Source organism: Pleurodeles waltl, chromosome 4_2 (assembly GCF_031143425.1).
Source record: "Pleurodeles waltl isolate 20211129_DDA chromosome 4_2, aPleWal1.hap1.20221129, whole genome shotgun sequence".
In the NCBI taxonomy this organism is placed as follows: Eukaryota; Metazoa; Chordata; class Amphibia; order Caudata; family Salamandridae; genus Pleurodeles; species Pleurodeles waltl.
Genome location: NC_090443.1, coordinates 4,062,628 through 4,134,716, shown reverse-complemented (window position 1 = coordinate 4,134,716; position 72,089 = coordinate 4,062,628).

The window sequence follows — 72,089 nt, the reverse complement described above, 5'->3', positions numbered from 1 at the left end:
TTGCTCCCCTCCTATGCCCCCTTGGACAATGCACCTGTGATACAAATAGACTGGACTCTAACCTGGACTTTCCTAAATCATCACCCCAGCCCATTGCACATCCCCCTCTACTTCTTAGCACTTAAATAAACACCATTTGAAAAAATACAAGTATGGAGTATGTCAAATGATTTAAGTATGTATTTGTTTAACAAGGTTTAAACATTGAAAATCAACCATACAGTAATGTGTACATAGGAATGACCTGGAGTTGGCTGCAGTCAACACACCAGGAGCAATAGTGGGGCACAAATATCTGCAAATAGAGATGCCAAAGGGTACAAGTTGGAAAATCAGCCTGCCAGTGACAATGTCAAACACAAAACTGTCATTTCAATGTGAAGTTACACTGTCTTACCTGTGTGTCATTGGAAGTATTGTCGAATTATTGCACTTCTGATGTCCTCATCCTCATCCTCTGCCTCCTCATCTTCACTGTCCACAGGGTCCACTGCTGCCACACGGCCATCTCCAGCCTCATCCTCCAGCAGAAAAGGCACCTGGCGACGTAAGGTACGGTTGTGCAACATACAGCATGCCACGTTGATCTGGCAGACCTTCTTTAGTGAGTAGTACAGGGATCCACCTGTTAGATGGAGGCAACGAAACCTGGCCTTCAGGAGGCCAAAGGTCCTCACTATAATTCTGCTTGTTCGCCCATGTGCCTCATTGCAACGTTTCTCTGCCCTTGTCCTGGGATTCCTCACAGGGGTCAGTAGCCATGAGAGGTTGGGGTAACCAGAGTCACCTGCAAATATCGAGGGACAACTGTTAGCCACACAACAACCCTTAGGGCCCACACCATACCCATAAACCAACATCCACTGGGTGGGAACCAGGACCACCTATTAGCCACACCCTATGCCTCTGGAGTTGAGCAATCACATATGGGATGCTGCTATTTCTCATGATAAAGGCATCATGCACAGACCCAGGATATTTTGCAGAGATGTAGTGGTCCAACAGGCACACCATCTACACATTTATGGAGTGAAAGCTCTTTCATTTTCTGAACACCTGTTCTTTCCACCGGGGGAGGGACAAAAGCAATTTGTGTACCGTCAATTGCCCCAATAATGTTGGGGATATGTCCCATTGCATAGAAATCAGCTTTCACTGTGGCTAAATCCTCTACCTGGGGGAAAACGATGTAGCTGCACATGTGTTTAATCAGGGCAGACAACACTCTGGCCAGCACTACTGAGAACATTGGGTGTGACAATCCAGCTGCCAAACCCACTGTCACTTGGAAGGGGCCAATTGCCAGGAAATGGTGCACATTGGGATGATGGACAGCAGAGATTAGGTCAGGCTCCAATTGGGCACACAGATCTGTGATTGTGGCCCTGTCCAGTCTATAGGTGAGGATAATGTGCCTGTCCTCCATTGTTGCAAAGTCCACCAGGGGTTTGTACACGGGGGTGTCTCCATATCGTATTGATCCACGCCAGTTTCAATCTATGGGGCAAAATGGTGAGAAGCTGGTCAGTATCTCTAATTTCCAAACACTACACTTCACTGCATGTTGTGATTGTAACAGTAGTTTTGTTGGGGGTGTCCAAATGGTGCATATGGGTACTGTGACGGAGTTAGGAGCCATGGATTGCAGCCCCCATGAAATAGCGTCCGCCTGTCCTGTTTGGAGGGACAGGTGGAAATGAGGTAATTCCGCTGACTTTGTGTGCCGTTGTGGGAGGCGGTCCAAAACCACTGTGCAACTCCTCATTGGTTAACATTGGGCCCTAAGGGGTACAATGGCCAATGGTGATGTACGCCGGCGGTGACGTTTTGCACGGCCGCGGATGTCACCGTCATTTTCTATCTGTTCACTGACTTGCGACCTGACCTTCAACAGGAGAGAACCTACACTGCATGTGCTGCTGTGACCTGAGTCTGGAACTGACCATGGCTCGTGTCACTGGGGAAAGGGCCCCTGTCTTCACCTCGGCGAAGTTGGATAGACTGGCAGATGGGGTTCTACCCCAGTACCGAATGCAGTATGGGCCTCCAGACCAACAGGTGAGTACACCGTGAGTACGATGCATGGGGCGTGAATGCATGGAGTGTTGTGTGTGAAGGCCTCATGTAGGGCCGGGGGGGTGGATGGGCCCTGGGCAGCGTGCAGCATGTCTGGTGGGCCATGTCTGTGCTAATTTGGATGGGAAGGGGCTATGGTGGGCCATGAGTGTAACAGGCAGGACTGTCTGACTGACACCTTTTCCTATGTGTATTTCTCTGCAGGTCAGCACCCATCAGAAAAAGGGTATATGGAGTGCCATCGCCAAGGAAGTGCGGACCCTGGGGTTCTACGGCAGGTGGAGCACCCACTGTCGCAAACAGTGGGAGGACCTGAGACGCTGGGCATGGAAGACGGCAGAGGCCCAGCTGGGGATGGCCTCCCAACGAAGAAGGGGAGCCCATCGAACCCCGACCCCCCATAATGGCCCGCATATTGGCGGTGGCTTATCTGGAGCTGGATGGGCGCTTGGAAGCATCACAGCAGCCACAAGGGGGTGAGTACAGTGCCCCAATATACAACTTGCGTCTGGTGGGGGGGGGTATCCAGGTGGGGGATGTGGGCCTGTGGGTGCCCCTAGGCCAGGCCTGACATTGCAGATCCCATGTTGGGCAGGGTTCTGATGTAAAATACGTCCAACTAAGCTAATAGGCATCCACTACTGGGCAGGGGTCTGTGGGTTTCAGGTATTCTGCAATTGGCGTTAGGTGTTCCTATCCATGGCCTGGTGACTAGCATTGTGACTGGTAGTGCATTGCCCAGTGCGTAGGGCTGTTCCCTGTTTGTGTGTGTGTCATGTATGCTAACGGTGGTGTTGTTGGCGCCACTGACCAAGTGTATCCTTTGTCTCTTCCCCCCTTTTTGTTTTGTCACCCTGTCCTTCTGTGCATTAGCATCATCTGGCGGAGGAGCAGAGGCACCGGCGACGGAGGGAGCTGCATCCCACAGGACCCAAGACGCTGAATCCACCGACGGAGAGGGCACCAGTGGGACAGAGGGTAAGGGGAGCACCACTGCAGAGACAGGAGGGGACAGTTCGGACACAGATTCGTCCTCCGATCGAAGCTCCCTAGTGGTGGTGGACACCTCTGTGCCCACCCAAGCTACAGGTACAACCGCCACCCCCATGCCAGCACTGCCCTCCCAGTAGCCCCTTAGCGAGTTTCCTGTGCCCACTCACCCAGGAGGGTGGGCATCTCCTTCACCCCAGGCACCTGAGGCACTACCCCAGTTAGCCCTGCTGCCCTCAGTGAGGAGGCTATTGACCTCCTGCGATCCATCTCTCTTGGGCAGTCAACCATTGTGAATGCCATCCAGGGGCTGGCTGCCCAAGTGCAACAGACAAATGCATTCCTGGAGGGCATTTACACTGGCATGGCGGCCCAACATAGATCAACCCAGGCTCTGGCCTCCTCTCTGATGACAGCCATTGCCCCTGGTTCCAACCTCCCCTCTCCAACTTCCTCTACCCAATCCCATTCCCTTCAACCCCAACTTATCCCAAGCACAGTCAGACAAGCATGCATCCAGTACAACACACAAGAGTGGACATGGCAAACACAAGCACCACACATCATCACACAGGCACTCACACCAACACCATCCAGATGCAGACATACCAACATCCACTGTCTCCACTGTGGCCCCCTCCTCCTCATCCTCCACCTCCCTCCCATTTGCTTCTACACTCACACCATTTGCACTACATCCTCATCCACTACCCCCATCACCAGCACACCTATCAGCACACGCCCCTCACTGGCTGTAACCACCCCCACTACCATGCGCACGTCCCCTGTGTCCTCTCCCAATGTGTCTGTGAGCCCTCCTCCCAAAGTGCACAAACACAAGCACTCAGACACCCAACAGCCATCCACCTCACAACAGCATTCAGCCCATGCACCTGCACCCAAAAACAGCAGACTGACACCTCCTACAACCACTCCCTCTTCCTCCACTCCCAAACCATCTCCCTCTTCCCACCCCAATGTCCCTAGGAAGCTTTTCCTCGTCAACATTGACCTCTTCCCTAGCCCTCGCCCCGTCCCTACATCAGGCCAGGGTGGTCAAAACCCAGGCAAGCACCTCAGCCACCCAGTCCAGGGGCACAGTAGTGTCCACAGCTACACCAGGTGGGAGCGTATACCGTGCACCAGGCAGCCACACTGATAGGGTGCTTGCCCCAAGTGATGCAAGGAAGGGCAAGGAGGCACCCCCAGCTGCTACAGGGAAGGGCAAGGAGGCATCCCCAGGAGGTAAAAGGAAGGGCAGGGAGCAATCCCCAGCTGCTGAGAGGAAGGTCAAAGAGCAGTCCCCAGCTGCTGCCAAAAGGAGCAAGGAGCCATCCCCAGCTGATGGCAGGAAGGGCAAGGGGCCAGCACCAGTAGGCAAAAAGGACAAGAGACCTGGTGCTGGGACTCAGACATTGCCCCACCACCAACCACGGTGGTTCACCCGTCCGAGGCTGCGGAGATGGGCTGGAGCCTCCCCCCACCACTGCCAGCACCGCCACCAGCACCACTGCCAGCAGCACCAGCCCTAGTGGGCAACCGTCCAAGGCTGCAGGGGAAGGGCTGGAGCCTCCCCCACCACTGCCAGCACCGCCACTGCCACCACTGAGCAGACGTCACCGCCGGTGGACAGTGTGTAGTCCTGCCTCCATGGGCTGTAGTGTAGCCTGGCCCCAGCAAATCCTGTGGGTCTGACACCCATGTGAGAGACTGTGACCTTGCACTCCCCAAGATCTGCATCACAGGGCATGTTGCCTCCTCCAGAACCTTTGGAAGAAGGTGAGTACCCCATCCTTCCCAGGATGAAGGTCACTGGACGCAATGCCCCCTCCAGAACCAGTGGCAGAAGCCATCCACTCACGCAATTCTTCCCAGGATGAAGCTCAATGGGTGCAATGCCCCCTCCAGAACCAGTGGAGAAGCCATCCACTCACCCCACCCTTCCCAGGATGAAGCTCACTGGGCACAATGCCCCCTCCTGGACCACTGGAAGAAGGCATCCACTCACCTCTTCCTTCCCAGGATGAAGCTCACTGGGCACAATGCCCCGTCCAGAACCAGTGAAGCAGCCATCCACTCACCCCATCCTTCCCAGGATGAAGCTCATTGGGCACAATGCCCCCTCCAGAGCCAGTGGGCAAGTCACCCACTGGAGACACTGTGGCCTTGTACTCCCCAGGACCAAGCAGTGGGCAAATCACTCACTTGAGAGACTGTGGTGTTGCATTCCCCAGGACCAAGCACAGGGCATGTTGCCCCCTCCAGGACCAGTGGCATTCTACCATCTTCTGGCAGAGGAGCTCCCCCCCATTCCACGTCCCCCTGAGGTGCCTGTCTATTTGTGACCTGATGCCCCTGCAGTGTTGTCTCCGTGTTGTTGCAGGAGTGAGGTTGGGCCTTGGACTTTGTGATGTGGCCCTGTGGCCCACAGACATTGAGGACTAGACAGTGGGGGTCATTCCGACCACGGCGGGTGGCGGGCGCCGCCCGCCGGGCGGAAACCGCCCAAACACCGCCCCGCGGTCAGATGACGCGGGGGCATTCCGACTTTCACGCTGGGCCGGCGGGCGATCTGCAAAAGATCGCCCGCCGGCCCAGCGGGAAAGCCCCAGCAAAGATGAAGCCGGCTCCGAATGGAGCCGGCGGATTTGCTGCGGTGCGACGGGTGCAGTGGCACCCGTCGCGATTTTCAGTGTCTGCCAAGCAGACACTGAAAATCTTTATGGGGCCCTGTTAGGGGGCCCCTGCACTGCCCATGCCAGTGGCATGGGCAGTGCAGGGGCCCCCAGGGGCCCCACGACACCCGTTCCCGCCAGCCTCTTCACCGCCAGGAACAGACTGGCGGGAAGGGGGTCGGAATCCCCATGGCGGCGCTACTTGCAGCGCCCCCATGGAGGATTCCTTTGGCCAGGGGAAAACCGGCGGGAAACCGCCGGTTTCCCTTTTCTGACCGCGGCTTTACCACCGCAGTCAGAATTGGCCAGGAAGCACCGCCAGCCTGTTGGCGGTGCTTCCGTGGTCGTTGGCCCTGGCGGTCGATGACCGCCAGGGTCAGAATGACCCCCAGTGTCCCTTGCATTGTAAATATGTATATAATTTTTTATTGGGATGCACGTATTTCACTTATATTAATCTTATTACAGCCTTTTTACACTATAGTAGTTGTCCTTGCATTATTCCTGAGGGGTACGGGTGTATATGTAATTTTACTGCATCTGGTTGTGTGTGTGTTGTTGGGGGTGGGGGTGTTGCGTGTTGCGTGTGTGTGTCACACTCTTTTTCCTCCTCCCTCCCCTGTGTGCTAGGTGGCAGTACTCACCGTGGTCGTCTTCGCTGCTGTTGGTGTTCGTAATGGAGCAGAAGGTAGAAGAGCATGGAGAAGACATGCAGCTCGGGCTCCATGGCGGCGTGGTTCTTCCCTGAGTGTCCAGAGGTGAGTTGTTTCCCTTCTGTGCAGTGTTTCTGCCAGGCTTTTGATGTTGTTGGTACCGCCCCGGAAAAGGTGGGGGATAGGTGTGTCATATTAATGTGGGCAGTACATTGTCTTCCACCTGGCTGTTGGCGGTTACCGCCCTGGTGCCTGTTGATTTTGCCCTGGCAGTCTGTATGTTAAAGTGGCTGTCTGTCTTAGCGGTTTCCGCTGTGGTCATAATTTCATATTTATTACCGCCGGCCTGTTGTCGGTATTACCACCACTTTATCACCAACCGCCAGGGTTGTAAAGAGGGCCATAGTCCTCTATGGAGAGAGCCCCACAAAGTGGAAGTCTGCAAACTAAAAACAGCGTAGTAAAAGCTGAATCAACAGAAGCAGTTGCATCCCTTAGAAGAGCAACAATTGTTGATTATACGAAATAATGTTCCTACAGGAAATAGGAGACAATAAAATAACAGGAAGGTATTAGACAAGGATGCCTACCACATTCATTACATACTAATGTATATGGGCATCTTCCACAGGAAATAAGGTCCTCAGCAAGAAGAGACATTACATCACCTGACAGAGAAAGACAAAACACACCTACTCCCTCCATTATACTAATGTACGTGGGTCTTTTCCAAAGGAAAATAAATACACAGCAGGAAAGGAAAATTCCCTTACAAAGGAAGGAATTCAAATAATAATAACTAGAACTATTCCTCAAGGACTAGAAATATTATAACATTCTGTAAATTGAGTTAAAAGAATTGTAATGTTCAATGAACATGCTTAACCACCAGATATCCACCTTAAGATGAAAGATAGCAATCCATTCAGAAGATGGCCCCATTATGGTGCCTAACAAAGATTACATAGGCATCTTAAGGCCCTGGGTGATGTGAGCACTCCAAAGAGATACTTGTAACAGCAAGTGTGCCGAGTCTTGCTCCATGCAATAAGTAGGCACCACATATCGCCTCACGTAAAGCACCAGTGTAGTGCCAACAACAGCGTCGGCCTTGAAGAAGAGTATCTCGAGCATGACCCACACAGATTATAAATATAGACAAGGTGCCATATCGATTAAGACCAGCAGAGTACAAGAATGAAGGAGAAATCTCCTTTGTTAGAAACAACAGGAAGGAATCGATATCTGTCTGCCCAAATTACGAATAAATTAGTGAAAAAAGGCACACTGATTCCTCGATAAGAATGTTGAGATAGGCCAAAAAAACAGCCTGTTAACTGTTCCGGATCCAAATTGGAAGTATAGAAAAGAAGGAAGTGATGCTGGTGCCTCAGAGAGAGATTTATATGGCCTCCATCGACTACACATCCGGTGGATGACATCGATACAGAGTTCTGAGACACTCTCCTCCAACACGCAAACATACTGGGGGGAAAAATTCCAGCTCCAGTGCGGCGCCTGGGGGAGAATTTAAAGATAGGAATCTGAGGCTAGATGTCTCCATCAGATTAACCCATTACTGGGAGGAAACAATGGTTCATTAATAAAGCAGCAGACAGGTACCTTGCAGCAACACCTGTGATTTGTGTACTGGGAATGTACCCTCGAGGTAAAGACAAGGAAAGTGACTTGTATATTTACAGATGTGGCCTTGATGCTGGCCAAAAGTCATGTGTCAGAAATAAACCAAGTGAGGACAAAGCTGACCCTGCCTCAATTTAGACACATACACATAGGCCCTCATTCCGACATTGGCCGGCGGCGGTCGCCGCCGGCCTGTCGGGGGCCGCCAGAATACCGTTCCGCGGTCGAAAGACCGCAGCGGTGATTCTGACTTTCCCGCTGGGCTGGCGGGCGGCCGCCTTCAGGCCGCCCGCCAGCCCAGCGGGAAAGAGGCTTCCACGATGAAGCCGGCTCGGAATCGAGCCGGCGGAGTGGAAGCTGTGCGACGGGTGCAGTTGCACCCGTCGCGTATTTCACTGTCTGCGAAGCAGACAGTGAAATACATTTAGGGGCCCTCTTACGGGGGCCCCTGCAGTGCCCATGCCAATGGCATGGGCACTGCAGGGGCCCCCAGGGGCCCCGCGACCCCCCCTACCGCCATCCGGTTCCCGGCGGGAGAACCGCCGGGAACTGGATGGCGGTAGGGGGGGTCGGAATCCCCTCGGCGGCGCAGCTAGCTGCGCCGCCTTGGAGGATTCCTATGGGCGGCGGTACACTGGCGGGAGACCGCCAGTGTTGCCGGTCCGACCGCGGCTTTACCGCCGCGGTCGGAATGCCCATTGGAGCACCGCCGGCCTGTCGGCGGTGCTCCCGCGGTCCTCCACCCTGGCGGTTTGAAACCGCCAGGGTCGGAATGAGGGCCATAATCTCCTTCTCAGTCAAACAGTGCCTTAGAGGTAGTGACATATATAGTTCCCACCTGAACCACCCTGTAGCCCTCAGATGATTGAACCCCCCAGGGAAGATATGAAGGGGTACAGAAAACTAACAACACATGAATGTGGTTTAACCTCATTTCTGCTGCCTCTTTAGTTTGGCGCCATGCTGAATATTAGTACATTTAAGTGTAAAGTGCCATCCAGCTAAAGAAACTGTCAACAAGAGCTAAACACCACTATTGAGGGTACACCACAAGTAAATAGTAAAAGAAAAACTAGGAGGCTGAAGAACTCTGAGGCCGCAGAAAGTGAACAAAGTATTAAACCAACCACTTGCGTGAAAACTAACGATAATCTAATAGCCTTGGTTTGTGCATCCTTGAAATCTCCAGGCTTGGCCAGGAAATCACATTGGCCAGTTGGGGTACGACAATGTCCTGCCCGCTCTACCACGTCCTGCACTCGACTGGGAAAATAAAATAAAAACTGAATTCTGTCCCTCAAAAACTCAAATACACGAAGGATGCAGTTACACAGAGATACATCATGAAAGGATAAAAGAACAGGAAGAGCTAACATCCAAACGACCTGTAGTTAACATCAATAGTAAGGAGAAAGATGAAAGTCGACTCCAAGGAAGACAGTTACAGGAAGGCTGTGAGCATATTGAGATCTGTTCTGAAAGGAATAAAGAGCATGAGGATACGACTGTGTTTACTCCTGAGTATTCCTCAAGAGGGAGTCAAGATATTCTAAACAGATGTAATATCTTATATCTGGTTAACTCCTTGCCAGGCCTGCATAATATAACAACTAAAGATTTGCTCTCAGTAAGATTCATACAAAGGAAAGGGTCAAATAGCGAGGAATCATCAGAGACAGTCTGGGCTTTGTCATGGATAGTAAATCAGACCTTAAATTGGTCCAGTTTGATGAAGACTTGGGGAATAATCACTGTCATTCAGCAAAAGGAACTGTATCCACCAATATTTCTCGAAAAAGCTCAAAAACAAAACGTGGCAAGCAAGTACGAGACAAAAAGATAACTTTGGCTAGATATTGCAGGGAGCAATTAGCTCCAAACAACAACTACCTGAACGAATAAACTTGAGCAATATGAGGTTCTGCTTGCTAGTTAATTCCCCAAGAAACATCACTGGTAATATCTCATAGCCACAGATGTACGAAGAGCAGCCATACAGAATCTTGTAGCAAAAAATGGACCACCTGAACATAAATGATGGAATTAGATCGCTACTAAAAATCTTAAGCTGGAACATTACAGGCCTAAAATCCAAAACCGAGGATAAGAACTGGATAGAATTTATCAAACAACAATATATCAGCTGCTTCCAGGAAACCTGGTCTATCAATGCCATCAATTTAGACGGGTTTTCCACATTCCACCTACCTGCAACTAAACATAATAAATGGGGCCTGACTATCTCGGTCAGAACTTCACTTTTGGAAAATTCTATAGTAACCCATGTTGTTAAAAGTAAGGATATCCATACGCTAGTAGTAAAACAGTATAGTATGTTCCCTTTCACAAAAAGGGGCCACGGAATATGGTGTGTAATTACAAGCCAATCTCGTTGCTTGACAGTGTTGGAAAATATTTTGCTAAACTGATTCAGTAGTGGCTAGACCAGTGGCTAGAGGAAGGAGATTTATTATCGTTACATCAAGCTGGTTTTAGGAGGGGCCAAAGTACAACAGATCAACTCTTTAAGTTGAACATGCTTTGCTCCAAATACGTCTCCTTAAAGGATTCCCCACTGTACTTGGTATTTGTTGAACTTCAAAGAGCATTTGACAGTATGGATTGCCAAATATTATGGCAACTACTGTCTGAAATGGGAATCCCAGGAAAGATCTTAAGGCTGTTAATCTTATTACACACAGGGAACACCGCCAGGGTCAGATGCAGCTTGATAAATGACTATACAGCAGCGATTCCAATCCAGCGAGGTGTCAAACAAGGGTGAGTCTTGGCCCCAACCCTATTTAATTGATATTTAAATAAAGTAGACCAAAAACTGAGGAATTTAAATTTGGATGTGCCGAAATTAGCTAATGAAAGCATACCTATTTTGCTCTTCTCGGACAATGCTGTACTATTGGCAAGAACTGAGATATCTATGCATTGTCTGCTAAACAGCTTTGAATCATTCTGCGCCTCGAGGAATATGATGATTAACGAGGGCAAAACAAAGTTTATGATTCTCAATCAAAAACAGAAGATGCAAGCTAACTTTAAGGTAAATAAAAAGCCTCTGGACCAAGTGGCAACTTACGACTACCTGGGCTGCCGGGTGGATGAGAAATTGACATGGAATCCGCAAGTTTATAAAAGTAACATCTCCCTGGCCCAACGAGCTGGAGCTGTACTCATGTTCGCAAAAGCCACGGGGAATCACTCTGTGAGTTCGGCACTGCTTGCATATAAAACGAAAGCGAGGGATGCTGCACTTGATGGTGCGGAGATCTGGTAATTCAAAAAGACTCCACCACTACAAGTAACTGAAAGTAAATTTATATGATGATTGCTTTGTCTAGGTAACAGCACACCAATGAAAGTGATAAGAATAGACTTAAAAATTAGGACAATTGAGGACTATATTGCATTGGCTCCAATAAGATGATGGATTCACATTTGGATAAAGGAGGAACTTAAATCATAAAAAGACATAATGATTGACATCATAAACTTACAAAATCATCAGAAATTGCCCTGGTTTAAACATATTTTAACCACCTTGGCCACAATAGGCTTGGAAGAACTCTGGCTCCATCCAGAGGAAATCACAAAGCCTAGCCTAGCTGCTGTTAAAAAGGCATATTGGGACCACAAGACACAGAACATTTGTGATTCACATAGTCATTTATTTAAGCGCTATATTTTATTTAACCAAGAACTTAATCCAGCTGTCTTTATGGACAGTATCTATCCGGAGGAAAAAAGAGCTCTTATTTTAAATTTCGTATGAGTACGCTACCGGTGATTTCAGTGACTAACAAATGGCAGCCTGTTCCCTTGGGGAGACCTGATTGCTGCCCTTGCCTTTATGGTGGTCTAGAGACATCTCATTTACTCTTGATATATCACTTTACGCTTGAACTTCGAAAACTGTACTTACGACCACTTTTTAAAAAGTTTGGTGTTAGGAAGTGCAAGGAAGCTGAAGTGTTGTGTATGCGTTCAGGTAACAAACACATCGTGATGACTGTCTCAACATACATCTTGGAGGCATGGAAGTTACGATCATCTATGCACCTACAGCCTTCAGCATAATAATAATTGTTCAGTGGTGTCCTATAGGTTTTTATTGCCTGGGGAAAATGGTGCAGGACGAGGCAGGACAAGGATAGTTTCTGGGGACGTTATTAAGTTAGAGGGTTGTATCAAACGGCTCCACATGATGGCATTTTCAAGCTTTATCATGCCTCTACTGAATTGCGTAGTGTGTTATGCAAACAAACTATGGCGCGACTGGTTAGCTATTGTTGCAAAGCATTTACATGATATTTCAGGGTACTCTTGGCGTTGTGCGATGGCGCACACAAAATAATTGATTGTTTAGTTTTTTATCAACAAGTTTATATTTTTATTATATGATTTTTAATGTGTTATGTGATGTTGGTAATTCCAAGTGCAAAATTGTTATGGCAGGACAGGCTGACAACAATAAAAATGGTAATGGTAATGGCTTTCCCTATAACTTTTATTTCTTCTATCCCTTTTCGAAATTTCCCTAAAGGATCTATTTATTTTAATTTCTTCCCTCCTCTGATCATTTTTCAATTTTCTCATTTAATTGCATGATACGATTAAAAATGTCCCCATTTTCTCATTATACAAATCACAATCATCAATATTACTTGCAATAATTTCTAAATGATCCCTTTCCCGATGTTGCCAAGCCAATTTCCCACAGAAGCAAAACCTTTGCCAACTTTTTCCCAAACTCCAGGTTCTTTCAGCTCATTCAAATCACTGCTCTCATTAGTTAGATTGTTAACTAAACCTCTAATCCCTTTACTGTTATTAGGTATAAACGTGCAACAATGTTGTGAGTTCAGCATTTTACAAACTCTGCCCTCCTTCGCTACAAGGATGTCCTACGCAAGGTGGTTCTGAAGAGTCATAGATCTTAGCGCAGTCATTTCTTTATCCATTAGGATCGTGGCTCCTGAAAATTTTGTCAGCATGTTATCCAAAATAGTAGACAAAGTTTGAATTTTCACTGATTTTAGAATAACTCCCACTGAAGGAATCATTGCTCCAAATACATCTCTCAGTATGCCAGAATAAGATTCTCGCTTTTGTCTTACATGATGTAATTCATTAATTTTAGGTACTTTGTTCAGGTTCTCAAGTTGAAAAATCTTTGGGAAGACTATCCCCAAGAAACATGTGCCATACCATCCTCTTGCAAGACGGTAATACGCATTTGGTCCACAGATGTAATAAACTCCTGGAATTGCTGGATCTTGTCCATCCAACATAAATGTCCACTTACTCTGAAACAAAAACACATGTCTACATTCACTCGTTCCCACAAACGTGTCAGTTCTAGATTTAGGCCTATATACACAAAGCTTCCATATGTTTTGTGCATCTAAAGCTACTTTACCTTGCATCTTTATTTTGCTAAACGCATGATCACTTCCAAATGTCCTTTTCTCTAAGACCTTCTCTAACTTCTCCTTTAATGCCTTTTTCCTGTCGTCTGTCTGATCTAAGAAGCTCTTTTCCAAAGGTGTCAGTAAGCATGTAAGGTTGTTTCTGTGCGCATAAGCTGTGCCAAATGTCAGTGTAGGTTCAAAGAATCCTCTCACTAGCACTATATTATTTTCCTTAGCTACTCTACTCAGGTACTTAATTATAGGAACAAACTAAAACACTACGTCATGGTTTGAATAGAAATATTGAATGTAGTCCTGGTTATAGAATCTTTTTAGTAGGAGGCTACAGCTTATTTCATAACTAAGAGCCAAACTATGGTAAGTAATTCCTTCCTCCACTGATGAAGGAATATGCGTACACGCATCACATTCTCGTGCATTCATCGTCTCAACATACTCACTTAACAAGCGAAAGAACACATTAGACTAAATATCTCCTTGGTTGATTTCTCTGTGCAAATAATTCTTATCTAACCTAAAATTATCTAATTCTGTAAGTATAGTAGTTGTCTCTAAAGCAGAGGTATGTTTGGCCACAATCTTGTCAAGAAAAGTCATACTCACAATCAGTACCAAACACCCTATCATGCACACAGTCTCAAAACCAATACCTATGTATTTACAGCACCTATTGTTCCTAACATGCTTGTTCTGGTTGCTCATGATCTGTCAGAAAGTAGAAGAAAAATTGAAGCTATGCAGCAAAAAACAAAATCTTTAATCTTTTTTGCAGTTATTTACAGCTTTCAGTCTTTCTTCCAAGATCCCTTTTAAAAAATAGGTAGCTTGTCAAAATCGGTTTAGCAGTTTGTCAAATTAGGTTATTTCAGAAGTCTCATCTAGTTACTTTCAATTGTCTCTTTTCCTTTTCTCTGGGTACAACTTTACAAAGTTCAGTTCATTGATCTTCTTCACGTGCCAAAATATTGACCTGGGATTTCTCGATCGAAACAAAAAGACAAAAATTCACTCTGCCATTCACTTGTTGTTGCATACACCAATTCAGGACCTGCATACCTTCTATTTGCAAGTCACTTTCTTTTCAGTCTTCGATCTCCACTTAATTCTCCATTACTCAAATCTTCTTTACTCATTGTGTCTACTTCTTCCTCTATTGTTGTCACTGTAATTCCTTCTTTTGTCTTTACTTGTGATTTCAGCCATTCATCTCCTTTCAGTGGACCTCTTGTCAATGCTCTTTTCAGTGTTGGACTTGTAACTTCTTTCAGTTCTGCAGGTTTTTCTCTTGATGTACCTAATACTGGTCCCAGAGGAGTCAGATTCCTTTGGCTTTGATCTGCCTCAAATCCTTTCCCCTCAGGGTCTGTCATCTGTTCTGTTGTCTTTGAAGACCTTCTGCTTCTGGGAGAACCCTCCTCGACTAGACTTTCCTGCGACCTCCGTTGAGGTTGGTTCACTGCCACTCTCCTTTATGTCTTCCACTTCGTCTTTCACAGGAGTGTTTGACCTGCTCTCAGTTTGCTTAGATTCAATCTCTGATTCTCCTGCTCCCCTCTCCAATTAGGTCTGGAAGTTGTTGGTACTTTCAACAACCCTTCTTCATCATCCAAAGGACATACTTTCTGAGTATGGCTTGCGTGAATCCAGTTTGGAACTCCAGCGCACTTCACAGCTGTAATAGTAACCAGTACTACTTGGTAAGAGCCTTTCCACCGAGGCTCCAAGCAAGTCTTCCTCACGTGTTTTCTGATCACAACCCAATCTCCCGTTCTCAGGTTGTGGCTTTGATCTTGCGATGGCTGCAGTGTGGTGGTGTAATGATGTCTGTATTTAACCAGAGCTCCATATTGACCACTGACTCCACTTTGTACTTAGCCTAGCTGCACACCATCACATTGGTGACATCCAGCTTCATTTTGATTACTGACTCCATTTTGTGCTTAACTTAGCTTTAGCCACTGCCATGTTAGAGATGCAGACGTTAGAGGGGCAGAAGCTGCAGGTATTTTTCAGTGCACAAGTTATGCCATGAGTTTTTTGCTCATGTTTTCACTCTACATGTTCTCTCCTCACCAAGGGCTAGGACATAATATGGGGGAGCAAAAGGAAGATAAGGATGTACCAGGAGAATGTTTATGGTATGGCAAGGAACAGCTTAGTTTTGAGAATGTATTTTTTTCGTAACTGACCTGAGGTAGCCGGCGTTTGAGCAACAGCTCATCAAATGGGTGAGAGAATTTCTAGAATTCTCCTTTCCTGCTTGTTTAAAGTATATAATAGGCCAAAACCAGGCTGGTGGGAACAGATTGAACTCTGGTTGAGACAAAGACGCTTGTGCTCACCATTCACCCTCAAGGGTAGTTCTCTCTCTTTACGGTAAACTGGGTTCACAACCTGGACCTGTTGCTGGCAAAAAGAGATGAAGCAAGCGTGCCCTGTGGTGATGAATTCTTTTTGATTATTTTTTCTAGCTTTATATTGTGCATGAATATGTTATCAAAGTATATGCAGATATGTAATTCATGCTTAAAGTAGTGCATTTTTAGTGTTTGGTTTTATGCTCATTATTAGGCTATTACCGTGATTGTTTTTGGAGGTGTATTTGTGTTGCTGAATTTGACCTAACGCCTCCTTTCGAACCTTAAACAGTGCTTTAATAAATATATTACTCAGACTAAGAGCTTTGTATTTTTGGAATTCTCTTCATTCCTGTCTCCTCTCAGTTTACAGTAAAGCTGTACACTTTTATTTCACTACGGTGATTTTCTTCAAATGTGCACTCAAGGTTGTACACCATTGACCTTTCTATTTAATCCTTGCAGAGTGCCTTGATAAATGTCTTTCTTATACTGAGAGGGTTGCATGCCAGAAATTGCTTTCAGTATTTGTGTATTTCTTCTTAGTCTGCAGTAAAAAAACACAGGTGACTTCTACCTGATGAGAGAAAGAGCGAACCACATCAGCTAGGCCTTTGCAGTAGTCCAACACCATATCATCTGTTTTGTTCACAAGAGCATTCGCAGGAACCGCTGGCAATCTCATTGCTCCACCCATGAGGATTTCATGTGACGACAGCCCAGTTTTTCTGTCGGTTGTGTTTCTCATACTCGAACTAACGGCAGTGAATCTGGCCATTTCAGACTCATGGACACACACATTTTCCCCATTCTTGACTTCAAGATACCATTCTGCTCAACAAGTCCTGAGGCTTCAGGGAGGTAACTACAATGCAACTTCTGCTCAATGTTTGAAGCTGAACATGGCAATGTGATTACCTCATTGCTGAAGTGACTTCCCCTACCTGATTCTAAAGAGACCGGAAAACCAAAATGAGGTATCAGTTCCCTAAGCAATAACTTTGCTACTGTTATTTCTTCATGTAGGGTAAGCTTCAATCCAGTGGCTAAATATGAAAATAATCACCAGCACATATCTCAATCCTCCACACACAGGCATCTCAATGAAATCCGTCTGTATTCTGCTAAATGAACCTCCCGCTCGTCCAATATGGCTTGTAATGACCACAGTCCCTTTACCCATGTTCATCTGCTGACAGATGATACAGCTGTGGCAAATTGCTTCAGCAACCTGTCTAAATTTTGGATTAAACCAGTACTGCTTGAAGGTGTAAATAATGGTACCCCTTCCAACATGTGCATGACCATGATAATACCTAGCCATTTGAGTCGACAAACTGTTTGGTAAGACCACTTGTCCCTCCCCGGACACCCATACGTCATCTTCACGTTGAACACATTTTAACTTTAACCAATTCTTTTTTCCCTCCCTGTCAACATTCTCTTGAAGTGCTTTTAGTTCTTCCAATGTGTCAATTACGTGCAAAGCATAACTGGTATAATTCTCCTCTTCCGGTAACAATTCTCATTTGTCTTTGAACGACACACAATTCAATGTGCAAAACCTTGCGACTTGATCTGCATATCCATATTCCATTGATACAACATCTTGTGATTTCAGGTTTGCATTGCATTTCACCACAGCAATCTTTTCAGGCATTTGTATAGCTTGTAACAAATCATGGATTCTTTCACCATTTCTAACTGGTGAACCAGGAGAGGTCAGGAAACCCCTCTGTGATCACAGCTGGCCAAAGTCATGGACTATTCCAAATCCGTACTGGCTATCAGTATATATGGTAACCTTAAGCTGTGCAGAAACATGGCATGCTCTAGTAAGAGCCACTAATTCAGCCTTTTGTGCAGAATACACTCCTCAAAGCCAGGACGCTTTGCGTATACCAGAAATTGTGCACACAGCATATCCTGCTCTCAATGTTCCAATGTTGTCTCCAATGTTGTTTCTTAAACAGGAACCATCAACAAAAATGATTTGGACATTTTCTTCCAATCGGGTATCTTTAATGTCAGGTGTGTTTGGTGCACAAATCAGTTACCTTCAGACAGTCATGTTCAACTTCTTTCAATTTGTCAACTTCAATATTCTCTTTTGGAAGTAAAGTTGCTGGGTTTAGCACTGTACACCTTTTCAACATTAAATTAGGGGAACCCAGGATGACAGTTTCATACCGGGTCAACCTGGCGTTCGTCGGGTGTTGAGTCTTGGTTTGGGTAAGCAAAACGTCTATGGAGTTAGGGATAATAACAGTTAAAGGATGTTACTCTGAGTAAGGCTCAGTCCAACTGCAGCAACAGTATGTAGACAGTCTGGTAGAGCTGCTGCAACTGGGTCTAAGGTAGCTAAAATGTGTTACTGGGCAGTTTACACCACCATGGACTTGTGTCAGAACAGACAAAAAACATGCATCACGCTCATGACAAAACAACATGAAGAGTTTTGTGTAGTCAGGCATTCCCAAAGCTGAGGCTTTGCACAAACTTTCTCTCAATTCAGTAAAGGCTTACATACATGCCTGATCTAACACTAAGGGATCAGTAACTTCTTTGTGAGTAAGCTTCTGAAATGGGTTTGAAATAACTAAAACATTGGAAATCCATTGACGACAATAGCTCACCATTCCCAGAAACATTCTGACATCTCTCTGTGTAGCTGGGGGATTCATCTGCAATATGGCTGTAATCCTCTCTCTGGAACTCCTTCTAGCTCCCTTCTCAATTTGGTGTCCCAAGTATTTTACTTCTTTCTGACAATACTGTAATTTGGCTGGGAACACTATGGGGGTTATTCTAACTTTGGAGGAGGTGTTAATCCGTCCCAAAAGTGACGGAAAAGTGACGGATTTACCACCAGCCGTATTACGAGTCCATTATATCCTATGGAACTCGTAATACGGCTGGTGGTATATCCATCACTTTACCGTCACTTTTGGGACGGATTAACACTCCTCCAAAGTTAGAATAACCCCCTTTATGTCCATTCTTCCCTGAGTGGTTTAATAAGCCAATAGTGCTGTACTTGCAGGCTTATTTAATCTTTGATGCAACTAATAAATCATCAATGTACTGGACTAACGTTGATTGGAAAGGAATTTCCAATGACTCCAGAATCTTTTTCAGGATCTCGTTGAAAATGGAACGTGACTCTGAAAAACCTTGAGGAATTCTGCACCAACAATAGACACTATCCAAAAATTTAAAGCAGAAGAGAAATTGACTATCTTCATGAAGAGGAACAGAAAAAATAGCTTGTAAAAGGTCCACTACGGTAAACCATTCAGTATTGCATGGGATCTGAAACAATATCACTGCTGGATTTGGCACTACTGGTCAACATTTAATTACGATATCATTCACTTTTCTCAAATCCTGAACAATCTGAAATTTACCACATGGCTACCGCAACCCCATTATTGGTGAATTACATGGGCTGCTCAGCACTTCTTTTACAAGACCCTGGTTTACGAATTCTGCAATTTGGGAGCAATCCCCTCAATTGTGTCCTGTGTCATGTGGTATTGAGGTATCTGGGGAAAAACCAAATTCGGCTTGACTGGGACCTGAACTGGCTCAACTCCTTTGATTAGGCCAATGTCTTTTCCAATAAAATGCCACGCTTTCATTTTAACTGTTCTCTGTAAGTCAGAAGGGAGATCTGTCACTGTGAAAACTGGAAAGAAACTGATCAAAGGGTACTCCTCATTCACTGTGTCACAGTCTGTTTCTGCAGGCAAGTTATCTTCATCTTCACTATTTGTCTGGATGGCAAATCCATCATTTGAGCAAGTAATCGAACATCTTGATTTGCACAGCAGGTCTCTCCCTAGTAAGCATACTGTTCTTGAATCACAAATTACGAATTTGTGTACCCCCTTAAAATTGCCAATTTTAACTTGAACTGGTTCTGTGATTGGATTTGTCAAATACTGCTCGACTCCTACAATGTGCACTGTCTTCCCTGAAAGTGGTAAGTTTGGAACTTTCGCAGTTCCCACTTTCGAGCTTGTAGCTCCTGTGTCGATCAAGAATGAGACTTTGTGGCCCATCACTTTTCTCTTCACATATGGACCTTTCTGATCTACTTCTAATGAAGCTGCTAACACGCATTCCTCCTCATCCGAACTTTTACTCACCCAATCATCATTTGCTTCATTCTCACTGTGTAGTGGGAATTGGTGTACTGTGCTATTACTCTGGTTAAACCTCAGACTTGTGACCTGCTGAGGAAACATCACTTGCTGCTGTTTCATTGAGGCTTGAGGTATTTGAATTTATTGCCTAGGTACCATTTGCAATTGAGGTGTCATTTACTGCGACTAGGGCATCTGCAAACATGGCATTTGCACTTGTTTCATGGGCTAAAAACTTTGTAGCTGGATCACATTATTTTGGAAATTTGGATTTTGACCTCTCATTCTAGGTCCATTCATATTTGGGAAAGAGTGGATTTTGTTTGTTTGCTGAACACCTTCCTGACCTAACATCGGACACTCCTGTTTCCAATGCCTGAGGCCTCTGCAAGCATGACATGGTAACAATTTCTTCATTCCTTGCACATCATTCTGAACAACAACTATACTCAAATCTGGACCAAGGTTCACATTTCCCATTCCACCACGACCTCCACCTTTTGTCTGGTTCTGCAACCACATGTTTCCTTGCTGCTGCTGTGGAAAACTTCCCTGCATCCCTGTTTGTGCCGCTTTAATCTGCATCAACATTGCCTTCTTCAACTTTCTCTGTTTCAACTCAATCTCATTGATACAGTACTTTGCATACTGCAGTACTTCGTAAATCGGCTTTGCTTGCCAACAAATCAAATGACTCTTAATCATCTGGCTAATTTCAGTTCTCAATCCTTCAACAAATCTGAACTCAAAATGAATCATGTCTTTTGGCTCAATTGCTTCTGTCCCACTTTAATGTTTGAACGCCTGCAACACTCTCTCATAGTACGCATGTATTGACTCCTTGCCTTCCTGAGCTGTCCTGTCTATTCTCTGCCGATCAATATTCTTGGGCAAGATTCTCATTTAAAAAAATTCAGTGACCTTATAGTAATATTTCATTACGTCAGGAGATGGTGTACCTGTAGCTGGGTCTCTCTGAGGGTTCCCTTGTTGGCCAATCTACACTCCTCTTGCATTCGACCCATAGGTCTGCTAGAACCACTATTTCTAACAGAGTGTTCAAATCTTCCCACATGTATTTTGTGAGTTTCACAAACCTATCTGTTTGCTGATACTATTCCACTGACTTCTATCTCAACCTGGGATAATCATTTGTAAATATCAGTATGTCACCCCTGCTCCAAGAGACATGGGCAAAGTTCCCTCCCAGAATTGCTCTCATAGGTAATATTTTCACTGGGTCTTCAGCCTGCTGCACACTTGCAGTAAGATTCCCAGAATACCTTTTCCTCTTGTCTCTTTTCGTCACTCATCTGCCTTCCCACTTACCTAATGCTCCCCATGTTTGGATGCTTTGAACTAAATCTAGAATATTAATTTTCATTCCCGGTATTCTCATGTTCTCAAAGTCCTTTGAGTCAAATTCTTACCTATAACTCCTTTTTAAGTGCTTTGTTTTCTCAATTTCCACGTCATATTTTCCAGCCAAATCTGCTCATTTCTGATGTACTATTCCTGCTTTGTTGGTAATCAATTTGCACAAGTAATGCAGCTCATCTTCTCTGTATGAGTCAATTCTGTCTAACCTCATTGTTCCTTCAATTAAGTCTTCTGCTTCTAGTCTAAGCCTGGTCAAATTCAGGGCACTTCCTCCACTAGAATCACCCTGGGTGTTACTCAGCTTCTCTGACCATTCAGTTAACTGCTGAGCTGTCAAACCTTGCAATGAAATGTTGTGATTACTTATACCTGGCACTTGCTGTAAAGTTAGGCTCGGGGTCTCTGGTGTCACTATGCTTGGATTGGAACCTATCTCGAATCTTCCCTGATTATTTGGAGGAGTCCCAAAAGAACCCAATTCATCAACAGACCTGTTCCATCAACTGTCAGTCTCATGGGAGTCATCATTCTTGCATTTTCATTAAACCTCTCCCCTGCTCAGATTCAAAGTCTTCTGCTCGCTGTTCCTGTTATTTCCCTGGGCAAACAGTGGTATGACTAGCCCTATGGTAACTGGTACTGACACTGCATCCGGATTTGATCTGGCATTTGAATCTCTCATGTACATGACTCCTGTATTCTGTTTTATGAATGCGGACATCTCTATCTGTGATCCTGTTATGGGGGTGTATCTCAGGATTGCCTGTGCTTGCATTGGGGGCATCAAATTTGGTGTGGACTCTATCTGGATCAAAGTTGGCTTTTGATAAATTTGTCCTCTCGGAACTGCTAAGTTTGTAGTAGTATCTACATTTGGCACATCTAGGTAAATTCTTGGTATGTCAATCTGTGGCTTAGGCCTTAGAATTGCAGAAGTGTTTGCAACACTATGGCTAATCTGTATTTGGCTCTGTGTAGGTTCAATAGGGATTGGAGCTGTAGGGTCCACACTGGTACTTGAGCCTTTCTCATGTGCCTCATATGGTGGGGAACGATTTCTCACTAACTGTAAAATGAACTCATCATCATCTGAGTCTTCATCGCAAGTCAAAGACTTTTTAGACCATGTCGATCTCTGCTCTTTGTCAACCGAAGGATAGGAATTTCTCTTTCTAGTGCTCTTTCTAGCTTCATTCCCGTTCTCTTGTGTAATTGCAGGAAATAACGTAATTCCCTGTAAAGTCTCAGTTATCCATATTTTCTGATCACTATCCCATCTTGCCTCAGCTAAAGTCTTCTCAGCTTTCCTCATTCTCCTCTCAAACTTCAATTGCTGTTGCTGTCTGGCTATTAATTCCCAAATAGCTAATGCGTTGAACTGTGCTGGGCTCGGAGGAGGTTTCAAATCATACAGCATACTCCTCAAATTCTCCAAAATCCTCAAATTAAATGTTCCATGGACAGGGAATGCTAAACTTCTGTCTCTCTCTGTTTCTTTACACCATCGTTTCAGCCAAAGCCATGGCCCAGCACCTTGTTCTTCGAGTACGATATAGGCAGGTGTACCTTCTAGCTGTATTTTAGTCGGAATAAACGTATCTCCCCTTGGGGCACTCTTTAACGCTTTGAAAAATGTCATTTTTGGTCATTTACGCTGCTTTCGATCAAATCAGGAAGTGACTTTCAATCCCAAAATCCTTTTCACCTACCTCCTCAACCAATTACACTTCACGGTTGTCCACCAAACCGTTCGCAACCCTTCTCACTAACCAACCTATCCCAGCGCAGCTCCAATGACGTCACACTCACTCTACAGCGGCTGACAAAGCCCTTCGGTTTGCCCTTCTAAACACAGATCCGCACAAAAGTAAATGCAAATATTGTGGGCACTAAGCAAAAACAAATGCACAAATATTTCTCTGTGGCCCTTCGCTCTGACAGCTACTCCTTCTATCTCAGTTTCCCCAGCTCACAAGAAAATTCAACCAGCAAATTTGACTCTCAACTGATAATTGGATCCTCCTGGTGCACATAGGACTGACCAAATCTCAGTTGAAAACCTATCAGTAAATTTGATTGTCCTTGCAGACTGCCTCCCTGCTGTGACACTACCTGTGTCCAGCTGCATAATAGTAACTCTGAACCTGGGTATGTTTGGGATCAAACATGTCAGAATCATACCCCAATACTGTTGCCAGTATTGGTTGTATGATTCCATGCACTCTGCAGGCTCCTTAGAGGACCCCAAGAATTGCTCCTACTAGTCTTCTGGGGTTTTCCAGGCAGCCCACGCTGCTGGCACCCCTCAGTCAGTGGAAACATCCTGAACAACTAGGTCTAAACCACTACTTGCCTGAACCACTACTGCTAAACAACTAAAAAGTCTCTACAACTAAGTACTGAACAACTACTGTCTAAACAACAATTGTGCATGAACAACAATGGCCTGAACAAGTAATTTTAAGGAAAGGTTTTCTTTTTGGGTTTTATAGTTTATTAGTTGTTTAGAATATATATATATATATATATATATATATATATATATATATATATATATATATATATATATATATATATATATTAGTTGTTCAGGCAATTGTTATTCAGGTACAATTGTTGTTAAGACAGTAGTTGTTCAGTACTTAGTTGTAGAGACTTGTTAGTTGTTTAGCAGTAGTGGTTTAGGCTATAGTTGTTTAGGACCTAGTTGTTCTGTCACATATTCCTACCACCAGCACCCCCACGCCAGTAGACCGCTGACAGCCGTATCATGACCTGTGATATGGCCTGGCCGTGTTCTGCTGGCGGGCACTGCTGGTGGTAGCAGCGTCCCTTCCGTTCCCTTCCAGAAGACCACCTGGAAGGAGGTAAGTTATGCTTCCGACAGAGGAGCGGGGTGGTGGGTGTTGTGTGTGTATGTGTGGGGTTGTGAGCATGAATGTGTGAGTGTGTGCGTGAATGCGTCTGTGTGTGGAGTGTTATTTGCTTTGGTGTATGCATGTGTGTGAATGCCTGTAAGAATGGTAATGTGACTGCGTGTCAGCATGTCAGTGTGGATGTGTGCACGAATGTGTGCGGGCATGACTGGATGTTTGCGTGTATGTATGCGTGTATGCCAGAGTGAGTGAGTGTATGTGTATTTCTTAGCCTTTTCCCTGGTGAGGGCAAATATGTGCCCAGGGATACCCAGCATTGCTGAATGGGCCTCTAATTCCACTATAGCTCAGCTGAAGTCTGCAAGTACTTACCAAGCAGACAATCTACAGGTAGATCAGAGGACACTATAACCTTTTAAGGGCCAGTAACCCCACCCCAAGCTGAAATGAAGAACTGCCATGGGGTGGCACAGAGTGTTACTATGATCATCAGTCACTTGGTATGTGTGACCAAGTAGGTGTTGCTCAGGAGACACCAGTTTTTCAGTCACCATAGTGAACTGGCACCTGTGTCCCTGTAGGCCTCAGCCTCAGCCCCATTGATTAAGGGATGCTGCCTGTACGTACCCATACTAAGGGGACAGGAAGCAAAGTAATTGCTCCCATCAGAGACCAACACAGCCTCACTGGTCTCCCTGACTAGCTCATATCCCACTACAGTCCCCAAGGTGAGCCCAGCTACCCTTTTGGACTGACCACTACTAGTGTTATTACCACCACTACTGCCATTGCTAGGGGCACAAGAGGTAGAAGTTGTATTAGTAGTGGTGGGGGGCTTGGTGCCTTTCTTAGGACAGGAACTGTCTCCACCCCATGGCCATTGTTTTTACAAATGTATCACCAAGGCTTTTTTTAAATATGAGTACGAGGATTTAGTCCGAGCCCCAGAAGAGTTTTGTGGGTCTGATGAAGACTCATTAGTTATATCTTTGTCCTACCCTTATCCTGATGCTTTCCTGCTTCCTTCTTCTTGTGGTCACTCCCTATGTAAGATTTCCTACTCACCCTGGCGTGGACCCACTTGTCTGCCTTCTTTCCCAGTTTTTGGGAAGAGGTCAGGCCAGAGTCCACAAGGTGCTGATGCAGCTGATCAGATATACAGTTATTCAAATGCTCTCTCAAAATTAAATTGTATAAGCCCTGGTAGTCATTTACTTTGCTCCCATGCAATCAGCCTTCAAGAGCTTTCACAGAACAGTCCACAAAATCTATCCAATCTTGGGAGGACCCCTTTTTGGTTTCCCTGAACGCGATCCTGTATTGTCCAGTGGTCAAACCAAAACAAGTGCACTTTTTAGAGCTGTATAATTGTCTCCATCTTCCTCTATGACAGTGAGGACTTTGTCTCTGCCTTTGTCAGAGAAAGAGAGCCACAAGATTGCTGCCCACTGCCTTTGGGGAACCCTCTGGACTCTACAGGCCCTCTCCAAAGCAGTGAACTATTTGTAGATGTCATCTCCCACCTTGTAAGGTGGGGCTATCTTGCTCAGGTTCCTAGAATCATGAGTCCTCCCTGATTCTGGTGCCCCTAAAGCTCAAATTGCTGCCCCCAGGGGGTGCTAACTCTAAACCCTGTCTTTTCCTCTCCACTGCCAAGGCCTCCATATCTAGGACCAGATGTTGCTGCTGCAGCCTCAGCTTGGCCTCCCCCAACCTCAGTTTCCTAATCTCCCTGCCTAAGAAATATTCCTCTAAAGTGGAGCAGTGGGTCTCCTCAGATACTGAGACATAGGTGTTGACAGCGGAGGATCTATCCCTCCTCCTGGGAACTCTCTGAACCAACCCCCTAGGAGTGAAGGTGGGCCTAATGACATGACCCCCCTCTCACTACCTCCTTGTTCCTAACAGGGCTGTGCTGTTCCCCAGGCTCCTCCCGACCATCCCAAGGGAAGCCTCAGTCTACCCTGTCTAGGACTGGAGGGTCAGTTTCTACTTCTTCCTCCTCCTTGCTGCCAGCATTGTCCTGGTCAGCTTGGAGAAGTAAGCCAAGAAGAAGACTTTTATTGGGATTTCTCCCTGTCTTCAGTTTTCTAGTGGCACACATTCCCCTAACCTCTTGGAAGGTAAGACCCTCATAGGGAGAGTCTGGGGCCTTAGAGTTGTGCTCTACTGAAGATATTTTCTTGCTATGCCTGTGTAGGTGTACCTAACTCCTCTAACACTAGGCTCCCAGGAAAGGTTGGAGCAAGGGCTGCGCTAGACCCCTAGCTCACCCAAACTTAGGAGACTAGAAATCCTAACAACTAAGGCTCATATTTATACTTTTTGATGCAAAACAGTGCAACGCAGTTTTGCGCAAAAAAATATAGTGCCGGCCTGCGTGATTCCAGTGCGCTGGCCGGGCACCAAATTTATGGAATCCCGCAAGCCTGTGCAAAAGGTGGTCTAGCGTCTGGGAAAATGATGTTAGCCGGGTGGGGGTGGCATTATGGGGGAAGGGGTTTTTGCACCAAAAAATGACGTTAGGTTGGATAGAGGCAAATAAATGCCTCTAACCAGCCTAGCGTCATTTCCTGACGCAAAACCATCCATACCACATGACTTCTGTCTTACAAAAGACAGGAGTCATGGCCACCACCCCAATGGCCAGCACAGGGGATCAGTGTCCCCTGGGCATGGCCATTCCACCCTGTGCCATGCAGGGGGGCCAAGCTGGGCCCCTGATGACACTTTAATTTTAAAGAAATAAATACTTACCTATACTTACCCTACTTACCTGGGATGGGGTTCCCTCATCCTCCGGTGTCCCTCTGGTGAGGGTGGTGGTGTTCCTGGGGCTTGAGGAGGGCACCTGTGGACCCATTCCATGGTGTTCAACCATGAAAATGGGTCCACAGGTCACCTAACGCTTGGTCTGACCCAAGCGTTAAATAATGGTGCAAAGCAAGCTTTGCACCATTATTTAGCCCCTTCTCCCACCTGTGCATCATTTTAGCACAGGGGATAAATATGGGGCTATAGGTTAGCATCAGGTTTTAGATGGCAACGCCAACCTTGCATCTCATTGACGCAAGGTAGGTTCACGCATCTAAAATTGGTGCAAACTCCTATATTTTGACATTTAACGGGTCTAATGTCAAAATATAAATATGGAGTTAGTTTTGCACCAAATTTGCGTAAAAAAAATTATGCAAATTCAGGGCAAATGGAGTATAAAAATATCCCTAAGTGTAGTATGTCCCTAGAAGCTAGTAATGGTTTTTCCTGTGTAAAGTAACCAGTGAGAGTGGTAAGGTAATTGCAAGGGTCTTATCCCACCGATGCACCACCAATGTAGGAAGCTGGCCTGGTGTGTGGTGAGCACCTATGGTGTTATCACCTTATACCAGGTCCAGGTGTCCCATATTAGTGAGGTGTAGACAGTGTCTAGGAAGGCAGGACTCGTTAGGGGTAGCTGTGGATGAGCAGTCAAGACTTTTCTAGGAGACATGCAAATCTTTTGCAATACCACTACAGTCACACAGCACTTACACACATGAAGGAACCACAAAGTGTTACAAAAATAAAGGTACTTATTTATAGTAACACAAATACTAAAATACTGAATAGGAAATATTCCAATAGGAGGTAAGTAAACACACTATTATGTACACATTAGAAGTCACTGATTAGCATCGAAAGCAATAGCAAATAGTAAAAACAATAGTAAATAGTAAAGGCCCTAGGGGGAGATCAAACCATATACTAAGTAAGTGGAATGTGAGAGGCAGTTCCCCACCCAAGGAAGTGGAATCAGTAGGGGGGAGCTGGAGAATCTAGGAACCGCAAGAGGTAAGTACCAGGGTGCACCTCAGCAACCAGGGGAGAGGAGGTAAGTACCTGGTTTTCCCCAAAACCCACAGGAGAACTTTGGAAAATGACTGTGCAAAACACAGACAAGACTGGAAGAATCCAAAGGTGGATCCTGACAGAAGAGGAGCTGCAAAAGAATGGGATCCAGTCCAGTTTGAGTAGGAGTGTCCGGCTGTGGCAACCAACCCTTCTGTGGATGCAGGACAAGGTGGACGGTGGATGAAGAATGTCAGCAGTGCAGCACAGGAGCAGAAGAGGAGTTCCAGAAGTGATGTAAGTGATGTCCCACATCGGCAGTTGTGATGCAGTCAGTCAGTGGTGCTGGAAAACCACCAACAAGCCTAGGCAAATGCAAGAATTGGAGAAAAAGGTTTTACAAAACTGAAGAGGACCAGCAAGGCCCAGTGGACTCGACCCAAGAAGGGGAGTCTGAGGTGACCCTCAGCAGCTGGGAGAGTCACAAGAAGGGGAGGCAGCCCCCACAGGCGACCCATAGGCAGCAGACACAGGAGTCTCAGTGAAGCCCACTCAGCACACCTGAAGAGGAGTCCCATGTCGCTGGAGCAGCAGGCAGGAGGCTGTGCTTTGCAGGGAAGAGTACTGGAGACCAGGGCTTCACGGAGCCTGAAGATCCCTTGGAGGAGGAACAAACAAGCTTTGGTAGCTGCACGAGTTGCAGTGTACAGGGGTACTGTCCTGCAAGGAAAGGCAAGGGCTTGCCGACTCCGAAGTTGGAGAGAGAGGACCAAGGGGACAAGTCCAGACCACCACCTGTGATGCAGGATCCATGCAGTTCTGGAGGAGAGAGGATCCACGCTGCTGGTCATTGTTGCAGTTGGTGCCTGGGACTGTGGATGCAGGGACAGACTTTGTCACTCCAACGGAGATTCCCTCTTACTTCTTGTGCAGGCTGAAAACTCATTACCCTCAGAGGATGCACAGCCAGGGAAATGTTGCAGTTGCTGGAAGGAGCCGGAGAAACAACGTTCCAAAGCGGAGTCATCGCTGGAGTTGCAGATTGTTGGTTCCTGGAGGGTCCAGTTGCAGTCCCGGTGGCCAGAAGATGAAGTAAACAATGCAGAGGAGTACTACTGGAATCTTGCACATCGGATATGAGGACCCACCTGAGAGTGAGACCGTAAATAGCCCAGGAAGGGGGATTGGTCACAGAGCAAGGTGACCACCTATTAGGAGGGGACTGTGACATCACCTGCCTGACCTGACCACTCAGATGCTCCCAGGGTGCTCTCCCCACCTTGAATTCAAGATGGTAGAATCAAGTGGCCACCTGGAGGCGCTCTGGGCACCATCCCTGGGGGGGTGATGGGCAGGGGGGTAGTCACTCCCCTTTCCATTGTCCAGTTTCGTGCCAGAGCAAGAACCAGGGATCCCTGGACTGGTGCAAACTGGTTTATGCAAGGAGGGCACCAATGTGCCCTTCAAAGCATTCCGTTGGCTTGAGGAGGCTACCACTCCCAAGCCATATAACACATATTTCTAAAGAAGAGGATGTTACCTCCCTCTCCAACAGAAAACCTTTGTTCTGCCTTCCTCTGCCTGTGCTGGTCAAGCAGCAGGGGGGCAGAAACCTGCCTGAGGGGTGGCTGCAGTGTGGGTTTTCCAGAAAATCCCTGAAGACTAGTAGGAGCAATGCTGGTGGCCCTCTAAGGAACACCCAGAGTTCATGGAATTATCCAACCAATACTGACAACAGTTTTGGGGTATGATTCTGACATCTTGAGATCAAACATGCCCAGGTTTGGGGTTACCATTATGTAGCTGGACACAGATAGTAAGTAACCTGTGTCCAGTACACGGGTAAAATGGCTTCCCCGCGCTTATGAAGTCCAGTGTAATGGAGCTGGCATTCGTAAGGGCACCTCTGCTCATGCAGGGATGCCCTCACACAAAGGTACCTGCACCCTGCTCCCTGGCTAGGTGGGCCTACCATAGGGGTGACTTACAGTGACCTGGTGCAGTGACCTGTAGTGAAGGGGTGCATGCACCTTTTTCACACAGGTTGCAATGGCAGGAGTACAGACAAATTTTGCATGGGCTTCCATGGGTGGCATAATATATGTTGCAGCCCATGTGGAATCCCTGGTGCCCCAATGCCCTGGGTACCTAAGTAACATATACTAGGGACTTACATGGGGGCACCAGTATCCCAATTGTTGGGTGTGCAACCAAATATAGAGGGAGAGAGATCACATTCAATGGGATCCTGGTTAGCAGAATCCATGTGAACACAGTCAAAACACACTGGCAGCAGGCAAAAAGTGGGGGTAGCCATGACAATGAGAGGGTACTTTCCTACAATCATCAAGCACTGGTAAGAAAAGGGCGACCCTACAATGACCCGGCATAAGTAGAAGGGCTCTAGCAGGCCTACACATAATAAGGCAGTTACAGTGACAGCAGAAACCAAGACTAATTCTGCTGATCAAGTAGTGGGGCTCTTCTTTCCTCTACTAATGCAGAAAACTACAAGCCAAGAGTCACTGGTGAACTTTAGAACCAAGGTTGACCTTTTAAAGGACCCAATGGATACCCTGTTAACTAATAACAAAAATGTAAATGGTCTACAAATCCCTTTGCAACCTCAGTTGCCTAGAGCTCTTGTGTTATGCCCGAAGGTGACGCAGGGCAGCTCAGGGACACAAACATCAAAGGAATCTAAGAAAAAGTCTGCTTTCTAATGGGAGGACTGGGCAAAAAAGAGCATAGAAGATTGGGGAATGAGGCAATCTCATAGAACAGGTACAACCTTGGGAAGCAGTGGAATTGAGACTTCACAGCCCTTAGTATTTAAAGCTCTGGTGGCAGATGTCAATAGTCTAACCGGTCCAGTGTATACCAACAGTATCCTGGAAACTAACAACTCCCTGGGGAAAAATAAGGGCCTGCAGGTCACAGTAGCAGTAAATCAGTCACCACATAGTGACAACATCATGGCTCCATCTCCAGGAGGACATGAGGAGCTCATTTCAGTGGCCTCAGTCTGCATAACAGATCAGTTAATGGATAAAGGTGCAGTACTTTCAGTCAGGCCAAGACAAGAAGCAGAAGTGGATCTCTCTTGGTGGAGCCAACAGATGAGTTTTTTCCTGCTTCTTAAGCTAAGTCAGTGGCACTGTTGGAGGAAAGGAAGCCTTCAGTAGGCTCCCTTCCATTGGTGAGTCTGACACCTCCTTCCAGTCAGATCTCTTCCAAAGTAATAAACCTTACCTGAAGGGGAGACAAATAAAACATGGGATATCTTGCTCTGCTTATCTCAGGAAGTAGTAATTACTCTAACATATCAGTCAAGCAAATACAATCTTCAGGTTGATTTTCTAAACACATTGGCTATTTATGTTACTGCAATTGACAAAAAAATAGGTGCGTTGAACTCACTGATATGGAGGGCCCAAGCTGAAGTACAGTCTTCTGCTCCTTGAGCATGCAGCCCGATATTCGATAAATTGGAATGCCTACCAAGCATACTATAGACTGTGTTAACAGATATTAAGATGCAGCTCAAAACGGACATGTAGGCAGCTGAAAGAACCCTATCAGCACCTAACCCAGCTATAAGTATTACCAAAGAGCTACAGCAGGATACTTTTGTATGCAATGCTGAACAAAATATGACTATTAGCCGCTAGCCCTTGGTGATTTGTCAGCCAACTGAGGCTAGTTTTGCAGGTAAATTACTAACAACAAAGGTCTCAAGTAATGCTGTCCAACGAGTGGTGAAAATTTGGACTAGAAAGTCAACTGGACGCCATGGCCATCTACCAGTAAGTCCCTTGAAGAATTTGGAATAGATGTGGGGAGCAAGCAACAAATGCCTTTAAACTACAATTTGGGGGCCTATCGAGCTTGTCTAAAACCCCGTCTTATCGACCACTTCAGCTGCGGCAACAACTCAACCCTTGAAAAGACAGTGCATTAGGCTTATAAAATCCCACAATAAAAATGTAGCTCTCGGCTTGGGGAAAGTGAAAATAGAACAGACTGACCAAGTTTATTCTATCTTTCAGCCGCTGGTGCAGCTCAAAGACCCTGCCAATGTGTTGGGAGGAGAAGAAGTCCAGTTTGGTGAAGTAAATACTGCCATCACTAAGCTAAAGGATAATGTTATTGCAATAGATTAGACAAAAGGCACTCCAAACTGCTTTCATTTCATTTGTATCTTGCAGAAATGTCATCTACCCTAAATAGGGTCAATCCCATTCACCCACAGTGGCAGGCGTTAATGCATCACATATGCTGTATGCTGGTGATGTGGTTTTGATTAGTTATGCAAAGGTTGGACTGCAGCGTTTAATTAATACAACCTCTCAATATGCTGCAGTACATGGGTTGAGAGTTAATCTTAACAAAACAAAAACCATGTTAGTGACAAGGGGAAGATCATCACCTCCCACATTCTATATTGATGGGTCAGCTTTGGAAATGGTGTCTTAATATAAATATTTGGGAGTGATTTTTGATTGGAGAGGTGCATTTAAAGTTCGGTGTTGTGCACTACAATGAAAAAATGATACATTATTGGCTGCTTTTTCATTCTTACGGTCCCCTTTAACAGTCCTGTCCCTTCAGCCACTATTGCAAGTAATGGCTGTGAACCATGCTCCTTCTCTCTATGGAGTTGAGGCCTTAAGAGGAAGAGTTGCTAAAATATTTGACAATGCAATTGTAGGAACTTATCAATGCCTGTTCAATCTTTCACGCCCTGCTTCGCCAGCCTCAATTCATTTAGAGTTTGGCCTTAGGAAGCAGTTGAAAAGTAACCTGGGGGTTTACTTGAAATTCTGTTACAAACTAAGAAAGGTCTCAAGATCTACATTAGTCTCAATTGTGTGGGAAGCTATAAGGGACCCAAGAAATAACATGGCTCGCAACTATTTTAATCTGGCCTTAATACCCTTCAAGGCCGAGGATCTTTGGGGCCAAAGCATCTCACAAATTGCATTTAACAATTTAACAATCATCAATGTCTCAGTGAAATAAAATTAATCCCTAATGGATAAAACGGTGTTGGCAAAAATATCTTATGCATGGTTGGTAATAGGAACATACAGCCCCCTAAAAGCTTAAGCATACTTAGGATGTTTGTATGGCCTAAAGGCAAAACTAAAGTATCGGCACCTTCAACTCTGAGACTTGCAAATGGATCTCAACTCTCCTGTTTGGAAGAGAAAGGTAGCAGAGCCTTTATGTAGTCTTTGCAACTACCTCAGGGAAGACATATGTCATATTGTTTGCCCTTGTCCAGTGTTAATGACTAAGTAGAAAGGGCTTTTGAGACAGCTTTTTTTTTAATAAGAAACACAATTTGTATATGCCGGCAAGGAGAAATCGTTTACATGGCAAATTTTTAAAGTTTATGTCATTTGTTTAGTCAAAATTAGAAAAGCATGATTATCAATGGTAATCCAGCTCGGGGTCTTGCATTTCCATTTCAGGTATACAGGTAAGTGGCCCCTTTAAAAGGGAAATAGCTGACTAAACTACAATATTGAAACTCAGGATAAGCATACAACACTTTCATTGGCTATTCTCTACTGACTAGTTCTTAATGGCAGCAATATTATTAGTGAGGTTGATTTTAGCTGTTCTATATAAATAAAATAATAAGTATAGGGGACTATACTCAAACCATGATTTTTGTCGTACCAGGTTTTAAACGCAAACGTTTCTAGAAAAATGTGATTGTCATGTTATTCTAGGAAGTTTTATTCTTGTATTTTGGTTACAAAAGAATAGGTTTTTGTGGTCATTAGTATTAGCGCTAAGCACTTTTTGGGAATATGCACAGAGCACTTTGCCTTGACCTTTTTGCACTGAGTAGATCCTAATGGTAACTGTGATTCCGGTGAGGTAACCTCATCTGCTGCTAAACAATATTTGAATAAGGGTAGGCCGGCAAGAATCTTGTACGCTAAAGTACATTTGTTTTTAATATGTGGGGCTAGCTTGCACGCTTATAATTTACAGCGGGCAGTGTAAGATTTTGTTTTACATGTTTTATGACTAATTACAAAGGCTTTTTTATCTTCTGAGGGTTGAGGAGTAGGATGACAGAAAATACTGGATAACCACCTCAATGACAAATGTTTTTTATGATGTTATCAATTGAGAGTTGTCTTATTTAAAAATGTTAGTGTAACAATATTGTAAGTTTTAAATAACTGAACAATAAAGTATTTCCTTGCTTGCGTCCCTTGACCTACTCCGGCTTTAGGCAATGTAACCAGTGTCACCACACCGATTAGAACACGGAGCTGGGGAGGGGGTGGGCACTGTGCTTTAATGTCATGCTTTTCAAAGCACTTCTGTAGAGTTCCTTGTATATCCGGCAATTTTCAGGCAACAACAAAAATGTCAAGAAATCTGGTGATTAATCTTTCAGGTGGCAAGAGATCAGAGTTTTGTCTAGTGCAAGTCTTGACTCATCTAAGGTAGTGCGGAGGGTTAATATGTCTGCTGCAAAAACGTGTACCATGCAGATCACAGAACTATATTTTATGTGCATAGTTCAGTGGACTACTACTGCTTTTATCACTGAAAGAAATTTTTTAGTGTGAATTTCGTAAGTTGCAATCATAATCTAGCACAGTGAGCAATGAACTACCATCAAAGAGCGGTAGGCAGACCCCGTGGTACAGAATAGAAAGTTATGAATTTTCCCAACCTTTCCTTATCCTATTGTTACTAAAAAGAATTTGTTTGCATATAAATACATTCTTGTTAGTAAAGCTAGCTCTAACCAATGTGTTAACTTCTGAATCCTGAATTTGTGCTTCTCAAGAGCAAGTATTCTTTAAAAAATGGCTGCCTGGATGCATGACATGTGAGTCCTGCACCGTATATTCCACTTGCTCTTATGTAACATTTTCTGTACACTGATTTACACATGTATGATTCATTGTCTGTGGGTGTGTGATGTAGAGTGCTCCGACAACCGTTACTGCTATGACAGGTGATATAAAACAAATGGAACAGATGTGAGAGAGGGTCCTTTGAGAGATGAGACGCATTGTTGGAGGGTGACAGAGAGGGAATCATTGAAGGGCCCCAGAAAAGGTTGTTGCATCGTGGTGCACTATAAGGTCATCATTTGCTATACTCTTAAAGTTAATACAATTTAATTTATCATGGAAAATGTATTGTAGAATGCCCCAGTTGTACCATTTTTTCCCACATGTTCTTGGGGCATTAAAGTGGTCAGGCTCGCTCCTTACAGGAGTTAGTCTGACAAAATTTGCCAGGGCTGCTTTCAGTTCCCAGTCCAGCCCTGCTTCACGCCTACCATTGTAGCCTGACTGCAGCAGTATGAAAACTGCAAATCAATCTATCAAAATAAACCCTTTTGACAGATCTAAACCTTCCATTAAAATATTAATGTCACCCCTAAGTAGGTCTTGTAGCACACATGGCAAGGTGCATGGTATTTAAAAGCAGGGAATGGTGACATTTAGGGACTGATTTATGAAACGTTAGCACTGTCTTTGCGTCATTTTTTAATGCAAAAGCAGCATAAACTTAAAAATATACTTATATTTTGTAAGTTTGCGCCTCTTTTGAGTCAAAAAAGGACACAAAGGCGGCGCTAACTTTTCATACATCAAGGCCTTAATGTTAAGATATCTCTATAGTCATTAGCACCCAAAAACTATTTTCACTGTTGAAAGGCATGCTGGCTGATAGAAGAACACTGGGAATCAATATTAAATGTTGATTTTGCTGTCTCCAGTTAGGGAACAGCTAGAAACATGGTTCTACAACTATTTTTAATATTAATTAGATATACAACTCAGTGGGGAAGTCTGATTTCTGATAAATCTTAGGGAAAAGTAAAAAAAAAATAAAGTTACCTTTTCCATGCCTGAAACCCTGAAGGATTTTTATTTACATGAGCCTTCCAACTATCCTCAGCTGGTGAATAGCCTTGAATGGGATGTGAAAAAGGCTCTCAGAGCAGAGAAAGGCCTGTGCATGGGGAGGTATTTCAGATTCTCTGACAGGATGACCATTTGAGCTGTGCCCATGAACTTCATTTACTTCAGTGGCCTCCCCTGTCACGAGTAGGTGTGAGATTACACCTGGGTAGGCCCTTTTTTTTCTTCTAATGAGTCAGGCAGACACCACACCCCCATAGCGGGAGAACTGCCCCAGAACTGCTTTACAGTGGACTACAGAGGAGAGGCTGTTCATTAAGAATTTTACCACCTTGGATTTTAGGAGTTTGAGGCACTGTGGGTTTGTTTGCAGTGGGGCAAACAGGCCCTGCTTCAAATGTTAGTGTTCCTCCTTTTAATCATTGGATATTGAGGGGCTAGCAGCCCCCCTCACCCACAGCTAGTGTCAGGCATAAATGTGGCATTCCCTGGTACCCTCATCAGACCACTTTCTGGACCTGAGGACAAACAGAAGACTGAACATGCTGTCTGTGACCCGAGAGGATCACTGAAGGACTAGACCTGCTCTCACTTTTCCTCTGGACAAAGAAAGGCACATTAAGGGTCAAAAGACTAAACTCCTGGTTAAGCTACCCAACAATCTATAAGAGGTCTTTTCTTGCATTTGCCCAGCTGACCAGTTCCAACTTAACCTATCTTGGACCCTGCTGGAGGCCTCTGCTGGAGCAAGTCCTGATCCCCAAGTGCTGTTCATGAAGTCTTATAACCATTGACTGTGCCTGGCTGGCCTGGTTCTACTACTCATGAAAGCCTGGGACTTAGACAGATTTTCAACTTGAAGACCACAGGAGGACCGGAACAAACCTGCCAAGCTGATCAACCTGACGTGCATTATCACTGGGAGGAAGATTCAGTGCTATTCCTCTCTGAGCTACTTCACAGCAGAAAATCTGATTCAGCGGGGCATTGCGGGGACGCCATATAGTCTTGTGGAGTTCTTTCCTGCTACAGTCTGCATCTTTGCCTCACTAAAGGATTCCAGTCTCTGAAAAAGTGACTAAGGGCCTAATTTAGACTTTGGCAGATAGAGTATGTCCCGACATCATGGCAAGATACTTTACTCCTGCAATGAATAGGGTACTCCACCCAACAAATTTAGAGATGTCCGCCAGCCCAGTGGACATCCCTTACATTTTCACAAATGGCTGTCACAGCAGTTCTTGTAAATGCATTGAAGGTTTGGCGGAGGGCTTGTCAACCAGATGTAGCCATACATCAAGCTTTCAACTTTTTATTAACTTTAAAAAACAAAATACCAAAGCAGGATTTCGTTTTTTAAAATATAAAAACAGTGACCCCTCCCCTCACCACTGGAGTTTCTCCCATCCGTGGGGTTCCTATAAATGTCTTTGCTTTCACAAACCACCACATTTTGTATGGTGGTATGTGAAAGCAAAAACTGGCCATATGTTTGCCTACTCTAAATAGGGTGGTGGACATACAGCCAAACCTTTGAAGGCTCTTACTCTGTCAGACTGTCAGAGGTGTATGTAGGCAGCAGAGATGGAGTAGCCTTCACTTTCTACATACTGAAGTGCTGTCTGACTCTAACTGAAGCGGACTATATTTTGCTTTGAAGGCGAGGGTGCTCCATCGCCTTTGAGTACTCTTTCATCTAAATCAGGCACTAAGAGTGAATACAGTGCCTGGAAATCTGCACTGGGCAAAGGTGCAAAAAATATTTGTCGGACGAGAGGAATTTCCTAGGTGCAAAAATACAATGTATCATGCTTGAAGCTTTCTAACCAAAAACCAACAGCTTCGCCAACACCATGTCAAATGGCTATCCTATCTGAGGGAATCCTCGTTGGCTATAACCTGCTGCCTTGCCCCTCTGAGGATTCTTTACTTTCATTTTGAGACTAAGAGCCCAATTTAAATGTTGGCAGTATGTATACCCTGTCGCAACAGAGTATATATACCATCAACAAGAAGGTCTGCCCTCACAATTTAAATGCAGGTGGACCTTTTGTTCGGCTACAGTGGTGACTACTTCTCCACCCCAATAGCCAAACCACTCCGACGGAATGCAAAAAACTTCATTTTGGTCTTGTGTCTTAACTTATGTAGACTTACACTTTTGTTTTGTTTTTGAATAGTTATTCTACATGAAACATACATTAGGATGTCACTATTATCATCATTTATGATCTACAACCAGGGAAGGATAACATGAAATGGACGTACTCATTAATTTATATGGTGAAAGAGTTCTATTGGTTTGTCTTGATGACTGAATATCTTACAATTTAGTAATAGAAGTTAATCTTATTCAATTCAATTCAATTTCAGCTTTATTTCGGTAAAACAATACCATAAAAGCATGCCGACAAAATTCATACATTTCTAAAAGAAAACGAAAACAGTTTGGGAAAATCGATAGAACCAAACCCATCATAATATTAAAAAAAACAAATCCAGGACTCCCCCAAGGCCATACAATACAGATAGACAGGTTGTAAATATGAATATTATAAAAATAAGCAATTGGTCAATTAAAACACTATAAGAATACACAATACACATCACCCTACAAATCACCATAAGAATAGTATAAAATAACAGTAAATACAAATCTGAATACACAAAACAATTGGGATTGTTATCTCACTATTAGTAGCAATAGCTGTGTACTGGCAAAAAAGTTCACTTAGGGGGTCATTCTGACCTCGGCGGTCCTCTCCTGTCACACCTGCCCCTCACACCCTGAAACCACCCATGCCCCTCACACCCCCAAGAAAAATCCCAGCCCTCCCAAAAATAAGCTCACCCCTCCCAAAACCAAGCCCACCCATCCTAAATCAGACCCCACCCAAGGGTGATCACTGAGGTGCCTGGCATGCCCACTTGATGCCCCTTCCTGTGGAGTTTCCTATGGCAGTGAACAGAGAGTCAGGCTGTGGTACACAGCAGTGTGAATGGACCATTATATCTGGACTGGTAATTAGCCTTTAAACAAAAGTTAAGTTGTGATAATAAATCCAAGTTTTTTGGGGGGTACACATTTAGGGCCTCATCCTGACCCTGGCGGACGGCGGAGGCCGTCCGCCAGGGTACCGCTGCTGAATGACCGCACCGCGGTCAAAAGACCGCGGCGGCCATTCAGACATTTCCTCTGGGCCGGCGGGCGCTCTCCAAAAGAGCGCCCGCCGGCCCAGAGGAAATGCCCCTGCAACGAGGACGCCGGCTCAGAATTGAGCCGGCGTAGTTGCAGCGGTGCGACGGGTGCAGTTGCACCCGTCGCGTATTTCAGTGTCTGCTAAGCAGACACTGAAATACTTTTCGGGGCCCTCTTACGGGGGCCCCTGCGGCACCCCCTACCGCCATCCTGTTCATGGCGGGTTTCCCGCCATGAACAGGATGGCGGTAGGGGGTGTCAGAATCCCCCTGGCGGTGGAGCGCGCTCCGCCGCCATGGAGGATTCCCCCGAGCAGCGGAAAGTCGGCGGGAGACCGCCGACTTTCCGCTTCTGACCGCGGCTGAACCGGCTGGCGGTGCTCCCGTGGTCGGTGGCCGCCAGGGTCAGAATGACCCCCTTAGTCTGCCATTACTTTTCTACCTTTTTGTTGTTCCTGAGTAATTTGTGATGTATGACTACAGCTGTGTTTGGCATGATCTTATATTGGGACCAGTGCTGGTGTCACCCAGGACAAGGGGAGATGTTCAATGGATGGATATGTGGGTGGTAATACAATTGAGGTATCATTGCATTGTGTGTTGTTTAATATGGTAAGTATTTCATTTTGGCTTGGCCACTGTCAACATCTATTGGTTTACATTTGTCCCCCAGATATTGACTGGACATCCGTATTATATGTGCAAGCTAGAGTTTTGTTTGTCCACACGCTGTGGGTGTTCAATTTGTGTTACCTTCCTATAGTTTTAAATGACCAGGTGTCCATTTTCATGTGTGTACCTTCCAGCTACTTCATCTAAATGTGTGAACGATGCTGTTGCTGTTGTATTTGCTTTCTTGATTTGGACTTACACATTTGCCACATAGGCATAGCACTTGGTTATATTATTGGTTGTCCCTGAGATACATGGAGCCCCAGTTCCTGTGTAAATAGTGTTTTAGGGGCATGTGCAAAGTGAAATGTGTCCCAGGGCAGCATTGTTCCTGGGGTCCCCCTGATGCCACCATCCCTATCCTGCAGGTATTGTTTACATTGTGAGCTTTGGATATTTGTCTCACAAAATATTGTGCATTCCGTTTACCCTCCATTCTCTTGCAATGTGGGTGATATGTGTAGGTCCATTACAGGGATATTGCACAGAAGGGGTGATTGGGTTAAATGACACATCTGTACATATGTGCCTTCAAAATCAAGACAGCCCATGGCATGTGAGCAATTTGATGGTGTCAGTTCAATTAGTAGGTGTGATATTGATGTGATGTTTCTGTTGTTTGACACAATGTTATGTACACTTCACTGCTCCTGAAACTGGGATGTGCATACATGTGTAATTTTGTGGAGTGTGGCAGTGCAGTGTCAGTGACCTGCCCACACGGTGCTTCATGGGGCTGTGATTGGGTCATATGTCGTGTATTACTCTGACCTGGGACACACAAATCTATGCTTGGTCCAAAGTGCACAGCCCCCATACCAGGTCGAAGGCGGCACGTCGATACGTTGTTGAGTTTGGGGATATGGGCGTGTGTTTTGTCTTACTGTCTGTTGTGCTCACAGTGGCACTGAATTTGGGTTCCTTTCATCAGCAGCAGCAGCAGGAAGGATCGACTCCATGGCAGGACAGTCATACAGGTGGGCTATTGCCTTATATGCCTCTGTTTCTGCCAGATAAGACATAGGTGGTCATTCTGACCTCGGCGGTAAAAGGCGCCTACCGCCGGTCAGAAATCCTCCATAATCCCGCCGCGGTCGCGGAAACCCGCCACGGTCATTCTGACCCGCAGAAGGCAAACCTCCGAAAATCCGACCGCCACAACAGACCGCCAGACCAGCGGTCGGCGGAAAGGTGGAGGTGACCAAACCTCCACCGTCACGCCAACAGAAATACGCCCATCCCATTACGACCCACGAATCCACGCGGCGGTCATTCAAACGCGGTATTCCATTGGCGGGACACACCGCCGCGGTCAGAATACACACAAACGAACAAAACTCAGCCACATTGGACGATTTGAATCCCACACACCTGATACACATACACACAACACTCCCACACACAAAATACAATATAAAACACACACCCACATCACCCACAAACCCCTACGCTAAAAAATTCGTCAAGAAGGCAAGAGCGAGACACCAGCATCCAAAAAATAACAGCCACAGCCACTCAACACCATCACCCACACACTATCCACACACAAAACAACACACACCTCCACACTCAACTCACTTAAATACACATACTCCACCCCACACATCATACACACCACCCCATGGCACCCCAAAGACAACCCCGCTTCACAGACGAAGAACTCAGGGTCATGGTGGAGGAAATCGTTCGGGTAGAGCCCCAGCTGTTCGGCACACAGATACAATACACCAGCATTGCCCGGAGGACGGAGCTATGGCAGAGGATTGTCGACAGGGTGAACGCAGTGGGACAGCACCCCAGAAATCGGGAAGACATCAGGAAGCGATGGAACGACCTACGGGGGAAGGTGCGTTCCATGGTATCCAGGCACAACATCGCCGTGCAGAAGACTGGCGGAGGACCCCCACCTCAACCCCCACAATTCACATCATGGGAGGAGGAAGTCTTGAACATCCTGCATCCTGACGGCCTCGCAGGAGTCGGCGGAGGAATGGATACTGGTAAGTTGAAGCTTCAATACTGCTTCCCCCCCACCTGCATGCCAAATCAGACCCCAAACCTCACCCCCATCCTCGAACCCCACCCTCACCCCCACCCCCATCGTCACCCCCACCCTCACCCCCACCACCATCCTCACCCCCACCACCATCCTCACCCCCACCCCCAGCACACCTATTCCCCGCCAATGTCTCACCATCACAACCCACACATCCCAAAACCTAGGCCTGCATGCGTCCACTAAGCATGGACACCCATCACCAAAGCATGCCCAATGCATATACACATCCCCCCCACAAGCCACCCTCACCAAAGCCCCCACACACGAATGCCAGCACTTGGGGACACGAGAACCCACAGATACACCCATATGCCACACATTGAAACTATAACCATACCTCTATACCCCTGCAGGACCCGACCGTCAACACACTGCGGCGGAGGGGCCAGAATTCTCCACACCCCCCACCCAAGAGGCCGTCAGAGATGACAGCAGCTCTGTCGACCTGGACACCGATGACCAGCCCGGACCATCGGGGACCTCTGGACAGTCGGTTCCCCTCACACAGGCCCAGGCCACTACAGACCCAAACCCCTCTGGGAACACCAGCACAGCTCCCACCCAGCGGGCCCATGCCTCTGTCTCCAGGGCGCGTCAATCTGCGGTGTGTCTACCACTACAGGGCACCCAGGATAACCCACCACCCCAACAACAACAGGGACCTGGGGGCAGTGGTAGTGGGCACACCGGCCAGGGGGCAGAGGCCCAGGGAAACAGGGGAACTCGGAGGGCAGCTGTGCGACAGGGGGGGGAGGAGAGGCCCAGGGAACCCACTCTCCACGAGGTCCTCACCACCATCATGGGAGCATACAACCGCTCCCAGGAGACGATGGCGACGGTACTGGCCCGGTTCCAGGAGATCCAGGTGCTGCAGGAGGAACACTATCGGGGGTACAGGGAGGACATCAGAGCCATCAACACCACCCTGGTTACCATGGTAGGGCTGCTGCAGGACCTCGTCAACAACAGGGCGGACACTGAACAACACCCAAGGGCCCCTGCCACTAGCCTGGACCAAGAACAGCCAACCACCTCCGCCGGCGCTAGTGGACAGGAGGCCCCCGCACAGCAGCAGCCCACCAGACCCCCACCTCCTGCAGGAGAAGAACCACCCCGCAAGAGGGCCCTGAGATCTCGCAAGAAGACAGAGTAGGATGTCAAGACCCCCGCCAGCAATGGATACCACCTGATGTCATCCCACTGTCCCACATTGTCACCCTGTCCATCCTTGAACTGCCCATGCTCCATCTCTCCACAGGCCTCTGGACAATGCACCTGTGTGACTGTTACTCTGGACTCTGCCATGGACATTCCTTCACCATAGCCCCCACCCACTTGAAACCACCCATCCCATTTTGAGCACTTAAATAAACACCTATTTTGCACCAAAATATCTGGAGTCTGGCTGTGATTTCAATAGATTGTAATTGACATGACAGTGCAAATATGTCCTTGTACATGGTGAAGTCAACAAACAGCTGCCACAAAGCTGTAGTCCATGGGGAAACGAAGCACAGGACTCGTAGTGGGGACCCCAGATCTGAAATAGGGAGGGAAAAGCCAAAACTCAGTCATCATACACTGGGGCAAATAGACAGGCAGCAGAGATGCTGGAGAGTAGTTAACATTTACTAAATTATCTTTGAAATGTTACCTGTGTCCTATTGGAAGTACTGTTCAATGATTCTGTCCCTGTTGTCTGTTTCAGCCCCGTCGTCTTCCTCCTCGTCACTCTCCTCAGGTTCCACCGCTGCCACAACACCACCGTCTCGACCATCCTCCTGCAGGAAAGGCACCTGGCGGCGCAAAGCCAGGTTGTGAAGCATGCAGCAGGCCACGATGATGTGACACACCTTCTTAGGTGAGTACATTAGGGATCCACCTGTCATATGCAGGCAGCGAAACCTGGCCTTTAGGAGGCCAAAGGTGCGTTCGATCACCCTCCTAGTACGCCCATGGGCCTCATTGTACCGTTCCTCTGCCCTGGTCCGGGGATTGCTTACTGGGGTCAGTAGCCACGACAGGTTGGGGTACCCAGAGTCCCCCACTAGCCATACACGGTGTCTCTGTAGCTGTTCCATCACGTAAGGGATGCTGCTATTCCTGAGGATGTAGGCGTCATGCACTGACCCTGGGAATTTGGCATTTACATGCGAGATGTACTGGTCAGCCAAACACACCACCTGGATGTTCATTGAATGGTAATTTTTTCTGTTCCTGTACACCTGCTCCCTGTCTCTTGGGGGAACCAAAGCCACATGGGTCCCATCAATGGCACCAATTACGTTGGGAATATGTCCAAGGGCGTAGAAATCACCCTTCACTGTAGCCAATTCGCCCACCTCAGGGAAAATGATGTAGCTCCTCACGGATTTCATCAGGGCAGACAACACTCTGGATAACACCTTCGAAAACATGGGCTGAGACATCCCAGAAGCAATTCCCACGGTTGTCTGAAATGACCCACTTGCCAAGAAATGGAGTACTGACATGACCTGCACAAGAGGGGGAATCCCGGTGGGTTGGCGGATGGGGGACATCAGGTCGGGCTCCAGCTGGGCACACAGTTCATGGATAGTGGCACGGTTAAGACGGTAGGTCAGGATAATGTGGCGTTCTTCCATTGTCGACAGGTCCACCAGCGGTCGGTACACGGGAGGATTCATCCGTCTCCTCGCCCAACCCAGCGGACGGTGCCTAGGAAGGACAACATGGAGCACACAGTCAAGCAACCCACAGGTACGTACTCACAGCTAGCACAGTAAACGATTCTCTATGCAGTGAATGGCGTGTCTGAGTGGCTATGCAAGGCCTAGGCCTGTGTGACGCTGTTGAAATTGAGCCATGTGGGCCCTGGAAATGGCGGCTGCCTGACCTGTGAAGTGTGACAATGGGATGTGAGGTCAATGCGCTGGCGTGGCACACCGCGGCGGGCGGCGGGCGAAGACCGCGGCGCAAAGCCGCATTGGTTAACATTGAAGCCTATGGGTTTCAGGAGCCAATGGCGAAGGGCGCCGGCGGTGGCGGGACGCACCGCCGCGGTACGCACCGCCGCGGACGTCACCGCCATTTTCTATCTACTTATCCACTTGCGACTTGAACTTTCACAGGAGAGGACCTATACTGCAAGTGTTGCTGTGACCTCGGTCTGGAAGGGACAATGGCTGCTGCGGCTGGGGAAAGGGCCCCTGCCTTCACTGGAGAGGAGTTGGAGAAACTTGTGGATGGGGTCCTCCCCCAGTATGCCCTACTCTACGGTCCTCCAGACCAACAAGTGAGTTTAATTCAATATGGATTTGGGGCCACTGGCTGGCTTGGGGGCCTGGCGGGGGGCCTGGCGGGGATGGGGGGCATGTTGGGCCTGGCGGGGGGCATGGCGGGGGGCCTGGCGGGGATGGGGGGCATGTTGGGCCTGGCGGGGGGCATGGCGGGGGGCCTGGCGGGGATGGGGGGCATGTTGGGCCTGGCGGGGGCATGGCGGGGGGCCTGGCGGGGATGGGGGGCATGTTGGGCCTGGCGGGGGCATGGCGGGGATGGGGGGCATGTTGGGCCTGGCGGGGGGCATGGCGGGGGGCCTGGCGGGGATGGGGGGCGTTGGGCCACTGGAAAGGAAAATGCTGAGAAACTTGAACGTGGTATTTCTCCCTCCCTGTACGTGTCACATAGGTCCGCGCCCATGAGAAGATCGGGATTTGGCGTGCCATCGCCAAGGAAGTCCGGACCCTGGGGGTCCACCATCGACGGGGCACCCACTGCCGCAAGAGGTGGGAGGACATCCGCCGCGGGACCAAGAAGACCGCCGAGTCTCTGCTGGGGATGGCCTCCCAACGTAGGCGGGGTGCCTGCCGTCAACTGAGCCCCCTGATGTTCCGGATCCTGGCGGTGGCCTACCCTGAATTGGATAGGCGCGTGAGGGCAGCACAGCAGACACAAGGGGGTGAGTACAAGCATTATCTACTCTGTTGTCGCGCAGTGGAGGTGTCTGGGTGGGGGAGGAGGGCTGGGGGTCCCCCTAGGCCAGGGCGATATCTGTAGGCTGGGCACCCCCGTAAGCCCCTGTGTCCCCAGCCACCACCCTCAGTAGTTTGTCAGTACAGCCATCCCTGGGCCGTGTCATCCATGGGTGCAGTTGTCAACTCTAGGCGTGTAGGGCATGTTCCACGGAATGCGTAGCGGACCCCAAGTGCGCAACTTAGTGCAGGGGGCATCTGTGTCTGTCATGTCCGCTAACTGTACCGGAGATCCATGTACTCAATATCCCTTTATTTCTCTCTCCCCCCCCCTTTTTGTTTGTCTTTCTGTGCTTGTGTGCATCAGCATCATCAGGCGGAGGAGAAGTGGCATCGGGGCAGGAGGGAGCTGCATCTCACATGGCCCAGGAGGGCCATGCCACAGAGTCAGACTGGACCGGTGAGACGGAGGGCGAGGGGAGCTCCACGACGGGGACGACTGGACCCTGCAGCGACACGGACACGTCCTCGGAAGGGGGCTCCCTTGCGGGGGTGGCACCATCCGTGCCCCCCGCCATTACAGGTACAGCCGCCACCCAGCGCACCATCTCCGCCCTCCCAGCAGCCCCTCAGCGTTCGCCCCGTGCCCGCTCTGCCAGGAAGCCGGGCATCTCCTTCGCCCCAGGCACCTCAGGCCCTGCCCCTGTTACCCCCGCTGCCCTCAGTGAGGAGGTCATTGACCTCCTCCGAACGCTCATTGTTGGGCAGACTACCCTTTTGAATGCCATCCAGGGGGTGGAGAGGGAGGTTCATCGCAGCAATGCGTACCTGGAGGGCATTCATTCGGGTCAGGCTGCCCATCAGCGATCGTTCCAGGCTCTGGCCTCAGCACTGACGGCAGCCATTGTCCCTGTCTCCTGCCTGCCTCTACTAACTCCCTCCTCCCAGTCTCCTGTTCCTCTGCCTGTCCCACCCACACCATCAGACCAGCCTGCACACACCTCAACACCCAAGAGAAGCTCATCCAAACATAAGCACCACAGATCACGCAGACATTCACACACGCAACATTCCGATGCAGACATGCCAACAGTCACTACCACCTCTGTGACCCCCACCTCCTCGTCTCCCTCCTCCCTCCATGTGACGTCTACACTCACACCTCCATTCACCTCACCATCAGCCAGTGTTTCCATCACCAGCACACCCTCCACTCCAGTCCGCACACGTGCAGTCACCACCCCCACTGCCATTTACACGTCCCCTGTGTCCTCTCCCACTGTGTCTGTCACCCCCTCTTCCACACCACACAAACGCAGCCACCCACCCACCCAACAGCCATCCACCTCACGACAGCCTATCCCTCCTGCACCTGCACCCAAAGACAGCAAACGTGACTCACCTACAACCACATCCTCTCCCTCCACTCCCATTCCCACTGTACCTACCACTCTCCATTGTCCCAAGAAGCTCTTCCTCGCCACTACTAACTTCTTTCCTGACCCTGAGCCCCCCCCTCCTTCTCGTCGGGGTAAGAAGAGCACCTCAGCCACCACCAGCCCTGCAGCCCCCTTGACAAGGGTGCAGGGGTATTGGAGCCCGCCAGCCCGCATGTCTGGATCTTCGCCCAGCAGCAAGGGGACAGCCAGCCCACCCCCTGGGAAGAGGAGCAGAAGGCGGAAGGGTCGCCGCAGGAGCCCGCCTTCTACATCCCCCCCGGACACCACCCAGAGACAGTCACCAGCCACAGCTCCAAAGGGAGGAAAGGGCCACAGGCCCACGACTAAGGAGGGCAAGGGCAGCAAGTCGGAGAGGTCAGGCAGCAGGCCTGCTGCCCAGGAGGAGCCCACAACCCCCATAGCCGCTGCCCCTGGAGGAACCGGCACAGCTGCCCCGGGAGAGCCCACCACCCCCATAGCCGCTGCCCAGGGAGGACCCAGCCCAGCTGGCCAGGAGGGCCCCACCACCCACAGCCCAGGTGGGCAGTGAAGGAGCACCATCCCCGCTGCCCAGGAGGGCACCACCAGGCAATTAGCAGTTGGCCATAGACCGTCCGCCGTCTCAAGAACCGCTGAACTGGGCCCCGCCGTCTCAAGAACCGCTGAACTGGGCCCTTCAGGGCAAGAACCGCTGAACTGGGCCCCGCCGTCTCAAGAACCGCTGAACTGGGCCCCGCCGTCTCAAGAACCGCTGAACTGGGCCCTTCAGGGCAAGAACCGCTGAACTGGGCCCTTCAAGGCAAGGAGCGCTGAACTGGGCCCCGCCGTCTCAAGCACCGCTCCGCTGGGCCCCGCCGTCTCACGCACCGCTCCGCTGGGCCCCGCCGTCTCAAGAACCGCTGAACTGGGCCCTTCAAGGCAAGGAGCGCTGAACTGGGCCCCGCCGTCTCAAGAACCGCTGAACTGGGCCCTTCAGGGCAAGGACCGCTGAACTGGGCCCTACAAGGCAAGGAGCGCTGAACTGGGCCCTTCAAGGCAAGGAGCGCTGAACTGGGCCCTGCCATCTCAAGAACCGCTGAACTGGGCCCTTCAGGGCAAGAACCGCTGAACTGGGCCCTTCAGGGCAAGAACCGCTGAACTGGGCCCCGCCGTCTCAAGAACCGCTGAACTGGGCCCTTCAGGGCAAGAACCGCTGAACTGGGCCCTTCAGGGCAAGAACCGCTGAACTGGGCCCCGCCGTCTCAAGAACCGCTGAACTGGGCCCTTCAGGGCAAGAACCGCTGAACTGGGCCCCGCCGTCTCAAGAACCGCTGAACTGGGCCCCGCCGTCTCAAGAACCGCTGAACTGGGCCCTTCAGGGCAAGAACCGCTGAACTGGGCCCTTCAAGGCAAGGAGCGCTGAACTGGGCCCCGCCGTCTCAAGCACCGCTCCGCTGGGCCCCGCCGTCTCACGCACCGCTCCGCTGGGCCCCGCCGTCTCAAGAACCGCTGAACTGGGCCCTTCAAGGCAAGGAGCGCTGAAGTGGGCCCCGCCGTCTCAAGAACCGCTGAACTGGGCCCTTCAGGGCAAGGACCGCTGAACTGGGCCCTACAAGGCAAGGGGCGCTGAACTGGGCCCTTCAAGGCAAGGAGCGCTGAACTGGGCCCCGCCGTCTCAAGAACCGCTGAACTGGGCCCTTCAGGGCAAGAACCGCTGGCCCTTTGGCAGACGTGGCAGGGCAGGATCTATCTCGGGCAGGGCTGCAGGATATCCTCTGGCCAACTTGCCTCCTCCAGTGGCAGTGGGGTCTGTTATGGACTGTATGGACTGTGGCTTTGCTCTCCCCAGGATGGCCCAGTGGGCAGGCCACCCACTGTATGGACTGTGGCTTTGCTCTCCCCAGGATGGCCCAGTGGGCAGGCCACCCACTGTATGGACTGTATGGACTGTGGCTTTGCTCTCCCCAGGATGGCCCAGTGGGCAGGCCACCCACTGTATGGACTGTATGGACTGTGGCTTTGCTCTCCCCAGGATGGCCCAGTGGGCAGGCCACCCACTGTATGGACTGTATGGACTGTGGCTTTGCTCTCCCCAGGATGGCCCATTGGGCAGGCCACCCACTGTATGGACTGTATGGACTGTGGCTTTGCTCTCCCCAGGATGGCCCAGTGGGCAGGCCACCCACTGTATGGACTGTTTGGACTGTGGCTTTGCTCTCCCCAGGATGGCCCAGTGGGCAGGCCACCCACTGTATGGACTGTTTGGACTGTGGCTTTGCTCTCCCCAGGATGGCCCAGTGGGCAGGCCACCCACTGTATGGACTGTTTGGACTGTGGCTTTGCTCTCCCCAGGATGGGCCAGTGGTCATGGAGTCCCCTCGTGGATCTGGTGTCGTGTACTCAAGTGGCTGAGGTGCCCCCCCTTCCCTTCCCCCTGAGGTGCCTGTCCTATTTTCTTTCTGATGCCCCTGCAGTGTTCTCTCCGTGGAGTTCTTGTCGTGGGACTGGGCCTTGCCCCTTTGCACAGGACCCCTGTGATCCACGGACAGTGGTTGGACTACATTTAGTAGCTGTATATATTTTGTACATAGTTTATTTATTTATTGGGATTACTGGTGTCCATATTTCAATATATCTGCCCGTTTATGATCTCTTCTTTTGGTCTTTGCATTATTTCGGAGGGGGGTGGTTTGTGGGTTGTGACAGTGATCTGTGGGAATGCATTGATGTGTGTGTTGTAGTGGGTGTGGGTGGGTGGGTGTGTGCCGGTAATCTTTTCCCTCCCCTGTGTCGTAGGTGCAGTACTCACCGATGTCTTCCGCGCCGCCGGGCGTGCTCCTGGTATATGAGCAGGAATAGGAGTGCGGGGATGACCTGCAACTCTGGCTCCATACTGCCGGAATCTCGCGTGGAGTGCGTAGAGGTGAGCGTTTTCCCGTTCGTAGTCTGTTTCCGCCGTGTTCTTATCGGCGGTGCTCCCGCCCCGGAAAAGGTGGCAGATTGGTGGGTCGTAATAGGGTGGGCGGTACATTGTCTGCCGCCGGGCTGTTGGCGGGAACCGCCGCGCTGTTTGTTTGTACCGCTGTGGCGGTCGGAGTGTTAAGTTGGCGGGCTGTGTTGGCGGTTCCCGCCAGGGTCAGAATTGCATATTTTAGACCGCCGGCCTGTTGGCGGCTTGGCCGCCGCTTTATCACCGACCGCCAGGGTCAGAATGAGGGCCTTAGTCTCTAGAACTATAAGTAAGCACAAATAGTGTCCATTGTAAAAATAGAATTCATGCTTTTTTGGAAAGACATTTGCCTCTAGCATACCAAAGTGCCTTCAAGAATCTTGGCAATGTGCATACCACCATCACATGTGGACTTGTTTAGTTAATCTTATTAATTGTTTGCATTTGCTTACACTAAGCAATACTGTATGAAAGTCTACAACTGGTCTTTGCCGCTTATACATTCCCTGCATCATTTTTCTGATTACTTCAGGCAAGTATAACTTCTCACACTGTGACGTGATATTCAGCAAGGGAGGTGACAAGGGCAATTCTTACATTTTTAGAGTGGAGCAGTTTATAAAACCATAGGTTTTAGTTGCTCAATGAGCACTATTTTTTATTTGAGGGGTCTCTATGATGTAGATCTTACTGCTCTGCCCAAGTTATCTGAACTGTTACATTACAGTATAGTACTGAAGTAAGTCTTTCATCAAAGATTATTTATTTTTTACAATTTGGGACAAAGCTCCAAAGTCATCCTCCAGACACGTTTCAACAGAAAGCGGCATCCACAGACAAAGCCAACACCTGTTTCATGTGTGTAGACAATGTGATTACAGACTTCATCTAGGCTCACATTAGAATATCTTACATCCTGAGTATCTCAGAAAAAAGTGCCCAATATGTAATGGCCTAGACTCATGTAAACACTGCCACAGTATTCAATCTGTCTTATTACATCATGAATATATTGATCAATGAGAGTACTACTAACAGCTGCTTGCTCTTCTTTGACCCCCTCCCCCCGGTTGGGCCACATCTCGGGCAGGGATAAAAGCTGGGAAGGGGGCGCATTCACGATTTTGGAACCGAATATGGGTAGGGGTCAGCACAGCTGACCTTACGGACTGCGTTTAGCCCCGGGGACCCTATCCCTTGGTGCCTGACTGTGCATTGGAAAGTGAGGGTGGCCCCACAGCTCCCCCTTCCAGAGCCATTAATGGGCCTGGGGACTCCATCGCCCAGGGCCAGGCTCCTGTTATGTCCCTGGGTGCCTATCCCTCGGACATAGCATCTTTGCTGTTGCCTGGTGGAAGCAATTTTAAAACTCCTGCCAAGTGGGAGCAAACACTAAGTGCCTGATTTAGATATTGGCAGATGAGTTACTCCATCACAGTCCCACACTAAAGTGGAACTTTATGCAAGTGAGATCAGAAGACCACGTTATCTTTGACCAAAAAAAGGTCTGCTCAGTTCTTACAATTCACAAAACATGGTACACTGCCACCTCCACTTTATGTGATGAACCCAGGACATATGCAGTTGTTGCATTTGCACGCTTGATGCATCCCAACAGGTCACAGAACAGCTTGTAGAACTTGCATTTGCATAGACAGGCCAAGCCCCTTCTCCACATGCTATATTAGCATGGTTGCAGGTCCAACAAACAAGTCATGATACCACTTACGTAAGGAGTTGGGCACTCATAGCAATGGTATACCCCGATACCCAGCCCAACACAGGCTAAATTCCTTTATTGAACCGTCCAATTCAGTGACTCAGCAAAGACTAGTCCAGACCATAAGCAGTCAAACTGCCTTCAGCCACTCCCATCCAGTTTTCACAACTCCATCAAACTCTTGTATGCCTACTTCTACAAAATCACAGCCAAACACCCTTATTAACAGGCCATCAGATGCTCACAGTCAAGCATTCCAACCACATAACACTGCTGACTGGTTCTTCAATCAACCCTTCTTGATCTAGGACCAACCCACTGATGCTATGATTACCTCTATATCCAGCCAGCACCCATAGCTCCTATTCCAAGCCTCAAAGTCCATCCTATCTATTCTGTCAGCCTCCCCACACTTTAGATGGCCCTCCAACCTTCAACCAATTTCAGACATTCTCTCACCTCATCCTTCCTCTGCTGATCATCAGCTCTTATTCCATCTCAACTTGTCTCAGCAGTAATAGCTCTGACAGTTCTGAAACCCCTCAAACCACACTGGAATGCCTCCTACAGATTTACCACCACTGGCCCTCAAACTATTCCCCAGTCTGTATTTCATACCCTCCCACCGCACAACTATTAACACCCAGCACCCACATAATCTTTCTGGCCACTACCACTAACTGTCAGACCCTGTATGTTAGTGAAGCAGGCTCTTTGAATCCCATTTCTGGTCTGCTTTCTTACATCAAGTGCCAACAGCTTTTTGAATCAACTTGTGGTGTACATTGGCTCTCACAACCCTCTACACTGTTTTCCATTTCAGTTCTAAAAGCACATCTGTACCGAATAGCTCTCTCTACTAGATTTCACAGTCTTCCACTTCCCTGAGAAGCTGTCAGATCTTTATGCAAGTCTTCAAGTTCATTTCTGACAACCGTTCCGTTAAGACTTCATATACTATTGTTTGCCAATGCTTTACTTCTGTTGATATAAGAGTTCATTCAACCCAATCTGTCAGCATTACATTTCAACTGGCCCTCAGATCTTCAGCTATCTCTTTTTTGTCAGTAATCAGAGTTGTTATATCAGTGCACAGACCAATCCACCCAATCATTACATTTCAGTGTCATCTCTTTTGGCCCTCTGAGACACTAACCTGACTCTGAAACTATAATTTGGACCATACTGAGCTGGCCCTCATAACCATTTTGCTAGCCCAGGTTCCCCTTTGCTAATCTTGGCATTATGACATTATTCTAGCACTCTGTCAGCCTTCACATTGCCCAGCTGGCACTCATGTATTCAGTTTTTCCAGCTTTCAATTTCCACTGTTTCCCACGACGCCAGCTTTGTCCATCTGGTCATGATACCTCTGGTCCTGGTTCTCTAGGTCCTTCTGCTTCTTGTTATCCTGGTTCTGCACTAACTCATTCACTTAGTCCTGATCCTCCTTGTTCTGGTCATTGTGTTTCTAGTCTTTGGCTTTGGCACTCTGGTTCATGTGATTCCCTCCCCACTTGTCCTAGCCCTCCTTTCCCTCTTCAGCTTGGTCCTCCTTGGCCTGGTATGCCAGGAATGGATTATCGTGGACCTCTGGGTGCTTCTTTTTCTGGTACCCTTGATTATGGTCTGACTAGTGTGCCTTGCCCTAGTCTTCTTAGCTGTTCTCTTTCTTGCTTGGTGTCTGGTCATTTGCTCCTGATCCTCCAGGTCCTGTTTTCCTAGTCTTCTTCACTCTGTCTCTAGCCCTGGCCCTCAAAGTCCTTCTCATTCTGTTTTTGAAACCACTTAGTTTGATCCTTTTGCTTCTGATTCTCCTTTTGTCAGGATTTTGTGCCAAGTCACTTTGGTCCTAGCCCTCGTAGCCATTCCTGACCTTACAGACTCATCCACTTCTCCTAACCCTTCCTGTTCCGTCTCTTGAATCTCTTATCCTCGACCTGGTCCTTCTGATCCCCAATACTCTGTTCATCTGAATTCTGGTACCTCAGCTCCTGTTCTTGCTGATCTCTTTTGTCAGCCTTGAATCATGTGTCCTGGTATTCCTATACTGGCCCTTTTAGTCCTTGTTCTCCTGGTTTTGATTACCCTGGTCCTCTTGGCCCTGTCTTGCCATCATATCCCTTCTGGCACAGCACCCAGTTGTCCTGGCCCTCTTGGTCATGGTTCTCTTTGTTTGGGTCCTTCCAATGATAGTTATTTTGCTACTGGTCCTCCTGACCCTCCAGGTTCAGTCCCCTTTGACTTCTTGGCTCTGGCTATCTTGGACCTCCTGATCTTCCTCACCCTAATGCTTCTACCTTCAGCTCCTGGTTTTTGCTCCAATGGATACTCTGGGCCCCGGGCCTGAGGTTGTTGTCCCTTTGGCACTACGAGGCCAGTTCACATCCTTCTTGGTCCTGATCCTTCTAGTACTCCTTGGCCTGATCTTTGGACTGGGGGTGAGTGTTTCAAAGTTTCATCAGTCCGTCCATCATCCTTTTCTGTTGTTCAAGTCGCCATAAGTGGCCAGGGTATGCCCAGATGAGGGTCTCTTGCTCACTGTGCCACTGGATTCAAGCTAGCCTGCCTAAACAGCAGAGATTATTTACCATTTTGCAGCAACTCAGTAAATAGCAGAGATTATGTACTAATTGGCTGGCGGACAAATATATCATCACTTCTAAAGAAGCCCTTTAGGAACACAGCAATGATCACCACAAATGACACCAAAACGTTTTCACCAATGACCACACTACAAACACAAATGCTTCCAAACAAGCACAAACAACAGAGTTGTATGCTATCTGTCTGCCAAAACATGTTGGCCTTTTATGAAGAGCTACTTAAATGGAACTGCAATACAATACAATACAATTGATTTTGAATCACGTTTTGATAGGTCATCATACCTATAGACAAAACTGTGTTGCCAGTATTCGTGTTTGAGAGCTAGTTTCACAACCCATGGCTGTTGAGAGCATATTCATTTCACTGTAGAAAAGGTAGATGCTTTTCTCATGGTCTGGGTTGGTGCACAAGCTAAGGAGGTGAGCTGCATATGAGGTCCAGTGTTCTGCTTGACTATAGAATTTTTAAAGTCCGGTGTTCTGATGTTGTCACCTAATGTATGGTGTAATGATCATATCTTTTTGCCTTCTACATTTAATAGAAATGATGATTTACATGATTTAAGTGCTACATTCAAAGTGTAGCCCCTCTCATGGACAAGAGGGGTTACTGCTCCCTCACAGCTGGCAATGGAAGAGCTGAAAGTTGACAGTAGGTGATTCTAGTTTCAGGGGCACAGGCCTTTGAACTTGTACCATTCACTTCCCTAAAAAACTAGGCACTCCCTACAAGAGGGTACAGGTAAATTGGATGCAGTAATACTGTCCTAGGAAATACCACGCACTGCAATTTTCTTTCCTGGTGCACTGTTATCATTCTATTCTGAAGTCCACATCTCAGAATGGGGCACAATGGAGTATTCTCACCATAAGTAGCCTGTTCCAATCTGCAAATCGGGTTTTTCGTGCACAATGTTACTCACGCTTTAGCTGGTGAGATGTGCACCTAAGTAAAAACAAATTAGCCCAGGGCAACCTTTGCGCGCCCATTTGAACCCGATCTGAATTACCAGTACAATTGCATTGAAGTACACAATTGTGTTCTGTGTTACATAAGGATTTTGTGTTTCGGCTCGGGAGACTGCTTGAATGGTAAACGATGTGATGGAAGCAATGTGTGCTTTAAAAAAATGGTGGTTCCCTGATAATTGTGTTTGGCCATAAGTGGACATGAAATCCTGCATGTTCCTTATTTCCTGAGCATCTGCTGTGAAATCCTAAATGTCTACTGGGCTGGAGGAATGAATATCGTTGTTCTACCAAACTTGTGCTGGCTTTTATCCGATCTGACCTCCCCTTTGCCCTCTGCTGTGCTGTAGTAAGCAATGGCAAACAATCAGCGAACCATGGCTAGGAATGTTACTGAGGGCTCCTCCCTCCAACAGATGGGGTTGTGAAATAAATCAACAGAATGTACACCTCTATGGAGGGGTAGGCAGCCTTGCAGGTAGATTCATTGCAGAGTTTCCGTCAATGGGACCTCACTGGCATTTCTATATTGGGAGCTGTAGTGCATGGAACAGGTTTAAAGTCCTTTCAAACTCTCCAAACTGACTATCAAATGCATTGTAGTCAATTTCAAAACTATGTCCAGCTCGGCCATGCTCTGAACCTTTACACAGCAGACGTAGAGGTCCTGCCTAAGTTCAATCCACTATAGGGTAAAATACTCTTGGACTACCTAGGGGACCACAAGATTGCACAGATATACCAAACACGTATCCAATCAATTTGATGCATCCCGGGCCCTCTGGTCTCTCTGGGAGGCAGATGTTGGAGGTCTGGAGAACGAGGACTGGACAAAGGTGATGGAGATGCCAGGTAAAGGTCCGACAGTGGTTCTACTTCAGCTCATTCAGCTCAAATATACCCATAGAATATATTATATGTGACAAAGACTCTGGTGCATGGGTGTGATAGCATCTCCGACCTGTCTCCAGTGTGGCTTAGAGGACGGTACATTTTTACAGACAGTTTGCAGCTGTCCGGCTCTACAGAAATTCTTGTGTGGAGTGACGGCCTCCTTGGGTAGGGTTCTGGCCTGGACATTCCCCTTACACCCTAAACTTACTCTTCTATGCCTTACCAATCATGTAGGCAGCATACTGTCACTCTTATATTAACTAACTCAGGCTAAGCGGAACATAACACAAGATTAGAAGGTAGCAACACCTCCATCGCTGGCAGTTTGGAAGTACAGTATAGTATGGACCATTGTTTGGGGATGGGGGTGACAGTATGTGACAATAGAGGATGCCCCCAGAAACACCCGAAGATCTGGCAGGCTTGGGCAGATTGTAGGGTATGGAACTGGAACCTATCCGACCAATGTTTTCTGTGCTTGATGATGAAATCAGGGCGTCTAGGAGTTGAGAGTGGCCGAGGTGATTGTGAGGTATTGAATTGTGTTCCTGGATTCACAAACTTTTCGATTGGTAGAGAGTGGGTAGGGGGAATCAGAGGATATGTTTGTGCACACACCTATGATTTCCTTGGACTTTTCTGTTGTTTGTAGTTAGTTATTTGTTGCCCTCGGAGTCCTTGTTTTTAGCCCGAACTTCAAAATCAATTTAATATGTTTAAAAAAATCCTCCAGGCCCCACACTGGATCTGGAGAATTGAAACAGCAATTACCTTGTGTGTCAGTGGGTGTTGCTGTGCAGCTCCATGTTGGATTAGTCCCTCCCCAGATGTGACATCTGAGCCACTGTATTTGTGCCACCTCTGTGCGCTGATCGTTTATGATCTCTGTCCATGCCATCAGATGTGGAGTCCATAGAAATTAATTAGACCAGGGTGCAGATCTCTAGATTGCAATGTTATTAATGAACTGTCCCAAGCCATTCCACAGATGGAGAGGAGGGTAGATTTGTGAGAAAGCTGAGGTTAGATAGAGTCTCCAGCAGAAAAAGCATTATTGAAGGTAAGTGTCTTGTTCTTCTGATAGAGACTTCCAAATGAACAAGTTATTTGCAGTCGGTAAAACTTTATCTGGTAGACAGAATATCTAGATGCAGATTCCGTCCCTATGAATTTCCCAGGCATCAGACTGGATCCGGTAGATTTTTGTATGTGCAATAGCCCTGCGTCCCAGTAGGTGATGCCGAATGGCTCCGTGTGGTGTTGTCGTCTGTGCCGGAGGTGAGGTCGCAATCACCTACATAGGAGCCACCTCAGCATGCTGACATCAATTACTTTTTCATGACTTTACACATCAGGAGAGTGTAGAGTCTTGAAGTGCACTGACATTGGTGTGTCAAAACTAGGGCCCTGAATGGGAGTATCCTTAGCCCTAGAAATCTGTCCGTAGTGCGGGAGGATGGGTAGGTCGGTAAGTAATCTGTAGCTAGTTATTGTCTCTACCAGATAATATGTCACCAAAGGTAAGTAACTTATTCTTCTGAGAGAGCCATCCAGCCACAGGTTTCTTACCTTTGACTAGATTATCAAGCAATACAGTCCCCTGCAGTGGGCTGTGGGCAAATTCTAATCTAAGAAGTCCTGCAGGACCGAACAGCTGAAATGGCCATCCCTGCAGACCTGACTGTCCAGGTGGTAGTGTTTTCTAAACGTGTGTAGGAAAGCCCATGTTGCTGCCAGGCAGATGTCCAAGACTGGTACTCCATTTGCCAATACAGTGGTCTCAGTTGTAGCTCTGGTGGAAATTAACCCTTAAGCCCTCAGGAGGCTGATTTTTGGCCAGTGTGTAGCAGATTTTAATGCAGAAGACGCCCCATTATGAAATGGTTTGTTTCTACGCTGCACAGCCTTTCTTTGCTCCAACATACTTCACAAAGCCAGGAGACAACTCTAAAAAGAATTCGCAAAAACATAAAAAAAAGCCTGCTAAAAATGATAGAGGGGTATCCAGCATCAGCACTAACTGGCGCAGAACAAAAAGAACTGACATCAGGGCGCTGATGTTATGCCAATCGATGCCACCTACTGATACTCATGTAAAAATCTTCCAGATCCAGTCTGACACCTGGGAAATTCAAAGGTAAAGAATTTGCAGCTACATGTCTCTATCAGATACATTTTCCTCACCTTGTGAATAGAAACCAAGGCTGTGCCTCCCCACATTGTGGGCATGTGGAATGGTTAAGACCAAGAAATCCTGCAGGACAGATTGGGTGAACTGCTGTCTGGGATGCTTCATTAAAGTGTGGAGCAATGTCAACAAGGCAGACTGGCAATTGTCTAGAAATGGCTCAGTTTGGCAAGCACAGTGTTCACAGCCTTTGCTCTGGTGGAATGAGTGTACAAGCTTTACAGGGACTGCTTCTTTGCCAGCCCATAGCAAATCTTGATACATAACACAATCAATTGGGGGAGGTTTCCCTTTCGTATCACTTTGCTAATTTTTACTCCAGATAAACTGACAAAAAGATGGTGGTCTCTGGTCTGATCTATATAGAAACTAAGGGCCCTTCCAGGGTTCTTTCTCGTTGGAGGGGTAAGGAAGAGCATAGAAGGCTGGCAAGGCGATGGATTGCCCTGTACAGAAGGGCATGGCTACTTTTGGCAGGAATGCCACTTTTGTGTGGAGGACCAGTTTGTCCAGGAACAATGAGATATGTTTGAGGAAGAATGAGGTACATGCTTGATGTACATACAAAGCCTGACGCTTGCTGACTTGCTTGGCAGATGTTATGATGACAAGAAATGCTGTCTTGATGGTCAGCAGGCGGAGAGGGCAGCTGTGCATCGGTCCAAAGGGAATGTACATCAGGTAGGTAGGAATCAAATTAAGGTTCAATGGTGGTACTACAAAAGGTGTTGGTGGGAACATGTGGATCAGCCCCTTCAAGAAAGCATTACAATAGTTGATTTGAAAATGAATAGGCATATCTGGCAAACATATGAAGACTGATAGAGAGGAAAGATAACGTTTAACTACAGCCACAGCAAAGCTTTGAGGGCCAATGAGAGAAAACAAGAGAACATCAGACAACTTTATAATCAAGGGTTCTGAAATAGCAAACTTCACTCAGACTCCTGCATAAATAGATTTGGTAGATGGATGTCTGGCTGCCAAGATGGCACCAATCAATTCAGGAGGAAGATCAAAAGCCATCAACTGTTGCCATTCAGTGTCCACACATGGAGGTGTAGGTTGTGCAAGTCCCAGTCCTGCTGCTGGGACAGAAGGTCCTTCCAAAGGGGCAGCCAGATTGGAGGAAAAGTGCTCAAGGTCAGAAGTTATGGGCACCACACTATCCTCGCCCAGTCCAGGCTCACTAGGACGACTTGGGCACAATTTTTCTTGGCCCTTTTCAGTACATTGGGCAGGAGAGGTAGAAGCACAAAGGTGTACAGGTGTCCTGACCTCCAGTTCAATGCTCAAAGGTATTGACAATTCAAATCCAGGCATGATGCCGAAGCACCATGCTGGTCCCAATTGTTCTACCCAGACAGTCAGTGGTGTCCAAGCAAGAGTGAATGGAGTACTTTGCTTCTTCCTGGCCATCCTGGATGAGAGATTTTTTTCAACTCTGTTTTTTTAACAGTGATTCTTTATTGAAGTATAAAGCGTACATGTTACAAAAATAGAGCAGATACACTGGATACATCAACAAAGTCGTTTTCTGGATATAGCTAGGCCATGGCTAAAATGCATAAGTTCTTTTTATGGCAACATTTACCTTCCAGTCGCTTTGTGAACAACCCAATTTGTTTTGATGTATCCCTCTCATAAGTAGGGACTATGTGTAGGTCGGTCAAAAAGAGTTCATTATTAATAACCTGAAGTAGTGCCCAACAGGGGCTTAAACTGTATAATAATGTGTTCATGGAGCTATTCCAGCATCTCCTACAGGGGAGGTACCAAACTTAACATCTTTCCTGAGGACTGTTGTGGTGTGGGATATACCAGTGTATTGTGAAGGAGGATGGTGGTACCAACTCTTTGAACGGAGCCGTGGGCCAGGACTGGTATGATGCTCCCTCTATGTCAGTGGTTTTCAAATGTTTTAATGCTGCGCCCCCTCCAGTTAAAAACATTGCAAGAAAGTTCTGTTACTGTTTTAAAATGCAATCAAATATGTGATGCCAAAAATACTATTCTGCAGGACTTACTAATATGTAAAAGTATTCACAGCATGATTATTAGAAGTGAGGGTGGGGCTTTTGAAGAGTATTTGGAGTTCATTCCCTTTTGACACCTACTCCTGGCTTGGATATAAATGACAAAACATGTTAGTGATGGCCCATTACAGAGCCGTTGACTACTGCTCATATTTTTCAGCTTAAACAAAGCCCAGTTATTAACATGATGCTTCATTTGGCCACAGCCTGCGTCCCCCTGGATCACTTGAGACCCCTCTACAGGGGCCCACCCACCAGTCTGAAGACACCTGCTCTATGTTTTCAAAGTGTGGGGGGGGCTTTGTCATTGTTTCAGTGGTCCCATGGGTGGGAGAGATTGCAGTAACTCACAGTGGTCTTGTCAGTCTTCAGTCTCCCCATGTCAAAGTGTTAGCGAGTACCAAACTGTGACCTCTGTGGTTGTCCATTTGGACATGTCTCTCAGACAACATTGTATGGGGTGGGAGGACACAAGGAATTTCAAAGCCATTGGTATACAACGTTTTGTAAGCACAAATGCTATATTGATACATTTTGGGACATATTTATTCTTGGGTGTGTGCATTAGGATCCCTAGAATATGTTGCTGGGGGTTGGTGGTTAATGTCTGTCCAGTTAATTCTGACAGTAACAATAACCCTGCGGCACAAAATTGTCCAATAACTGGACAGGTTAATACCATATAATGGGAGTCTGCTTCCATCTGTGGGCAACGTGGGCATTTGGGAACAATTGCGTGGAACATGCAGTGAATGCGCAAAGGTGTGAGGTAGGTCAGATGTAAGTAGTAAAAATGGGGGGGTGTAGCTTGCCGGCTAGCAAGATGGCCACACACAAACCGAGCCCAGCTGGTCACCATCCATCCGAGCATGGTCCTGCATCCTTTAACACTGTAGATCCCCTGTGTTGTGCACCCCTGGAGAGCCCCACACACGAGGGGCAAACTGACGCATCTTTGAAGATTCTGTGGCTGCTAGGGCCCGAGGTACGAAGCGCAGAGACCCAGAGAGAGGCCTAGAGAGGGCGTGGCCCTGCCACGATTGAAATAGGAGGGACCGGTAAGTGCCTCAGCAGATCCGGGGCGCATGAGGCGGCCCTGTATAGGTGAGCCTGCTACTTGGGTGGAGGGGGGTCCTCCAGGATTTGGCTGGCCCACCCCCTGAGAGACGAAAACAATGCTGAAGCGGCCTGCTGGAGCGGAGGAAGGGCCCCACTTGCTGCAGTCCTATGTATTGCCGGATGCACCCCTGCCGGTGAGCAGTCCCGAATGGAAAATGCGGCAGAGATAGCGGGAGGGTTGAGAGGACGTGGAGCTTCCCAAGAAGAGTGGAGCAAAATCCGAGAGTGGCATCTGGAGTCAGCTGCTGCCGCTTGAGCAGCCTACTGATGTGAGGAAGCACTAGCCAGGCCCTCATAATAAAACACTGGTAGTTGCTCTCTCTTGGCTGGACAGTTGCAGAGATTCCTAGCCCCCTGGCCATCATGGTAAAAGTGACAAGAACCAGGCCAAGCTCCATTTCAATCAACACAGAGCCAATAAAGCACAGGAGGAGCAACTAGACGCCCCGGGCCCTAGTGCAGGCTCCCCAAATACAGAAGCAGAGCCAGAACTGAAGCAGATACCAGCAGCTATGCAGAAAAGCTTGGCCACAATCGATGGCAAAATCAATTTGTTGTCCTTCAGGATGGATAGAATGGATAGAATGACTGAAAGGCTTGATAAACATGCAGAGAGACTTGACATGATGGAGAGACGCATATCGGATAGGGAAGATGACCGTACAACTCTGACATCCAACCAATCTACCATGGACAAGATGCTTGCAACTTTGCAGATGAAAGTTGAAGATTTGGAGGCCCGCTCCCGACGGAACAATATGCACGTGGTGGGTATTGCAGAATCCACTTCAATTAACAACATGGAGAAATATATTGAGCTCCTGCTCATTCAGCTGTTGGGTTGCCAAACTATTTCAGACATGTTTGTGGTGGAGAAAGCACACCGATCGCTGGTGAAACGTCCCCCCTGGGGGCACCGCCTAGACCAGTAATAGCCAAATTGTTAAACTATAGGGATCGGGATGCCGCTCTGAGGCTAGCGAGAGACCTAAAGACATTACAACATGAAGGAATGGATGGACATCTCGCTCTATCCTGATTTCATGCAGCAGGTCCAGGATGTGAGACGCCAATGCATCCTGGCGAAATGCCAATTGAGGGAACTGAAAACTGTGTCCAGCCAAGCTGCGGGTAGTAGTGGACGGCAAACTGGTGCTATTTACTGACTATAAGCTGCTATCTCAGTTTTTTAAACGGAGGCTCGCTAAAGGAGCGCAACATGAATCGACCGCCATGTCCCCCCCGTGGCAGGGGCTGAGAAAAATGATTTTGAGTAATATTGGAGGGATCTATTAGAGATGCGGGTGGTCTCTCCACGTGGCCCATAAAGTCACTCAGATAAGTTTAAAGGGCAAGATGTTCATGTAAATTTGAAATACAGCTGACATCATGGATACATGAGTCTCCAGCGACTGATATGCAGGTTCATTCAGCACTGCTGGTGCGGGGGTAGCTGTGAGGGGAAAGAAAAATACCTATAGACATACACACCCCGTAGTTAAGGGGGGTAATTTCTGCACATGAAAAGTAATACTGTATGTGAAGGTGGCCGACTGGATATGGAAGAATGGAAGGTCAGGCAACATCCACCCCAACGTGTATTCTACTTGTCCTAGGGTTTGATTACATAACGGGATAATGTGTGGGAAGGGGAAGGTACACACATATGGAGACGGGCACATTGGGATACCGCCTGTTGTGGGTAAGGGGTGGGATACATTTGTTAAGTTACCAAAGAGGTATGTTGGGGTATTGCGACAGTTATTGACTCACAGCAGGAATGAGAAGATAATAAAACATGGTACATCATGCATAACATGATCGACCAAGCACCAGGGGCTGTTGATCTGGTGGGGGACAACGCTGTGAGGTTGTTAACATGGAATGTTAGAGGGTTGAATGATAGCAGGAAAGTGAGGAAGGTAGTAGCCTACCTTCAGCGACATGGAGTGGATCTAGCTGTACTACAGGAAACACATCTAGCCCCAGATAGCAAGGTTCTCACCTTCAAGGGATGGCAAGGTCAGATTTTGGCAGCTGGGTTCACTGTGCACGACCGAGGAATAATGATATGGGCAGCTAAACATTCTGGCATACGCCTCCAGGAACTCCAGAATGAGTCACAGGGTAGATTCATCATGGTTCCCTGCAGCAGAGGTGAACTCCCTTTCTTACTAGTTGGACTTTATGGCCCCAACCACGATGACCCCCAGTTTTATCTAGACTTAGCTACGAAGGCTGCTGCGTGGGGGAGCCTGCCGCAAATAAGGGGAGGTGATTTTAATTGCACACTAGATCAGGTGATAGATCGATCGGGGGACACACATAGAGGACCGGCTGCCATGGTGAGAGCGGTGACCGCCATTGCCACAGATACTGGATTAGTGGACATTTGGAGATACAGACACCCTGATGGGGGGTATACTCACTACTCAACAGTGCACGATCTATATACACACATCGACCTGTCTCTAGAATACACACACAGAAACCATGTCCCAGAACATACTCAGATCACTCACCAGTCCCCCTCTTATTTGAGGTGGGGCCACGTCGGGCCGCCCCGTTTATGTGGCGCATCCCACCATATTCCGTAATGGATGTAGTATTCAGGGAGGACCTAGCAAAATCAATCAAAGAATAGTTCCAAGTAAATATAGGCTCTGTCCCTAAATTTGGTAAGGTGTGGGAAGTGTTCACAGTATATATCCGTGGGATCACCATAGCTAAGCAGGCAGGGGTTCTGAAATCATCATGTAACCGGCTGGCCCTATTGGAGCGGGAGATAGCACAGCTGGAGAGGGAACATTTGGCAACAGAAGACAAGCAATTACTAGGTCAGATTCATGAGAAGCTAATAGAATTCAACGGCATAGCACAAAGCGAGGTCCAACACATGGGAAAATATGCGTTGGCACGCGTTTAAGGGGAGGGCGAATGCCCTGGCACAACACTGGCAGGCATGATCTGCCCCAAGAGAGAGAGAGACACACAATCCTAGAGGTACAGGACGAAGATGGTAGCCTCATTAAAGAACCAGTGAAGATAGTCAACCGGTTCCGCAAATATTATGCAGCGATGTATACCACAAAGATAACCCCAGACACAGATGCAATCGCAGACTACCTGACAAAGATCACCATGCCGTGGTTGACAAATACTGACAGAGAATATTCAATGGCACCGCTACAACCAGTGGAAGTACGTAGGGCCTTCAAAAATATGGCTGAACGGAAGGCTCCAAGCCCAGATGGGCTTACAGTGTCCTTTTACAAGGCTTATCAAGACTTTTTGGTCCCACATTTGATGACACTGTATGAGGAAATGGCGGGTGCTAAAGAAATGCCACCTTCTATGAGAGAAGCACTAATCATTACACTACTTAAGCCAGGTAAATCCCCTGTACAGTGCTCCTCATATTGGCCACTGTCTCTGATTGATGTGGGCACTAAAATTTATGCTAAAATCCTTCTATCTTCCCCACTTCTGCAAAGAATGTCCAATAGGTAAACTAGGTGGTAATGAAGAATGTGTGGAATCTCCAAATCCCCAACGTTTGGCATTCTACAGGTATATTTACTCAATATTCGAAGCTCCTTATTGGACCAGATACAAGACTTTATCACCAATTGAAACTGGCTTAAATAGTTTTTCGGAACATTAAATGGGATGGCTTGAAATAGGTAGATTCTCGGGAGTGTATTCGTTTTGACAACAGCTATTCTACTTAGACAGAAGAAGTGTTGAAGATTCCACCTTACCAAGCTTCTTTTAAGCACTTTAAGCATAGCAGAATAGGTTGAGTGTACAACCTGAGCAATAGAAGAGCATAATTATGCCCCTAGTAAGTGATTGGTTGCAAATCAAATGGGATTGGCAGGATCATTCCAAGTTGCTGCGGTAGTGGATGCATTAATAGTGCCCCCTTTTTTTTCCAAGTTAGTTTTAAACCCTGCTATACGTCTGTAGTGGAACACAGTCCTGAGTCCCTTCAACCAAAGTCAACAAACTTGCTATGGTAGGTGCAGTTGAGACAGGATCTTTCACCTTTCATATTGCCTATAACAACTAATCTGTTTGGTCATGGATAAACCTTCCTAGCCTCCCTTTTTTCCTGACTTTGTACCCAAATTTCGTTTTTTGCATGCGTCCTTACTTGGAAACAGGAATTTCTCTGGTCCTTACTTTCCAGTTTGGAACTAGTCTTTTAAGGGTTCCTCTCTCCCTTTGACTTAGAGGCATGCTATTTCAGCCCTTTGTTAGCCACTTGTAAGCCTACACCGCATGCTTCTGTGAATCCCTCTCTATAATGTGAATCGGGTACTGTTTGCATGGGGCAGAGCACTCCTCCTTCAGTCACTCTGTGATCATTGACTAGTGAAGGGCATGAACATTCTTGGCCTCTATCCCTGTCACTCACTCATTCCAATAGTGTGATGCACCATGAATCCAATTTCCAAACAGAACGCCATTCCCTGTCTTGCTTTTTTTTAATCTCTGAAGGGACTGAGCTAGCTTCAGCCCAAACTGTCTACTCATAGTCCATTTGCTCTGTTACAAGGATCCTCCCAATAACTAGCATTCCATCTATGGACAAGTGATTCATTAAATGTGCTGCCTTATTCACATCATTGAACACCTGGGCTCTACAAGCAATCTAAAAACTCAAAAACCATTCCAAAATATACTGGTTTTCCACATACATGTGTGTGTAAGCTTTTAAAATACTTGCAGGTACACCTGCAGAGGTAGATGTGGAATTGCTGGCTCAAAATGCAACTGTTTCTGTTGCCACCCTGGGTTTTTCCTTCTCTGACATCATTCCCTCTCCAATTTTTTTTTCTGGCCTTTTGTAGTACCTTTGCCTGCCTTTTCCTTTCCATTTTCCTCTCTCTCTCGCACTCCCTCTCTCTCTTTTTCTTTCCTCACAGTTAATTCCTCAAGTCTCCTGCTTCGTCTTGTTCCTGGTGTTCTTCATCATGAACTCCACTGCATTCTACTCTTCCTAAGGTGTAGTTGTCAGGAGTGCCAAATGCAAGTTCAAGGCATCCGTCAGACTTAACTCATCCAATTGAATAACTTTTGTAGCTGGTGACAGTGATCCCATAAGATTTGGGATGAAGGAAATACTGGAAAGCAACATTGAGAACACACACATGGTTTGCATGGGAAATACCTGACATCATAATACTTACTTCCTGGGTTCCCATCATGGTACTCACATCAAGGTCTACCCCATATTCTTTCCTATCACCACTTTCTGTAACTGGGTCTATTCAAAACTGTCAATAATCTCCTTATCCTTCTTTCTGAAAGCTCTCCTCTTTTTCTCCTAACATAGATTCCCTCAAATGTTCCAAGGACTGGGTGATAAAATCTGTTCCCACCAACCCTGTGTCTGCCACTGTACTGTGCAGGCAATGCTGTGCTCAAGATACACTTATACTGTTCTGTTCAAGAACGCTGGAACTGAAAATTGCAGATCTCACTGCTCACTGACAACTGTTAGACCCCTTTTGGAGGTCCACAGGGCAGAGATGAGCTACTGCGCACCAGTGGTTGTAGGTCAGATCATTTGTCACTGGTGTCCAAGGGCCCATCCTACCATGACTTTACAAACTGTGCCAAACATAACATTTTGTGTATGTGACTCTGAAGGTAGTCCGTTATGATTCCCTCACCAATGGTTTACCCTATCACTGCAGTCTTCCAGAATTTAGCAGAGGTACAAATTAGGCACAGGTGCAGAGCAGGTCACACAGTGAAAAGCGCAATCCAGTCAATAATTCATTCTACAGACTTATTTTGGTCAGAAGATCTCCAGTCCACTCCAGCTCAGCTTCTCCTGAGCTTTGTGTTTTGCTCTGGTCATGGCTGAAGTCTTGAGGTGACTACATAAATAGCCAGCTTCCTACATGCTCCCAGATAGGGTGCATGTGCAATGCTAGTTATCTATGTAGTGTATCAATGCATGGGGGCACTATGCAGGTAGTCCAGGCAACCCTTATTTTATTGGTTTACAAGGTTACAAATGACAATCCCAAAAGATCCCTTTTGTGGTAATGTGGGTGAGCAGTTAGACTTATCAGAGGTTGGTGCTGAGCATTTGTTGTACTCACAGAGGCAATAAATGAGACACACACTCAAGAAGGAACTCAAAACCAATTGTTAGAAAAATAGTTATTTTGTTTATTTTATGTGTCAAATCCAGAATAATTTTACAAAAATAAACACTGACTCACTTTTGAAGAAAACAGGCAATATGCTTGAAGTGTCTCTAATGTGGTAATGTAATCCTATAAGGAAAAACGCATACACTGCATGCGGGTACTCACCAGCGACTTACAGGACCAATCATCTGGTGTTAAGGTAAGCACAGGGCAGTGTGCCTGGCTGCACCAACAGGTCACCTCGGGGAGCTCTGGGGTATCCGGGTGCAGAGGTGCTTTACAACGTCACGTGCCTTGTTGGTTTCAATGGGAAATGGCGCTTGAAAAAAGAAGCTGCAGGTACAGAATTGGGGAGTGAGGCAGTCCAGCTGAACCAACAGGGAGGCTCAGGTCTTACGATGCCTGGGAGCATAGGGACACATTTGGTTCTCTTCTCCTTCTCCGAGTGCAGAAGTCTCATGAGGCGTAGGGTCTTTGTCAGTGGAGACAGTCACAGCAGGGGCGCCTGCACAAAGAGGCTGCAGGCGCTGTTGGTAAGTCCACAGGTGAGAAACTCAAGGTAGGCTTTTGTCCTGGAGGGCCTGGGGACCACACTGGCACTGCTAGACCACTACAAATCGGGCTAGAGGGTACGGGTGCAGTGGTGCTTTTTGGTGTCAGGTTTTTGGCATTCAGGAGTCCTCAACGGTCTTCTTGGGTGCCGGCAGGGTGCAGAGAAGCAGCTCCACTACTACACAGGAGATCCTGGGCACTTTTTGAAGTGCTGGCAGTCCTCCCAGGCTTCTGGAGGCTGTACAGCTGCAGGACTAGTCATCTTTGGTGCAATTGTCAAAGCCAAATTAGTTGCTGCTCTTCAGTTCATGCTTTTCACAGCTCTTTGGTGTTCTTCTTCTTCTCGGGTCCAGTAAAACTGTTTCTGTTGTCAGCCAACTTAGGAGTGTGTAGGATAGTAGGCAATGGGCTGCGTACCCTTGAGGTGCCTACACTGTGGGGAGTGGGCATATTCCTATTCCAGATGGCCTAGTTCCAATCAAAAACAAGATGGTAGAATCCTTTCTCGAGTGTCCAGCTTGTACAGCCAACCTTAGGGGTGTGTCTAGTCCAGAGGTGGAACACGCCCACTGACCATCTCATTTCCACACCTGCCCTGGTGCCAAATGTGTCTCAGGGCAGCAGAGGAGGCTACACCAAGGTCTAGGGAAGCTGGGGATTGCCTACCAAAGGCGGCAGGGCCTTTGAAGCCCCTGGCCTTGGTATGCAGATCTGCTAGCCATCCTTCTGGAGTGGGTGACTACACTCCTCTCCAGAGCAGGCTTTTTTCCTGACCTCTGAGAGCGCGGGCTCTCACCTCCATGGGGTCAGAAACCTGTCTGTGGTGGCAGGCTGGTTGAGACCAGTGAGCCAGCACAGTCTAAGACTAGTGGGGTTCAGGGGGCACATTTAAGGTGCCCTCTGGGCTCATGTCATAATAAATCCAAGGCTGACATCAGTCTGGATTTATTAAGATGAGGTGCTTGATACCAAACAACCTAGGTTTCAGTGAAGCTTTTATGTGACTTGGTTACTCGTTGGGCATCTCAGAGTCATATCTGCTCGTGCAGATAAGACCACACATCAAATATAATACACCTTGCCTTAGCGCTCCAAGGGCTGATGCAGGGGTGACTTCCATATACTTAGATGCAGTGATTGTAACAAGGCGTGCCATGTTGGGTTTTCTCCTTGGTTGCACCAGGACACGCAGACTGCAATGGCATATGTGTGCATCTTATTTTTAGGGGGTCCCTGAGGGTGGCACCATATGTCCTGCTCTACCCACGTCCATGTCGGCACCACTTAATAGGGTCTTACACAGGTGGAGGAGTTTGCCAATTGTACACATTATTACCTGCTTTTAGGGAAAGAGCACTGGCACCAGGGACCTGTTTAGCAGGGACACAGTGCACCTCAGTCGAAAAAACCTCAGTACCAGTGGCACACAACGGGTGTATCATGTTGTGTTTTCACCTGGCCTGCACTAGGTTACACAGAGTGCAATGGCACTTGTGTGCATCTTGTTTTTAGGGGGTCCCTGAAGATAGCACAATATGTGCTGCAGCCCTTAGGGAGTCTCTCCTCTACTTACACCCTAGGTACCAGGGTTACCACTTACTAGGGACTTACACAGAGGAGTTTGCCAATTGTACACAGTGCACCTCAGTCAAAAAACCTCAGCACCAGTGGCAAAACGTAAGGGGTGACCATGTCAAAAGGGGCACTTTTCTTTACCCTCTCCCGACCCCTCAAATGAAAGGGAATGAGTCTAACCTTTCCCAAGTGAGTCATCATTGTCTAAGTGGAAAAAATAGGAAAGGCCATCTGCATTAGCATGGTCAGTCCCTGGTCTGTGCTCCACTGTAAAGTCCATACCCTATAGGGAGATGGACCACCTCAACAGTTTAGGATTTTCCTCTTTCATTTGAATCAGCCATCTGAGAGGCCTGTGGCCAGTTTGAACTATGAAGTGAGTGAAAATCAAGTATGACCGCAGCTTCCTCAGGTACCAGACTACAGCAAAGGCTTCCCTCTCAATGGCACTCCAATGCTGCTCTCTGGAGAGTAACCTCTTGCTAATGAAAGCAACATGTTGGTCACCGCCATCATTGATGGTCTGAGATAGGACCACTCCTATCCCATGTTCAGAGGCAGCTATGTGCACAATGAACTGTTTGGTATAATCTGAAGCCTTCAGAATGGGTGTTGAACACAGAGCCTCCTTCAGGGTGTCAAAAGCCTTTTGACAACTAAGGGCCTGATTACGACTTCGGCGGAGGGTATTACTCCGTCCCAAATGTGACGGATATCCTGCATGCGGTATTACGAGTTCCATAGGATATAATGTACTCGTAATTCGGCGAGTGGCATATCTGTCACATTTGGGACGGAGTAATCTCCTCCGCTGAAGTCGTAATCAGGCCCTAAGTGTCCAGTTCACTTGCTTTGGTTGTTTCTTGAAGGTGAGTTTTGTGAGGGGCGCCATAATAGTGCCATACCCAACCACAAACCTCCTGTAGTGCTCAGTCAAGCCAAGGAATGCCCTGACTTCGGTCTGGGTTGTTGGAGCCTCCCAGTCCAGAATTGACTGCATCTTATGTTATAAGGGTTGCACTTGGCCTCCACCTACAGGGTTGCCCAAGTATGCAACTGTGCCTGCCCCTATCTGGCACTTACTGGCCTTGATAATGGGGCCTGTCTGCTGCAGGGCTTCAAGGACTTTTCCCAGGTGGATCGGGTGATCCTGCCAAGTAGAGCTATAGGCAGCAATATCATCTATATATGCTACACTAAAAGACTAATCCAGCAAGGACTTTGTTTGCAAACCTTTGGAAGGAGGCAGGGGCATTCTTTAATCCAAAGGGCATCACAGTAAACTGGAAGTCCCCATTTGGAGTAGAGAATGCTGTTTTCTCTTTGGCTCCTGTGGTTTGCCCAATCTGCCAATACCTTGACGTCAAATCGAAAGTACTGAGAAACTTGATGTAGGAAAGTACCCGCTTTTTGGAATGTTACCCCCAATTTCTGCCTGATGTCAGTGTGTTTTTGACTGTGTCACTATGATCCTGCTAGCCAGGACTCCAGTGCTTATGGTTTATGGCCTGCTTGTCAGTGTGTTTCACTGTTTTCTAAATTGTCACTGGAGTCCTGCTAGTCAGAACTCCAGTGCTCATGCTCTCTCTCTTTCTAAATGTTTCACTACAGTTTAGTGACTCCATATTTCTCTCCAAATTGGCACACTGGACCCCCCTTGTAAGTCCCTAGTATATGGTACATAGGTACCCAGGGGATTGGAGTTCTGGGGAATCCTTAAGGGCTGCAGCATTTCTTTTGCCATCAATAAGGAGACCATACAAACCCTTCTTCAGGACTGCCATTGCAGCCTGTGTGAACTAGTGCATGCACTATTTCACAGCCATTTCCACTGACCAGGTCACCTGTAAGTCACCTATATGTCTAACCTTCAAACCCTGAAGGCTAGGTGCATTGTACCTGTATGTGAGGGCTCCCCTGCACCAGCAACGGTGTCCCCACGCTATCCAGGCCCATTTTCCCATACTTCATGAGTGCCGAACACCATTATAAGTGTGCACTACATATAGGCCAATACATATAT